We start from the raw sequence: 72,089 nt of genomic DNA, 5'->3' as shown, positions 1-72,089 counted from the left end.
GAGGCAAACAGAAAAAATGGAGGAGAGACTCATGCCAATGATGCCAGGTCTAACACGTGTCCCCTCCAGCTGAAATGTGGGGAGAACTACCCTTCACCCAGGGAGTCCTCATCACTAAGGCGGAAAAATCTGGACAGACCATCAGCATTGGCGTGATCTGTACCAGGGCGGTGTTCCACCGTAAAGTCCATCCCCTGTAGGGAAATGGACCACCTCAACAGCTTTGGGTTCTCACCCCTCATCTGCATTAACCATCTGAGGGGCCTGTGGTCCGTCTGAACCCGGAAGTGAGACCCAAACAAGTAGGGTCTTAGCTTCTTCAGCGCCCAGACCACAGCAAATGCCTCACGCTCTATCGCACTCCACCTTTGTTCCCTGGGAAGTAACCTCCGGCTGATGAAGGCTACAGGTAAGTCTCGGCCCTCCTCATTCATCTGTGCTAGAACAGCCCCCACACCATGCTCTGAAGCGTCCGTCTGGACAATGAATTCTTTTGAAAAGTCGGGTGCCTGGAGGACCGGTGCTGTACACATTGCAGTTTTCAGGGTGTCAAAGGCTTTCTGACAGGCGTCAGTCCAGATCACAAGTCTCGGCTGCTTCCTGGAAGTCAGCGAGGTCAAGGGGTGCACAATGTTGCCATACCCCTTGACAAACCTCCTGTAGTAACCCGTGAGACCCAAGAAGGCTCTCACCTGAGTCTGGGTTTTGGGCGGTTCCCAAGCCAGGATGGTATCTATCTTGGGTTGCAGGGGGGCCACCTTGCCGCTCCCTACTTGGTGCCCCAAGTACACCACTGAACCCTGCCCAATCTGGCACTTACTAGCCTTGATTGTGAGGCCTGCTCTGCGCAGGGCCAACAACACTTCCTGGAGGTGGCGCAAGTGTTCCTCCCAGCTGGCGCTGAACACTGCTATATCGTCCAGGTAGGCGGCGCTGAAATCTTCCAGCCCGGCCAATACCTGGTTAACCAACCTCTGGAATGTGGCAGGGGCATTCTTCATCCCAAAGGGCATCACACGGAACTGGTAGTGCCCATCTGGTGTGGAGAATGCAGACCTCTCTTTTGCCCCATCAGTCAAGGCGATCTGCCAGTACCCAGACGTTAGATCAAACGTACTAAGGTACCGGGCAGCCCCCAACCGATCGATGAGCTCATCAGCTCTGGGGATGGGGTGCGCGTCAGTCTTGGTGACCGAATTGAGTCCTCGGTAATCCACACAGAACCGAAGTTCTGGTGAAGCACCAGGCGCTGCAGCCTTTGGGACCAAGACCACTGGGCTGGCCCAAGGACTGCTAGAGGACTCAACCACCCCTAAGGCAAACATCTTGGAGACCTCCTCCTTGATGTATGCTCTGACCTTGTCAGTCACCCTGTAGGCCTTGTGCCTCACAGGAGTGCTGTCCCCGGTGTCCACATCATGGACACACCACTGAGTGACACCAGGGATTAAGGAGAACAGATCAGGGAATTGTACCAACAGGTGGCGACAATCTTGCTGCTGCTCAGGGGTCAGTGTGTCAGAGAGGACAACACCATCCACTGACCCATCTTTTTCTTTTGCACACAGGAGGTCAGGAAGAGGCTCACTCTCCTCCTCCATCCCAGCATCTGTGGCAAGGAGCATGCCCACTTCGGACCTTTCTAAGTGGGGCTTTAACCGGTTGACATGCAGGACCCTTAAGGGGTTCCTGGGAGATTTCAAGTCCACCAAGTAGGTGACATCGCTCTTCTTCTCCACAACCTCAAATGGTCCAGTCCACCTGTCCTTGAGCGCACAAGGTTCCACAGGGGCCATGACCCAAACTTTCTGACCAGGTTGAAGCTCAACCAGAGTGGCATTCTGATCGTACCACCGCTTCATCTCTTCCTGGCTGGCCTCCAGATTTGCCTGAGCAAGATCTCTGAAGCGCCGAGTCTGGTTCCTAAAGGCCAGCATGTAACTATATACATCCTGGGGAGGTTTCCTGGGAGATTGCTCCCAGCCTTCTTTGACCAGACTCAAAGGTCCTCTTACCGGGTGACCATACAAAAGCTCAAAGGGGCTGAACCCTAGAGACTTCTGTGGCACCTCACGGTAAGCAAACAGCAGGCATGGCAAGAGGACGTCCCATTTACGCCTCATTGGTTCTTCAAGACCCATGATCATGCCTTTTAGGGTCCGGTTGAATCTCTCAACCAGCCCATTACCTTGAGGGTGGTAAGGAGTGGTAAACTTGTAGGTTACCCCACACTCCTTCCACAGAGACTTCATATAATTCGAAATGAAGTTGGTGCCCCGGTCTGACACCACCTCTCTGGGGAACCCCATGCGGGAGAAAACACCCATCAGTGCCCGTCCCACCACGGGGGCCGTCACTGTTCGGAGAGGGATGGCTTCCGGGTACCGGGTGGCATGGTCCACCAAGACCAGGATAAACCTGTTGCCCATGGCTGTCTTGGGGTCCAGTGGCCCCACAATGTCAATTCCCACTCGCTCAAAGGGGGTACTGACGACGGGAAAAGGTTGGAGGGGAGCCTTCTGCTTCCGCCCACTTTTCCCACTTGCCTGGCAAGTTTGACAGGTCCTACAATGGATATCTGAATCCCTTCTCATCTGGGGCCAATAAAAATGGGTGACAAGCCTGTCATAGGTCTTGTCCTGCCCCAGATGTCCAGCTAACGGAACGTCATGAGCCAACCCCAGTAGGAAGGCTCTGAAGCGCTGGGGTACCACCAGCACACGGGCTGACCCAGGCTCAGCAGCCTTAGGCTCGCTATACAGGAGGTCGTTCTCCCAGTAGACCCAATGTGATCCTGACTGATCACCTGTCGTTTGGGCTGAGGCCTGCTGCCTCATACCCACAAGAGAAGGGCACACTTTCTGTTCAGCACAAAATTCCTCCCTGGAGGGACCACCATCCTGCTGCCAATGGGTCAGCTCGGGCAGGTCTCCCAGTTCGGCCACTTGTTCTCCTGTCGGTTCCAGGGCATCCCCCTCAGGGTCTGCTCCCTCCTGGACCGCGGGAACGATGGGGGACGGTTTCCCGCGCCCCCTGCCTCTTCTCTTCACGGTTGGGACCTGGGCCATACTTTCAGGCTCCGGGCCCCCATCAACACCCTTACTGACTGACATGGACCGGGTGGTCGCACACACCCACTCAGGCAGACCCAACATTTCCAGATGCGCTTTTCTCTCCACCTTAGCCCAAGGGGAGTCCTCCAAATCATTGCCCAAGAGACAATCAACAGGCATGGCGGGCCTCACAGCAACCTGAAGAGTACCTGAGACCCCCCCCCACTCAAAAGGAACTTGAGCTACCTCACACTTACTCTGTGAGTTGTCAGCAGCTACAACGGGGTAGAATGCATGAGGGACCACCTGCTCTCTGGACACCAAGTGACACTTGACAGCTGTCACACTTGCTCCGGTGTCTCTGAGAGCTTCCACCCTATGGCCATTTATGGTCACCCACTGCCTATATTTCTTAGTGTTACTAGGCAGAGGGGTTGGAGGGACCATTTCCACGTCTCCTAAAGAGACCAGGGACATTTCTGCGGGACCCCACCCACCGGGGGCACCCATCTCCTCCCCTCCCAGGGCTACACTCGCTACCTGACGAGGGGGTGCACGCGGCGGTGCATTCGAATCCTTCATGGGACACTGGGGATCATAATAACGGTGTCCCACCTGCTTACAGGCATAGCAGGTCATGGGGCCCCTGTGAACAGGTTTACCTGTCGGGGCCTCTGGTTTCTTTACAGGGGGAGGCTGGGAACCCTTCCCTTGGTTCCCTTGGGGACTACTTTGGGGCCCTTTCTGAAACTCCCTCTGTTTACCCCTGTCCCCCCCACTCTTCTGCTGGGGACCCTGCCCACCTTTGGCTGAGTCTCCCACTGGACCCTTGTGGACCCTGGTACTGACCCAGCGGTCCGCCTCCTCAGCAAGTTTTCTAGGGTTAGATAGCTTGCTGTCAACAAGGTGCTGGCGTAGCTCTGGAAAACAGTTATTAGACAAGTGCTCCCAAGCAAACAAATCATAAAGAGCATCATAACTATCAACCTTGCTACCCTTTATCCAACCATCCATGGTTCTGCAGAAAAAAGACACATATTCAACCCACGTAGTACCAGGCAACTTCTTACATTCTCTAAAGGTTTGTCTGTACTTTTCTGGGGTTAAGCCATATCTCAGCATTAAAGCATCTTTCATATGAGTATAAGACATCCTATCCTCAGCAGGAAGGCTCAACAAGGTATCTCTCCCCTCGTTTGTAAAGCGGCTCCACAACCCCGTTCCCCAATCCTTCTCAGGGACCCGGTGGGCCAACAATGCTAACTCATACGCTTTAAACCATTGGCTAATATCTTCATTCTTACTGTAATCTTTGATCACATCCTTAGGAAAATAAAACCTACTTTCTGCAGGCGCGGATGGAGTGCTGCCACCAGAGGGATTCAACTCTAAACTCTTAGTTTTAAGCTCCATCTCCCTCACCATCTTCTCACGTTCAAACGCTAATTTCTCTCTCTCAAAATCTAATCTTTTGCTCTCCATTTCAGCTTCTCTCTTGCTTCTTGCATTCTCTAATTCCAACTGCCCTCCTAATTTAAGTTTTGCCATTTCTAACTTGTACCCCCTCTCCTTCTCCCTGTCTTCTAATTCTTCGGGGGAAAGGCTCCTAGAGGACGCACTACTGCCTGGAGATGACACTGGCCCACCTGTGGGCTCTTCCTCTTCCTCTTCTTCTTCCTCTTCCGGTACCACCACCGGATCAGAGGGATTTCTGGCCTCTAACCAGGCCTTCAGCGCTTTGAGGAAGCCCTCTTTCTTTGAGACACCTGTGGTAGGAACTTTAAACTGCTTGCAAAATCCTTTTAGATCTTTTAGCGTGTAGGAATCTATCTTCTCCTTATCGAATTCCCCCACAACATTCTCCACAGGTGTAGCAGCTCCGGCATTCTCCATGGTCAAAACTGGCAGTGTTTAAGAAAATAAGCTCCAGGAAAGCGGAGAACAAAAATAGGCAATCCTACCAAACAGACTGTGGCTGCGTTATGGTCTGCTTTCACTATGTAGCGTACACTAATCACTGCACATGAGTCATAAATGCAAAGTTCAAATCCTCACCGCTGACCACCAATGTTAGAACCGGCGGTCTCTAGTTGGCAGAGGTATACACTTCTGACAAATAGGGACCAACCAACTCTAGTCAGGGCAAGGGGATTACACACTCAGATAACCCCTGCTACCCCCTTGGTAGCTTGGCAGAGCAGACAGGCTTATCTCAGAGGCAGTGTGTTAAGCATTTATGACCACATACAGTAATAAAGTGAATACACCACAGATGGACACGACACAGAAGTTATTATAAAAATAGTATTTTTATATAAGGCTTAGCACAAGACCAAATAACGACAAAAATATACCACAGTCTTAATAAATACTCTTTGGAAGGAAAAATAATAGTTCAAGTAAGGTTTCTTCTTGGCAAATAGTTCTTTAGCAAAGTATTCTTCTGAGCACAGTTCTTTGGCAACAATGTAACCCCCACAGGAGTCACACGACGTCGAGTCTACAAGATTCCCAAGGTTCGGCGTCGACCGCGAGGAGCGCTACGTCAAGCCTGGAGTCGCAACAGACCCCACAAGTACAGTACCTTGAGAAACGAAGAAAACGATGATCCACGGCGTCGAGATGTCGGCGTCGAGGTCGGCGTCGATCGTGCCTCGGAGTCGGGTCAATCCACAGCGGCGTCGAGGGATGTCGGGCCGGAGCAGCGCTCACGGCGTCGAGACGGGCGTCGAGTCGATGCGATCAGCAGCGGCGTCGGGACGGGGTCGCTTGGAGGCAGAGCCGATACTCACTCCTCACTGGCGTCGATACCGGCGTCGAGACGGGGTCACTTGGAGCCGGGGCCGATACCCACTGCTCACTGGCGTTGCTGCTGGCGTCGAGACTGCAGATTTTCCCTTGTGTACTGGAAACAACACTTTCCAGCAATTCAGCAATTCAGTAGATGGTGAAGTCCTTTGGCCCTGTGACTTCAACAGGAGACTGGCACTCTTCCAGTCCTTGGAGATTTTCTAGCAAGTGTTCAGAGAGTACACACCAAGTTCCTCTCTCCTTGTTCCTTGGCAAAAATAAAGAAGCAGCTTTCAGGTTCCTCCACAGCAAAACAGCACTCAGGCAGAAAGGGGAGGCAAGTCCTTAGATCAGCAGGCTTCTTGTCCTTGGTACAGGTTTCCTTGTCAGAAGTGATCTGAGTTCTTGGTTCAGGGGTCCTTCTCTTATACCCCTTTTTCCCTTTGTTCCCTTTGTCCAAGCAGGGAGATTCCCACCATCTCAGGTTTGTTGTGGGTGTTGCCAGGCAGAGGCACCTGGCCTATTCACTGGGCAGGGCAGAGTCCTCAGCCGCCCAGCAGGAGGCGGAGCCAGTATTGTCACTGGTAGGAGCAGGGCTATCAGTCGCCCAGCAGGAGGCGGGGCCAGTATTGTGTCAGGCAGGGCAGGCTACTCTTCCCTCACTCTACGTGTAAACGCCCCATTCACCCCACACTGACTCACTCAGACCTCTGGAGCCACTCAGCCCCTGACACACACACCAAACCAGCAGAGACCGGTAGATAGTTGGACAAGAAAATAGCCACTTTCTAAAAGTGCTATTTTCAAACATAGAATTTAAAAACCATCCATCCTAAAGGGTGTGTTATTAAATTCTGAGTTCAGGGATACTAAACTCGACTTGCTACCATGCTCCCTGAGTCAGATAGATTATAATGGAGTTAATAATCAGTCTGCCCAGTCTGGCCTATTGGAGGCAGGTAGCCCTTCAATAGTGAAAAACGAAAATGGCTGTAATTCACTATTAGGTCATGCCACACACATCAGGGCATGACCTACCTTTTACCAACAATGCACCCTGCCCTAGGGCCTACCATAGAGGTGTCTGAAATGTGGCAAAGGGAAGGTTTAGAGACTGGTAAGTAGGTTTCCTTACCAAGTCGACATGGCAGTCAGGGACTGCACGCAGGCGCCGCGGTGGCAGGCCTGAGACACATTTTGCACGCTGCTTCTGTGGGTGGCACAACCAGTGCTGCAAGCCCACCAGCAGCAGTTAACTTACACGCCCTTGGCACGCGCAGTGCACTAGACTAGGGTCTGAACAGTAAGTCAACCAAGCCAATCATGGTAACACCAATCAACGTAACAATTTAGCATAGGGAGCACTTGCACTGTGGCACTGATCAGCAGTGGCACAGTGCCCAAAGCAATAATCCAGCAAAAACATCGTAAACAGAGGAGGCAAACAGAAAAAATGGAGGAGAGACTCATGCCAATGATGCCAGGTCTAACAATTGTGCTTTGAATTTAACACGGCATTCATTTGGTAGCCAATAAAGTTAAAAGAGCAGCCAAGCAGTTGTATAAAAACTTAGGGATATGAACTAGGAGTTTTGCAGCTATGTTCTGCACTATCTGAATCCACCTGAGCAGGCTCTCATGACACCTAAGTAAAGAATGTTTCCGTAATCCAGCTTGGAGATGGCCAAAGCCTGGATAAGGGGTCAATGGGCAGAGATAGGGAGACATCCCAACATTTTCTTGAGGCATATAAAAATACCAAAACAGGTGGCAGCTACCTTGGTTCATAAAGCCAAACTCCCAGATTTGTGACCAGGGGAAAAGTAGTGGGGACAGAACTCATGGCCTCAGGCCATAAATGTGGACTGCTGCACCTCAGTCTTATTCCTGTTCAGCTTAAAGAAGTTAGCATTCATCTAGGAAGAGACTCGTGTGAGGCAGCCATTTAGAGCCTCTGTGCTGTAGTTCTCCAGGGATGAAAGGGAGACAACGATCCGAGTGTCATGGGCATGTGAGAGGAAAGTGAGACCACAGATTTCTACTATGTCTGCAAGTGGCCTTACGTACAGATTAAAAAAGGTCGAACTGAGAGTGGATCCCTAAGGGACCCAAGAAGGTAAGGGTTGTCGCTTAGAACAATGCTGAAAGGTGTGGATTTGAAAACACAGTCTTACAGGAAAGAACCTTGCCAAGGCAGGGCCTTGTCCTGCACACCCATAGCCTCTATTCTTTGAAGTAGAGTGTTGTGCTTCACTGTGTGGAAGGCAGTACTGAGGTCTAAAATAATCAGTGGCCTAGTGCCACCATTATGTTGCGTTAGATATTCCATTCATGGCAAGAAGAGCTGACTCCATACTACAACCTGCTTTAAGGCCTGATTGGGAGCGGTGGAGTAGACCATTAAGTTCTGTGTACAATGTAAGCTGTTCATTCACATGCTTTTCCAGAACTTTGGACAGAGTAGGCAAGATAGATATCGACGTATAGTGTGACCAGGTAAAGGGTCTAGATTGGATTTATCAGAGCACGTGACAAGGCAAAGTTATTTGAGAGGGACAGGGAGAACAGCAAGGCTTCACGGTCTTGGATAATGAGTTTGTCCATTTTGCAGACTGTGCTTTGAAGATAATTGCAATTCCTTATCCATACAATCCACTCTACGAATGCGGTAATCCGAGGGCAGGCGGCAACAATTTCAGCATTGAGGCCTCATTCAACCAAGTTTCTGTAAAAAGAAGCAGCATCTGGGTCAAGGTCAATTAAAAAAAAAGAAAGATTTGCACTGATGTTTATCTAATGAGCGACGATTGATATTAACACATTTAGGGTTGGAAAGACCTGAGTGATTGTGTGGCACTGCTTTTCCAGCAGAAGAGGCAGGCACCTGATGCAGTGGGGCTGAAGGAAAGCAGCTGTGATGTAGTTTAAGACTTCCTACCTGAGGATAGTTGACCAGTGTTCCTGGCCCCTGGGCCCATTCAGGCACGAACGGGTGCAGATGGGATTCCCTAAGGTGCACTCATACCACAGCCGCGATTAAGTAGTGAGGCCTGGAGTGAGAACATGGCTGTTATGCACTAAAGCCCTAACCACACTTGAAAAGATGGTCCAATTAGATGGCTACCGAGTTCCATCTGTTCCCCTCAACAAATTGTTTAAACTTTCCCTAAATTCAATTGTTAGCACACATACACATTAAGAATGTTTGTTTTAAAAACAATATGGCGCTGTTAAAAATGAGGCTGCAAATTGCCCCAGGGACTGTTAAAGTGCCAGTCTTGGCACGTCACCAACCCTGGCACACTGCCTAGACCCATTATGGACTAATTACCCAATTTCAAAGACTGGCAGGGCAACTAGTATTGGACAAAAGGAACACATTGTAAACAAAAGCACACATTTTTCCAGAGTACATGTTGGCTTATCATCATAAAAGGTCCTCCATTTTTGGGGTGAAGTCAAAACTCCACAAGATAGTCCTGAAATATTCCCTGCTCATTCCTGCCAAAGTTGAGGTTAAGAACAACCCAAGGATCCATCTTTTTGACAGAGAATAAAGTGGCCTGGGATGGGGTAAAACAAAAGGGGTCCTCGAAGTAGATGCACAAACTGAGCAGATAGCAAGGCATATAACAGCAGTTAAGAAATTGCAAGTCCAACGGAACAAGTAGGTGGAAGGCGAGGCGGCAGCCAGCTTTGGGAACTCAGTTAAGACAACCACTGCTGCATCCTGGGATGCTGCCAGTGCTGAAGCTGGAACAGTGCTCTCATCCATGAATGGGGAGGAAAAGTTTTCACGCAAGGTTACTCCTTAGACCGCCAATGAATTGTTAAGATATTGTCTGTTTGTGGGTATTTGACAAAATATCAGAAACATTTGTTTCAAGAATATCAGTATTACAGAAAGATCATCAACCGGAATATCAAAGGTAAAAACATTAATATTGCAAAAAATATCGATGTAGAAAATGTTGTTTTTGTAATATCTTTTTAAAGTGTTAATTTATATGTAATTTTATTGTAGTGTGCTCAATTGAATATGTTTGTTAATTTGTTTTTTGCATTTTTAGTAAGATGATTAAATAGTTAGTAATTTGTTGGAATGTTTATTTTTAGCTATTATAATGTATATAAGGTATTGTTATATGCTTTTTTAAGTAGCAGAATATTGGGCTTTTTGGAAATAAGGGTAGGAAGATTTTTAAAAAGTGTATATTTTAAATTAGAACATTGGAATGTGGAGCACTCCATTGGTAAAGGCCCGCCGAGCAACATTTCAATGTTTTTCAAAAACCTCTCGAAGCTCGAGGGGTTTAAATCCCCTCGAGCTTCGAGAAGCCTTTGTTTAATTTATTAGAACATTCTGCCCTCTAGTGGCAGAATGTTCTAATAGCCTTATAGCCCTTCGTAGAAGGGCTATACCACTATTTAAGTCCAGCTGCTTTTGTTAAAGTCCCTCACCTTCGGCTCGGGCCTTTAACGCTGCAGCGGGCCTTTAATAGCCGGTATAGCCCGCGACGGCGGGCTATAGGGCTATAGTAAAATTTGATGCAATAATTATAACGGAACGCAAAAGAATATTGATTTTTTTTTAATTAATTTTGTTATTTATTGTTTTAAAATTAATTAAAATCTAGACTAATGGTATAAAGTGTCAAATATGTTTTCTTTAAAAAATATAATTTTTAAATAAAAATAGTAAAACATTTATTGTATTAAATTAAAATAATCAGAAATTATTTTATATATATAGAAGTTTAAAAATGTAAAACATTTCAGATTTTTTTGTATTTAATATCAAATAAACAATATAATTTCAGAAACATAAATATATAATAATGGCTTTAAACATAAACAATTTCTATTATAAAAAATGTAATTATGAAATAATAATATTTTCAAATATATTGTTTAAAAAGTCAAATGATTAGAAAAAAGTTTTATACCCAATTTTAAAAATATGTGCTTTCAGAAAATGGTCTTTCTAAAACAAAATTGTACATTGAAAACTTGTATTTTTAAATCTGTAAAATACAAAATTGATTTAAACTAATTTTTTAATATGTGATTGTTAATTCTAAATTACTATTCTATTTCTTTATTTATCAGGAATGGTTGTTAAAAATGTTATATTTATTTTAATAATTATTGCTAACATTTTCTGTTATATTTTGATATTGAAATATGTCTATATTAGTCCGTAGTTTTGAATAGTATTTTTTTTCGATTAAGGGCCGCATTAACATGTCTATTGGAAACCAAACCGATCGACTCCTTGTGGGAATCAGTTCTAATCGACTCGCATTCGGTGTGTGCGGAAAATTCTGCACCCTGTAGCAGGCACCCCATTGTGCCAGCCACACAGTGCAGTGGGTTTACAGGGGGGTTCCTTAGGTATCACATCGGGCCCAAACCGGAGGCTGCAGGATAAAGGGGAGCCTGCCAGGAGGCCCCAAAATCAGTTTATGACAGCCTTTTTCGTGTCGGACAGACCAACTCAGAAAGGCTGTTTGAAACCATCATTGTAATCGCTCAGTCGGAAACGCTGTCCGTAGAGCTGTACAATGCGGTTCCGGCCGACACAAATTCTCAGAAAGCCGGCCAGAACCAATTCGGAAAGACCGTGTGGATTAAAATCAGACCGCAAACATCGTAATCGGTCCGGCAGAAGCCTTCCAACACAGTCAAGGAGATTCCAACCATCTGGGGGAGGCTTTCCGCCCAACATCATAATGAGGCCCTAAGTGTTGAACACCTTCATCTCATATGGTTTCCAATACCAACAGCCTTTAAAAAAGAAGAATTGATGAATGCCCTACTAACAAGGGCAAGTTAGCAGTTATTATCACCCTCACATTGGTTATCATTCATTGAACAGCTACTCAACCAGTTTGCACCCATGACCATGATTAGGCACGCAACCAATCAAAATCCTGAATTGAGAGCCCTCAAGCAAATACTGAATAATCCCTTGAGGAAATCTTGTGGTAATAGTATTTTCTCACAAACGTTGAAAAAATTTGTGAGGCAAGGAAGTCTTATAGAGCTATGTCATGTGAAACTGCTAGAAAAAGTAAGAAAAAGAGTGGATTGAATTGTATGAAGCCTTTAAAATAAAAAATTCCTCTAAATTCTGGAGTTTGTTTTAGAAACGGTCTTCTGGAAACAATTCAACAGTGCACCAGAGGGATCAGAATACCTCTCTATTCTGCATTATACAGCAAATGATGGGTCATGTCCGGACCCTTAGTATACCGACAAATATAGTCATCCCATTGATAATCTTGATCAATAGGGAGAGGTTATTGCCAGTAAAAATAAAAATAATTTTTGCCTCATTTCAGGTTCAAATGACCTCCCCACCAATATATTTAAGTCTGAAATAGACAATTTGGCTTCTCCATTGAGCCCCCTTTCAAAGAATTGTAACTTGCCTAGAGGACCCCAGAGAGAGAAATGATCTAAAACCGATGAACCGATGTGAAGTTGAATTTAGCAAGGAACTAACAAATAATTAGTTAGCACTCTTCTTCAAAACCTGTCCAAGATCTCCAGGAACACTAGATTTAAATTATTTTGGTTTAGTTACTTACACTGTACATATTTAACTCCAGCACAACAACACACCATGTTTCCCAGCGTCCACATTGAAATCCCCAGACACAGAGGTGCCGATTCCGATCCGGGTCGGAAAGCACTCTGACCGAGCCGGATCCGGAGTGTTTTCCGACCGAGCCGGAATCCTGCAGTCCGACCGAGCGAGTACGATGCGGCCGTATGCTGCCGGACTCGGTTCGGTCAGACTCCGATAGAAGTGAATGGGAGCCGGTCGTACGACGTGTACATGGGCTCCCATTGACTGAATGGGTATGTCTCGCGCAAGGGCGCCCCCTACAGTGGGTACGTGTTGGTGCCATCTGCACCATACATGCCTGTGTTGGGGGGACCCTTGGGTCTCCCCCTGTGTCCTAATCATAGGGCTGTGGGTGACCGGGGGTCCAACGCAGACCCCCAAAGGCAACCACCCAGACTAATTGCAAACCGGACACTCTGGCTCGCACAGGCTGTCCGACGTGTGCATAGTACTGGCTCGGTCATGAATCGCATCCATTGCACTCCATGGTTAGCTTACGACGGAGACGTACGGAGCGGTTCAGACCCGGAAACGACTCGGTTGGTGAATTTCATGTAGCTCGCATCGTACTTGCTCACTCGTACAGCTGTACGAGTCAGGCAGAAAACACGCGTACGGCTCGTAGTTTTTCCAGCCGGATCGCGTGCGGTGCCCTTCCGACCCGGATCGGAATCAGCCCCAGAGTTGGTAAAGCTACCCTCTACCACATGGTCTGAACAGGCTCTAAAATCCAGGAACACTCGGGGAAGAACTCCAATCAAGTTATCAGCCTGATGAGGAGACAGAACCCCTACAAACCCAAATTATTCTTGCAGGGCTAGGCCTAGATTAAGATGCAAAAAATGTAACTGTTAATTAATTGACCTGGCAATGATGCTAGCAAAAAGGGCAATCGATGTTTAAATGGAAACCTGCAAATGTGCTGGACTTCAAAAATGGAAGTCAAAAGTCCGTTGATGGCACATGCGGAGACGGACATCATTAGCAGAAGGAGCGAAGCGTCACTCCTAAACCAGGTGCACAGCTATGAATTGGGGTTGTCCCACTTTTTTATCCACAATTTTCAATTTTTGAGGAAGATTAATCAGAGTACTCCAACATGTTCGTTCTGTTTCATTTATTTTCTTTGTTTCATTCAAATGCGGAGATGGATGCATACAGTTATCCCAGTTATATGGCAAGAGTGATGGACGTGGACTGTCTGCTATTAGCACTTGCCCCAAATTCCAACGATAAACCTCTGTAGAGCCGCAAATCAAGAATTAAGAACAACACATGCGATCGGCGTAGTACTCTTCATTTGACTGTTAATACAATTGGACACCAAGATGTAAGAAGTATGAAAGATACATAATGATTCTAGAGGACTGTAATAAGGAAATCATTAATAAACTTTAAAAGTTACTGCTTGACTCGGTAAACTAGAGACAGAACTTATTGTGGTTGTAGGTCTTAAAAAATAAACAAAGAAGGGGGTATCCTTAAATGAGAGGAGGTAAAAACCTTCTATCTGTTAGAGAGTTCACAGAGAAGTAAAAAGAGAAATTATTTCTTTTTTATGAAACCCCTCACTCACCAAACTAGTTGGTGACGTGCTTCATCATCGGGGTCCACCCGGGCAGCCGAATACCACCCGGGTGTGCTTCAACGCCTGATTACAGTGGAGCAGGTTTGTTATTATGTCAGTACGTGTAAAATGAGAGCTCACACGGAAATGGGCACTGTTCAATCTAATTTTAAATAGATTATTTTCTGATTGCCCAGAACTGTATGTTCTTTTTTCAGGTTCATCTGTACGCAGAGGACTCCCTGAACCCTTTTACCACCTTCGCAAGTATATGTAGGTGGCACACAGACGCTCCGGGGTTGGATGCACCTTAGTGTGTGTAGACCACCCGGTGTGTCGATAGGTCCTGACGAAAACCTGTGACTACACTCAAAGGTTGAAACATGTAGACCATCAATTTTTGGATAATACTTTAGGTCAAATCAAACCTACATTAGTATTACACCTCACCACTTTTGTAACTGTGACCCTGCTGCTCCATATTAAATTCATTAGGGAGTACAGTAGGATTACTTTTAACTTTATTTCACTCACTCACACACGTCACTTACACGTACTGACATAATAACAAACCTGCTCTGCTGTAATCAGGTGTTGAAGCACACCCGGGTGGTATTCGGCTGCTCGGGTGGACCCCAATGATGAAGCACGTCACCAACTAGGTTGGTGAGTGAGGGGTTTCATAAAAAAGAAATAATTTCTCTTTTTATTTCTCTGTGAACTCTCTAACTGATAGAAGGTTTTTACCTCCTCTCATTTAAGGATACCCCCTTCTTTGTTTATTTTGTATACCTTAGGGGACTGGGAGTACCCCTTACAACTTAGTTGTGAAATCCCTTTCTTTCTCTTTTGTTATATTGGTTGTAGGTCTTATCCATGCTGATTATCTCATCTGTTGGTCTGTCAATCAGCTGGCAAGAGCTGTGATAGAACCCCTCTCATCCCTTCCACAGATTCGGGTAAACGAACCCCATTCCCACTCATCTATGTGTGCATGCTTAGGTGGGGAATTAAACATTGTTTAATTTGTAAGAAGTAAGTGCAGGAGAAAAAAATGTTTCTTAAGAGCTTGTAGCTGGTTCTATTGAATTCCAGATAAGCCAAATAGCAAGGCAGTTTCAAGAGTTGGTATTTTTATGGACAGAAAAACACTGCTATCTTCAGTAACAAACTGGGGCGCCATGATGCCACAGAAACCCTGTAGGTTGGGCTGAAAAACGTTCTGACATCTCCAGGCTAATCAACAAAATGAGCATGAGCAGGGATGGGGAGCAGATCAAATAATTCAGGACAGGAGGAGGGAAAAAGCAGGAGCACGAAGAGGACCCAACGGTTCCATCTCGCGAGCAGCAAGATTACTTGAGACGCAATGTGAACTATAATTCGGTCCCCTTACATAAGGAACTTTCTGGAAATGTCTCTGCAAACAAAACAGGAGATGCACACTTCTGTAGGTTCTTCTTTATCTCTGTTCTCTCCTCTTGTCACCATTTGCCTTCCCGTTTTTTCTCCCTTTTCTGAATTTCACTCTCTTGCTCCAAGTCTGATAATGCGAAATAAGTCCCTTGCACACAATAATGAGTACTGTTCCCCACGACCAACAGCCATTGGCATAAATACCCGCTAGTGTTAACCATTGTCATCCATGTTGGCACCAGACTTGAAGTGCAGGGGGCCCTCAGACCCGCCTCATCTACTTTATTGCCGTAGTTTATTTTTAGAGTGAAGGTTTATGTATGCTGTCAGTGCGCATAAGTTCTTCGTAAGGCTCTTCCTTCCCAGCACGAGATGCTACCAAAAAATAAGAAGTGAAGGCAGAAATAGTGCCAAATATACTAAAAAGGCTCAAAACTTGAATATACAGGAAGTCATGAGAGAAAAAAAAATGAATCACCTCATTACTGTAAGGATACAGTGACTACCACAGTGGCCACCCAGCTCCAGCATCCCGCGCTGTGCAGCGAGTGGCTCGCGCTCCAGCCCCCCACCGCCATAAGAGCACCGTTCACTAACTGGGTCTGGCAGGGGGACCCCCACCATGTACTTTGCAGGGGGTCCTCAAGTTTCTTTATGCCACTGGTGTACCACTAAAAGTTAGCCCCTTTGTCGCCCTTCATAATCAGTCTTTTGACAGGTGATGGGTGGGAGTAGGGTAGAGATGGGCATATTTAGAACTACCTAAAACCTGGCTGATGTTGGCTGCGCCCCAACGGCGCCTTCAAACTGATTTCGAATTAGTAGATTAAGAGCAAGAGGGGGCCTTATGGCTTCTCAATTTCTAAATAGAGGCTTCCAAATAAATGCCCACTAATCCAGGTATTTTTGATCACTGATCGTTTATTTAATCACATCTGAAAAGACTTATCAAGCCTGTAAACTCTTCCATCCTGGTATACATATTGGTCAGAACAAAAAGATGTATCCTAACCTGTACTTATTTTTTTATGCATTGATAACACAATTTAATGCTAATGATAATGCTTTGTTCCGGGCAAAGATTCCTTCCTGTGTCAGAAAACTGACACAGATGCCAGAAAAGCACTGAATAAAGAGACTACCCTTTGGAAGACAATGACAAATCGAAAGCGATTTACATTCATGTGGAACACGTTAATTTTAATCAGAGCAGACTGGAGAATGTCATGTTATGTTACAAAAGGTTGCTCTTTTTTGCTGTGCCAGCTGCCGCCTGGTAGTACTCCCAGAGCGACAGCAGCGACCTTGCAGGGATGTTAAATGCTGAGCTTCGGGGTGCACAGGTGTTACCAGCTTCTTGCCTCCCAGCTGAAAGGGACATTTTGCTTACATGGACCTAAACAACAAAATGTAGATTGCCGATTGGGCACATGAACGCTAAAGGAGAGCTCTTGTACCTTTCTGTCTCACGCTACACTGATATTGGCAGTATTGACATTTTATTCTCTTGAATAAAAATGTGTCTAACTTGTGTTTTCTTATATTTATGAGGAGATACGGTTTTTTAAAAGCGTATGTGTATGAGCAAATTTGAGGGCCACCTCGCTCAGCCTTTTCATCAACATTTTCTTCGTGTCTTGCTGACCCACACTATGGCCTTTAAAGCATCACTTCCTGTTATTTCTGAATGCAGGTCAAGTTGTGTTATGGATGGATGTATGTCGTTACAACGCACACTTTTACAACGCATGCACTTACAACGCATTTTTTACAACGCAACATCCACTACAACGCATTCCATTACATAGCATGACACTACATGGCATTTTTAAAAACTACCTTTACAACGCATTCCATTACATCGCATACTACCTTTACAACGCATACCATTACAACGCATAATATTAAATTGCATTTAAGGTAAGTATTGGATAGTATAGGGGTAAACATTACTATTCTAACTCCAGGGGGTGCAACAGTAGGGTAAGTGTTGGATAGTGTAGGGGTTTTAATGTAATATTATGCGTTGTAATGGTATGCGTTGTAAAGGTAGTATGCGATGTAATGGAATGCGTTGTAAAGGTAGTTTTTAAAAATGCGTTCTAGTGTCATGCGATGTAATGGAATGCATTGTAGTGGATGTTGCGTTGTAAAAATTGTGTTGTAAGTGTAGTGCGTTGTAATAGTTGCGTTGTAAAGGTTGTTCACCGTTATGGATGCTTAGTAATTACCCGAAGCAGTATGAGAAGAGTGGGCTGTCTGAGTCTATACTGGGTTCCATACCAGCAGTGGCACATTAAGCAGTTTCGAGGTCCCTGGGAAAGGCATATTATGGGGGCGCCAATTTGGAACAACTTTGAATTTTATCATGCATTTTTCACTAATTCACGTCTGCATGATGCCTTTCAGAAACAGGAACAGAAAAAAATAGTTGAAACATATCTTTCTCGGGTAGACAGACCAAGGTTGAGATATAAAAGTACACAGGGAGGAGATAGAAAGTGCCCAAGGGGGCCTGGGCAATAGGCCACTGGGTCCATGCCCTGAAAACTTCCTGGATACCAAATATTTTCATTTTTTAAATTTCTTCAGTTAGATCCATATTCTGGGCCTCATTTATGAGTAGTGACGCATCGCTGCGTGAAAGCAGCGATGCGTCACTTCTCAGTGTGCCCTCCTTGTGACACCAATGATGCGTCATATTTCTAATATGACGCTTCATGTCGCAAGGAAGGACAGATACGTCAGTTTAACTGACGTATCTGTCGGCGCAAAAAGTGGCGCATTGCTGGAATTGTGTCGGAAGCCTGACACAACTCCAGCAATGTTCATTTCACATGTGGCAAGCTCCATGTGAAAGGGCCTGCGTCACCCTTACGCCTGCCATGAGGCAGGCGTAAGGTTTTAACGCATTGGCATCCTAGTAGTGGCGCAGCGAAATCTCATAGATTTCACTGCGCCACTCCTACGACCCTTTCTTGCGGGGGTACGCCCACCCTGCATACATTATACCTGGCGCAGGTATAATGTAGCGCAGGGGTTTACGAAATGACGCATCTACCTAGATGCGTCACTTCGTAAATATGGTGCGACATGGCTCATGTTTTAGGCCACTGGTGCGTCACAAAAAGTGACGTACCGGTGGCGCAAAAGTGACACAGGGGCTCATAAATGAGCCCCTCTGAATCCTGCATCATTCAAGATTCAGCTGGAAATTGAGTAAATTTGGAATAAAAAAAAAAAACAAAGCAGAAATATGGCATTCCTGGTTTATCCTCCCAGATATTTCAGCAGTGTTGGAACTGTCACCCTTAAGGAGGTCCTCCTTCAAATATTTTGCCTTTGTTCCGACTGTGTGGCTGAATTCTGTTTTGTTGGCATTAGGGCTCTGAGCACTTTACTACTGCTAACCAGTGCTAAAGTGCTTGCGCTTTCTACTTTAACCATGGTAAAATTGGCTTACACCTAATTGGCACATTTAATTTACTTGTAAGCCAGTAGTAAAGTGGTACTACATGTACCGAGGGCCTGCAAATTAAATCCTAGTAGTGGGCCTGTAGCACTCATTGTGCCACCCACTTAAGTAGCCCTTTAAACATGTCTCAGGCCTGCCATTGCAGCCTCTGTGTGCAGCTTTATCTGTCATTTCGACCTAGCAAAATAAACTTTCGCCAGATCATAACCTACCTTTTTAATACATGTAAGTCACCCCTAGGGTAGGCTCCAAACAGCATATGGGGTAGGGTCTGTTGTATTTAAAAAGTAAGACACACACTTTTAAGTTTCACATGCCCTGGTAGTGAAAAATTCTCAAATTTATTTTTCATTATTGCAAGGCCTATCCCTACCATAGGATAACACTGGTTTACCTTATTACATTTAATATGGGATAACGTTTGATTGGGAGCAGGTAGGAAAGTCATGTTTGATGACTGAGGAGGTATAACTTAAAAACCTCTTTAATGACAAAGCCAGATTACATTTTACGTCACAGTTTTGAAAATGCTACTTTTAGAAAGTTTCAAATGAATTTGGGCAGCCCTTGTGGGCTTGGTAATTAAAGTAAGACAGGTAAAGGTGCCCACAAGGTATTTGTTTAACACAAAAAGAATTTGCATCAATTTAAATCTTATACAAGATGTCTCACCATTATATTACAAATTAATTGGAGCAGTAAATGCATTTATTTGTCTGATTAAATAAATTCAGTTAGCAGGGTGTATCTCTACTTTTACAGTTTATATCAAAATACATTGAATTAAGAGTTCCTCACAACAATTCTCACACACATTGATAACAGATATTGTGATTGTAATAGATGAAAATTAACTTTTCATCAATGCATAAATACCCATTTCCTTGGTGTCAAAAATGGAGTCTGGCCTACACATAGGATCTAGATCTCCCAAACTGAATTTAAGAATATCTAAAATGAAAATTGGGTTAGACGTCAACTTTTTGGTCTCTGTTGTAACGTATCTGTGAGACCAACTTCAGGACACAAAATTCATGTGAAGATCAAAGACAAATCAGTGAGTCAGAAACTAAAATATTGTGAGAATGGTCTCTTCCATGAATGGAAGGAGACTTAGATAAAAACCTTTTTAGTCTCCTTTAGGGGAATCAGGTAGAGATGTTAGTAGTATTGGACTAGTTATTTTCATTCATTACAACTGTAATAGCTGTTAACAATGTGTGTTGCTGTGATGAACCCCCTAATTCTATGTATTTTGATATAGACTGAAAAGGTAGAGATACATCAGGCTAATTGAATTTATTCCATCAGACAAATAAATGCATTTACTGCTCCAATTAATTTATGATGTCATGGTGAGACATCTTATATAAGAGTTAAACTGATATAAATTGTTTAGTGTCAATCAAATCTATTGTGGGCACCGTTACCTGTCTTAATTTTAGAAAGTTGGCATTTTCTTGTCCTAACCATGTAGTGCCTCCAGCCTGTTTCCTTGGTAATATGGCTAGCTGTAGTTGGCAGTTGGCATTTGTGTCTTCCTCCAAGACAGCCACACAATTGCAGGACTAGGTGTGCCTGGTTGGACCATCTCAGGCAGGATGGGGCGGCGGAGCTGTGCACAACCTGACTAGCACTTCAAAAGACTTTGCCTTTGCTCTCACACAAATACCTTCACACTAGCCTATTATGCCTGCAGATAGGCAGGGTCCATGGCAGGGAGGCAGGAAATTCCAGACACTACATGAGGGAAGCCTCCAGAGGTTTCTCCCACTTCAAAGGGGGCACCAGGTAAAAAAATAGGACCCTCAGAACCATTCTAAAACCATTCTTAAAACTCTTCTTTTTAATTAGCTGATCCATACTCTCCACTCCCTTGGGCTTTGATAACTTCACGCGCCAGGACACTCTTGAGCATTTGAGCGCGCTATAAAACACTTTATAACATAGCATAACATTCCTCAGTACACTCCTGGACCTGTGGGTGCCTCATAAGCAGGATACCCTGCTGCTTACGTCCTGATCTGCTTGCTGAGAAGGACTACTGAACATGCACCCTTCATCCCAGGGTGAAGTGACTCCAAGGGTGAGTTGACTGACTTCCTCTTCTGAGCTGCAGGGACACATGAAGCTCCACAGGCCTCTATGCAACTACAGAGCTGACCTGCTGAAACTGGACCTGCCTGGACCTGCAACTGGACCTTCCTGAATTCTAGTTGCCTCTAATGAAGTGAGTTTCGGATCCCCAAGAGGTGCCTCCAGGTCCTGGACCTTTGGTGTAGAATCAGTTGAGCTCCTCCTTTCAGGAGAGGAGGAATCCTTACGTTTTGGGCTCTTTGCAACTGTGAACGGGCCCATTCACACCAAATTCCTGTACTGACCACAAATGCGAAGCTCCGGTGACCCTACTCTTCACACTGCAGCAACCGCCAACGATGTTCAGCAACAGCGAGGTCTGTACTTCACAATACAACATTGACAGCACACAGTGACTGCCAAAGTGAATCTCCAGCAACGAACTGTCCGCGATTCCTGACAGGATCTTCGCTTCACACTATAGCAGTGACTGTTCACAACTTTAGCCTGATATTCGAGCTGCAGTGTCGACCATCTGCGGCGCTCTCCCTGGTCCTTGCGACCTGCTGCTCCATGAACAGAGCTCTTCGCACTAGACTTTAAAAGATAACTTGTTCAGCAGGACTAACTTGGTCACTTTATTCGGCCGGTGCTCTATCACGGTCAGCCTGAAAATGTGACTTTCACCATATCTTGCACAACCATATAACAGTGAGTGACGCTTTGTGTTTTTTGGCGCTACACTTACTTTCAATATTTATTATTGCATTTCTCCTGTTTTATTGATTGGATTTTGGTAATTTTAGTGTAAAAATATAGATACATACATCAGCGGCGTCACTATGGGGGTGCGGGGGGTGCGGACCGCACCGGGTGACACCCTCACATGGGGTGACACCCAGCAGGGCGCAGGGAGAGGGCGAAGGTAGTGCGGAGCGAGGTTGCCTGCCCCTGATCACCGAGTTGTGGGCCCATCTTTTGAGCTGTCGGGAGGCCTACGAAGACGACTTTCAGGCACAGCAGCTCTGTGTACAAGCTGAGGCCTCTCGCCTGCTAGCCCGGCAGTTCTTCTCTTACTGAAGACAGTGGCTGCAAGACGGGGTTCTCACTCTCGTTCCTCTCCTTTCTTTTATTTGCTCCCCTGTGAAATGGATCCAAAAAAGAAAATCACTTTTGCTGGAAAATCAATGTCGTATTTTTCTGACATTTAATTCCAAAATGCAGCATCGGGAATAAAAGTTTAAAAATATGCAAAATAAATAACTAAAGGAAGTAAGACAGTGCGGTAGCAAACTGGCCAGATTGATTTTATTCACACCCTAACACATTAGCGCCACTTTTACAGAGTTTGCCAGTGAAGCGCTATTTTTGTTGTCTTGGCCTTGTTTTCCCAGGGCTTGGAACTAGTGCACCAGTCCTGGAGGGGGAACAACCTTTACAACGCAACTTTTACAATGCACTACCATTACAACGAAACTGTTACAACGCGAGTGCATTGACAACGCAGGACATGACAACGCAGGACATTGCAACGCAAGTCTTTACATCGACTTGCACTAGATGGCGTGCTAACATTAAAAATAGTGTAGTTTACTATCCCAACACCTTCCCTACTGTTACGTGGACTGGAGTTGGAATAGTAAATTACACTTTTTTAATGTTAGCACGCCATCTAGTGCAAGTCGATGTAAAGACTTGCGTTGTAATGTCCTGCGGTGTCAATGCACTCACGTTGTAAAACTTTCATTGTAACAGCATGCGTTGTAACAGAATGCGTTGTAACATCATACATCCGTCCTGGAGATACTGCAATGTGAGGATTGAAAAACAAAATTTGTACTGCTGCTCTGCATCTAGGGATGTTGTCTTTTTTTACCATACTGCTTACATGTTGTAAGGATATAAGCAATGGTCATTGAAATGGGTCCATTCAGGGCCCTGTTGTCATGTCCTTAACTTTTCAGGCAAAAGCACTCACTGATTTCTGAACAGTGAGTGTAAAAGCGTTAAGGTAAGCATGTTGTTGCTGCTTACATTTCACATGGTTTGCAAAATTTTGCATTCCCTATGATTGTTTGCTTTTTCCAGGATGCTGTCACTTTTTACTTGTAGGCCACATATTGCTCTTGCCCAGTGCGTAATTTAAATTGAGCCGCATCCAGGTGTTTATAGCTGGCAACAATTGGGTTGTAGTTGAAGACAGTCTGAGTTTTTCTCAGTGGGGCCGTATGGTGTTCAGTGGGGGAGAGGATGTGGCACTATGGCCAGGGCTGCTGAATTTGGAACTGGGGAACCAGGTTCAGCCTTAATAACCAGTCCACCAAACCACTCTCCTGAGAGAGCACTATCTCATGCTAGACCTTAGAAGGCTTCGCAAGACATTAGAATCCCTGGTGTCGTAGCACCAGCAGGTGCACCCTAGCATGACAAGTGTAGGTTAACCTTCAAGGCTTGTCCACCACTATTCATACTGAAGTTCACCTCCAGTCTTGCAGGCAGGCCTATGAAGCAGCACACCCTAGAACAACAGTGACCCTGTCACTGAGATCACAGGACCCTTGAGAAGGGCCAGCTCTAGGGCGGTGCAACCGGTGTGACCGCACCAGGTGCTGACTTTAGGTGGAGGCATCATTTGTGCAAGTCTATTATGGTTTTAAAAGCGCTTGCTGCCTCCTTCCTGGCCTCCAGCAATTTATGGTAACAATAAAAATGTCATGATGACTCTGGTGATTAATGTTCTTCCTAGAGAGAGATTGGAATTTTGTCTAATGGAAGATTTGACTCATGGAAAGGTTGCTCAGAGGGTTAATGTACCTGCTGCAAACAACATGTACCATGCAGATCACAAAGTGCACATAATATAAATAGGCCAGTGGGCTACTGCTTTTGTCAGAGAGATCCTTTTGTTACTTGCAGTTTATAAGTTATAATCCTAACATAGAACAGTGAGCTATTAACTGTCATCTACTCCGCAGCAACACAAGTCACATTATTTATTAACTTTTGATACGTTTGAGCTACAAACAATTTATTAGTTGAAATGGTCAGATCATGCTGCAGATCTTGCATTATGAGGCAAATATGGCAGAGCCATTATTATTTAGAAAACATTTGCAAACTAGGATTTTTAGAAATTCATGTTTGAACTGCTGTTGTGGAAAAGGGAGAAGTGCTGATGACAGAAACTCCATGGCTCGGAGACAAATGGCTTGTGCTTTTTATCGTATTTGGGGACATTCTGTGATTAGAAGTATATCCCACTTTGTGAATACATTTTACTGTCGATAACTCATTATAACCTTAAATAATCATGTGAATCCATTGGTTGATAAAACTGGGAAGTGAAACCAAACAAATACAAAAAATTGGGATGTTTGCACATTCTGGCCACTCCTCTGGCTCCGCCCACTGATCCAATCCTTGGGTTATTCCCGCCCTCTGATTCTCCGCCCACAGTTCCCCTACTTTTTTCCCCCCACTTCGACCACTGATATATCGTGTTGCTGGATAGTGGGAACACCACACCAGTACAAAGTACCATACCTATGATAATATAAATTCCAATAAACTGTTGACTAGCAGGTAGCCCACTGTACAACCTGATTAATGAGTCATTATCACACTGTTGTTAACAGGCACATTTTGTAAATATAGGACCTACATTTACAAACGTTACTAAGGATTCTGTATGGTCCCGTTATTTGCCAACTGTGTCCATTGGCGGACTCAGAGCGGAGGAGGTCCATGCGGTAAGTCATGAGGGGGTGACACCATGAGTTACCCGCACCGGGTGACACCAACCCTAGTGACGCCACTGACATACATATACAATATATATATTTTACTCTATTTTTCCAAATTGGTGTGGGATTTTTCTTGTTATGTTTTCACCTTACAGCTGTTAGTTCACTGCATAAATTACACATTGCGTCTAAGTTAAGCCTGTCTGCTTTTGTGCCAATCTACTAGAGGGTTAAGCACAGGTTAATTTAATGTTTTTTCATGGTTCACTCTGATGAGGATCGTGGCTGTTTCTTGGATAGGGTTTCACCCCTCTCAAAATTCAACAAAATTGCTCACAACCAGCTAAATGCTGTTGACGTTTCTGGGTGTGAAGCAGCTGGCAAATATGAAATCACCACAGGAACTGGGTGTAGTTACTCAAATCCATTCAGTAATTCCCTGTTTCTCGGAGCAATCTTCTGGGAACAACTCTCAGTACTGTAGTATTCCTGCACCCCGAGATGCAAATACCTACAGTATCTAAAAGGGGTAACATCGAAGCAGCATGCATGAGCAACGTAGAAAAGGGCCTTTAGTATCATGGATAATTTACGCCTAACAAGATTTAATACAAGTCCTTCTTCCTAAAGCAGGGTCTATGAAACAGGTCGGTTTGGCATTTGCCAACGACACTGTCGTCTTGTGGGCCCCAGTTATGAATCTGAATAGTATGTGAAGTGAGTCACTGGTAAAATGTAATCACTTCAATCCAAACATCGACCTCAAACGTGTTCAAAGAGAAACAACAGTGAGGATGGGGAGGAGGGAAAGAGAGAAGGTGAGGCCTGTGAGAGAGAAGGAGGTAGAGGAGCAGGAAGAGACCAAGTGAAAGACACTTGGGTATCGACCATTAAGCCAACAAGTAGTTGCCAATATGCCAAAAACACAGGAGAGGGATTTGAAACTTTAGAAGAGACGGGATTCGGATTGGTGGGGGGATTTGTTACCTACGGCTATGTTGGGCTATATCTGTGTACTAAGGTGTTTTTTTTGTGCAAACTGGCAAAAATGTATTTCTCAAAGTGGTCAAATATAACTCATTTTTAACAAGATACTCTGCTGTCTCAAAAGTGAACATTCCTTTGATCTTGTTGCGAGTATACATAAAAATGTCATGTAAGAACGACGGTCCATGTATTTCAACTTTCATCGCACTATATTCTAGTATCTAGGGACGTCAATTTTGATAAAAGCAGGACACAGTTTTCCTCGTGACTATACAGTTCAAAGCCAATTGAAAGATGAAAACGGCTCAATTAATCCGAAATAAAGTCATATGTTTGTACCACATCAAAAAGAAAGCGATGGAAATGTCGAAGAGATCGTCGCGGCTCCATGATGGACTTTCTCGTGGCATGGAATGGTGCATTATTCTGCTCTGCTGTGACTTCAGCGCCTTTTTTCACCCTTGCCAATATGGCAGTATTTACATTTTCTTTCATACCTAGCAGCAGCCAGACTATTGCCTTTCAGCAAGATGTCTTTTTTTCTTCGATAAGGGGAGATCTGAAATGTTCTTTCCTTGTGTTCAGAGGGCAAATTCACAGGAAATGTAAAACATGTTCAGCACTTCTCCCGCACCCTTTCAACTTCTCGCACAACCTGCCATCTTGAGTTCGTCTGAACCTTAAAATAGTTCGCACTGCTCTGAGATGTGACTGGATGCAGCTGCTCGGATAAGGCAATTGATTATTTTTCTCAGGATGGGGTTTTCTACATGTTGACAAGCACATCACTTGGGGCGGGATTACATGACGTTTGTCAACAAGTTTTGGTATTATTTTAACTGTAAAAGAGATATAGTTTGGCCAATGGATAGCTGGCTGTACTCCCTGGTACAATTTTTTTTTACGAGTTCTACACTGAGGAAGTAACACTTTACCCAAAATAATAATACACAACTCCAGCAGCAATGTCTAAATGAAAAACAATTAACACCAGATGCAATTCAAAAGATCCTCCCCAGAGGGGTATCGCAAGCCCCAGCAGTGCGGGGTGCACCCAAACTTTCAGGGATCTCAACTCTTCAGGGGTCCTCCATTTAGCATAAAGATCAATGATTATCACTGTACAACAACATAGCGTATGTACGCACCTTACATACGTGAAAACGACTCGTACTGAACCAGGACACTGTAAAACAGCACAAGGAGGGTCAAATCGAATCGCACAACACCACAAAACACGTCTACAGGATAAAATACATCGAAAACACTGACCTGGCACATCCAAACAGGCAAACAGAGGGCCAAACCACAACCACCTCTTATAACACACCCACCAAAAGTTCAAACCCAGCCACACCCACAAATGGACCAATAAAAAGGGACCACACACACAATCCATGAACCTTTGCCAGACCCCACAGACAAACAACTGCACCTTACTTACACCTTAACTACACCTTAAACTTACGCACCTTCACACAACCTCCTTCACAAAGACCCCCTCTTCACATTCACACCCACACCGTCACATCCACACCCACAACCATCCACACCCCACACCATGCCCACAGACAAGAATCCAAAGTTCACAAGGGAGGAGCTGGACATCCTTGTCAACGAAGTCATCAGAGTCGAGCCACAGCTCTTTGGAATATTGGTCAGACAGACCAGCATAGCTGAGAAATCAGCCATGTGGCAGAGGATCGTCGATCGGGTCAATGCTGTTGCGCCCATCAGAAGGACCAGGCATGAAAGCCAAGCCAGGTGGTACGATCTGCGGAGGGCAGTCAAGCGCAAAATGAACGAAGAACATGCCCAGAGTAACATCACTGGAGGTGGGCTGCCCCGCAGACCGGTACATTACCATCCCTGGGAGGAGAAGGTGATGGCCACGCTTCCGCCGGTGGGAGTACACGGACTTGAAGGAGTCGCAGAGCCTGGTGAGTACACAAACAACTGATGTAACATGGGGGGAATGGCATCCACACTCCAACTACAACTAATGCACGCAAGTACCCCAAAGCCCTCACCGGACACAACCACACTAAAAAACCATGCACATGCCACTAACGTATCCATGCCACCATTCACAAAGCAAGGCCATGCCAAGTCACAGGCTACACGAAACACAAACCCAAAACTGGATGTCTGCGATGCTGGGAGGGTGGGGGTCACAAAACACATTGTGCAACTCAGAAACAGACACCAATGCCCTCAGCCCATATGGCCTAGGGACATACCCATGCACCATGTTCAATGCACAGGGACTGGCCAAGTACTGACAAGGTAGCTGACACTTGGCCCTGCTGTACACAGCACAAGGCCCTCCTGTGACCACTGTACACTCAAACACCAACTCCACAAGCTCACATACCTAGCACAGGAACTCACACTTGCTGTCATGCCAGCATGCACCATGAGGGGACAGACACATCACCTGGGAATCACACTACACCCAACAGCATGCCCGGTCACACCCCCCCCACCCCTTACACAAGCACCCCCCCGGGGTAGGCAAATGATTTAGCCACTCCCACAATGGACATGTGACACAACAAGACCAATCCATAGCCAAATAAGCATCCTAGCATAAATTAGACAGGTCAAACACTCAGGAGAACATATCAATCTGTTCCCCGCAACATACCCATCCACAAGTGTACATTGAGAGGAATGCTAGGCACATCCAACTACCTGGAGGAACTGTGGCAACTTGAATATGAATGAAACATGGATGTCGCATGAAACACCATTAACATTGTCTCTCTTTCACACACAGCGCAACGTCATGGATCTCCCCCCAACACTGGGGGGGAACAATCACAGGCCAAGGCTTGGCGTGAAGATGATCCCACCGGCAGCGACGACTCTCACCACTCCGTGGATGACCCCAACCAACCTGCCCTCTGGTGCCCAAGCCCCTGCAGCACCTGCTTCAGGTAAATCTTTGCCAACCACCAACCCTATTCCTGCCACATCCCAGGAAACACCCAGGAGCCCTGCTCGCACTGAACAATAGAGCCTGTCTGACCAGGAGGGACAAGGTTCTCCGGGCACCCAGGAGGAGGCAGACAACCCCGCAAATGCCATCCCTCAGGGGTCCCGTAGACCCGATGTGCCCACAACGGCAGGCCCGACTCGTGTGGGCAGGGGTGGTGGGAGTGGAGGCAGGCGGAGGCGAGAACCTGACCAGCCAGCTGAGGGAACCGGTATGTCACACATACGCCACATCCTGGACACATACCGGCGTGACACCAGGGGCATCAGCCAGGCAGTGGACACCCTCACAAACATCAAGGGGACCCTCGACGAGATGAAGAACCTGCAGGCCGAGCAACATGCCAGTCAACAACAACACCAAGGACGGATGGAGGCAAGACTGGCTGAGCTCCTGGCGGTGCAAACGGACATGGCCAACCCTCCCTGTGCCACCAGGCGAAGACCACCACCAGCCACAGGGAGGGAGGAGGAGGAGGATTCATCCGACGGAGCATCACAAGCATTGTCAAGGCCTGCATCTGAGGGTCCCTGCAGGAAGGTGGGTCGTCCACGGAAAAGACCGTGAGAGTCAGCGGACCATCCACATCTCCCAGGTCACCTGGCCTGGCACCTGGCCCTCTGGCGCAACAGCAGCACCTGATTCAATGACATTCTCTGCCACATGGACTTGCTGGTCACAGTCTGACCAATGATGACCAACACTGTGGTCTGGACTCTGATGACTTCCAATGCAAAGGATCCCATCTCCCCCTGTGAACTTTGGATTCTAGGCACCCAGCGAGCACCTCATTTTATCTACCAAAACACGTACCCCACCGCAAATAAAATTTTATTTAAGTCATGAGATGTTGCAGTGATTTTGCATTAGTCCACAACATCTGTGTGTGTAAATGTCAAACTATGCCTGAGTGTTGAACTAACTCCACCCATCCATACCCTGGGATCTGAGTCTGGCACAGGACAAACATGGGTCACAATGTATCATTCAATACCGACATGGAGCACAATACTCACCCGTGATGGGCTCAACCTGCTGAGGGGGGGCATGCAATACTGTGCGGACTGACCTATTTAGAAGAGAATCATTAAGGCGCAGAGGTCATGGCTCATGTGGAGTTTCCCGGGGAGGGAGTCCATGGTATGTTTGGCCAGGTGGGAGAACAATATCCTGCATGCTGGAGTAAGGTGGATGTGAAGAATGGTGGCCAGGGCAAGGTTGGATGCACGGAGATGGCCCAATGGGGTCTTGGATGACAGTGGTACAAGGTTGGTTTGGGGTCGGGGTCGTGGCCTGCCTCCTGAGTGTGGGTGTGGAGTGTGAAGGTCATCCTGGAGCAGACAGTGATCCATTGCAGCTATCTGTGCTGGACAGTGTTGTGGCTGGGGCGCCGGATGTTGAAGCTGAGCTGTGCAGATGCACCCTGGATGTGGACACGTTTCCTGGGAGTTTGAATGTACTTGCTCAGTATTTGACACGGATGTTGTCGTGGACCTGGGGGATGGTCTGTCTTGCCTTGGAGTGGATCGATCTGGGGATCATGTGCATAATGCAGAGGGTGTTGCAGCCTGAGGTACAGATGCTGGTGATTAGCATGGCAAATGTGAGCGAGCAATCCATGATGCACACCAGCTTGTGTGCGTGGCCACTGGGTGCTTGTGCAGGGCTCTTGCGGGTGGGACACAAGCAGTTGACCCAGCTGTAAGGGGAGAATCCTCAGATGATGACCTCAGTCCTGTACAAGTCCAGCCTCAGGTGGCTGATGTTCAGCCATTCACCAATGGATCTCATGTATTATTGAATATGAGAACTGGCAATGTCTGCGTCTTTGGTGAGGGTGAGGAGCACCTGGCTGTCAATGGCACACGAGATGATGATGAGGTGCTGTGCGCATGTGATGGTGTAGAGGGGGATCCTGGACACATTGTAGATTGACACGCTAAGAGATGATACCTGTGCCATGTGCCAGACAATGACACCATACTACATGCAGAGGCCTTGAGTCCCACTCCCATGGCCTTGCTGGGGTACAGAGCCAGTGGGGAGTAGGAGGGACATGACCTGGTTGGTGTGACAGGGCCTGGAAGGCGTGGCAGCGCTGTGTAGGCAGTTGGAGTCGCACACTCATCATGCAAAGGTGTTCTGTGTGCGCTTAGTGTATGCCTGAGTGCAGGCAATAGATTATTCGGATGGACATTGCTTGGAGGGTGGCTGCAACATCATACTGTAGTGTGATGTGGGTCATGCAAGGACATGAGGGTCGTGCAATGTGCACGTTGCATGTGCAGACGGTCCAGCATTTGGCACCGCGTGGCCGCAACTGTGTCACAGACAAGCTGATGACACCCAAATTAATGGGTGGAGGGAGGAAGGGAGGAGCATCTTAGAGGCGTGTGTGTCGCCAAATCCGGAAACTTTGTGTGCCCTTGCTGCAGGGGCTGCAGCAGCAGGCGGCATGTCTTTGAAGCCATGCCACAAGTTGCACACAAAGACAAGGATGTCAGAAAGGACAACTGCAACAGGTGTATGTAAAGGAAGGAGTGTCCGGTTCACCATGGCACACCCAGAGACAATGGATGCACAATCACCATGACTGACACCGGATCAGGAAACTGAAGGCCGAGCTGCGCACAGGAAACACACCCTCAGCAGGTGTTGAGTGACCGTTTTGGGGACAAAGATGCCAAAATACATACACAGCCATGGACTTCATGCACAATAGAGAATCAAATCCATGAAGAACAGCATGCATGTTGCTAATCTACACATAGACTCATATGCACAATCTCTGACAACTATGCCAGAGATGCCGCATGCACAGTGGCAAGAGACCTGCATTGACAGAGATGAAGCACCTTGGATGGTGAGGAACACCTTTATTACTCAGGCTCACACCTAGGCAAATGCATCAATATGAACAGACGCACAGGTCATGTGGATTAACATGTGGGACCTACACTGGCTCCCCCCTTTGCACCACAGATGCTGTAAATCCATTGAACTGGCACACAAGTGACTGGGGTGAGCCAAACAACCCCTGCTGCACACGGAGAGGCTGCAATTCCCCATTGAGCCTCTTATGGGGATGTCCCACACTATGTCCACCCGTAGCCTCCCGTATGTTTCAGAGGGAAGTTTCACACACATTGATGCCTTCCTCACAGTCCACAATCCCATTACAGATGACTGTCACATAGGGTGACTATCAATTCATGGGAGTCATGCTACATGTCAGGTGCCCCATGGTGAGTCGACATGTATGCATAGTAACAAAACATGCACAGGAGCAGTGTCCAAACATTCGAAACAACTACCACACCCAAAATGCCTTGCTGCAATCCTACCCAAAGGAGACTTTTCACCATGTCCGTGCATGTAACGCTGATTCAGCACACGTTGCAATACACATGAGGAATAGCCGGAGCCCAACGATGCCACGAGCAGACAGCATGCGCAACTACCTGGGGATGACAGACACACAAGAAGTCACCGAAAAGATAGTCAACCACATGCATGGTCATTGACTCTACAGGAATAAGGTTGTCACCATGCTAGTTGCAAATTGAGTGTCTCTGCTAAAATGTGTGGAATGACATCATCACTCGAGTGACACATCAGAACACACCTCTAAGTCACTTAGCATACAGTCAGCTGGACACACACATTGCAACACATGCCACACAAGGCTCCAAGTGTGCACACTCAGACCCAGGGACTCACCATCATGAGAAGAAGTTGCGTATGAGCTGACTCCGGATGTCCTCCTCCTCCTCATCACTTGCCTCGTGACCAAGCCCTTCATCCTCCATGGGTGGATGTTCCTGCTCATCCAGATCCAGGATGAGTGGCACAGCTTTCTCCACTGCCATGTTCGGCAGCATGCAGCACACGAGGAAGATTTTGAAGACCTTCACCGGTGCATATGGGTGTGGTAAATATTTCATTACCGGTACTATTTTTTATGCGGTAAAGTCTAGGAAGAATAACTCAGTAAATATAAGAGGCAGAATCCGTGGTATTAGAGGGTTAAAAAGGCTTTATTCCTATACAAAGGAATGTAATTCGAATTACAGGCTTCTATTCCATCACCACGAAAGTTCAGGAAGGAAGGGCATACATTATTGACAGGTAATCACTTTTATAAGAATTACATTATAGTGTAACAGATGCAGGAGGCGTAACAGCTGATAAGAGAGATAAAATATGCATACGTAACCAAAAAAGGCGTAAACATGGGTGTAACTAAAATACGTCATTAAACATGATGTCACAAATGGGTGGATCCATAAGAGAATCCTGCAATGTCAGCAGAAATATTTGGCAGAGATGCGTGCGCAGCCGCATGACGTGTGATTGACGTGCAACTAGAGGGTGAAGGGGACTTGACATTTAGCTCTACATGTGGAGACAGAAGTCTGAGGGTCATGTCAACCTAATCCCAAATCATATCTAGTATCCTATGTTTAAAGAACTGTATTATCCAAAAGGAAAGGTCTCTCGGACGGAATCTATTCTATACTGACTGTTAGTGCGTGTACGGGCGTCTAAGTGTCTACATGAGATGCGAGGGGGCAGGAATCTTCCATGGTAACGGGGGCTATGAATTACTTGCACGAGGACAGTGAGGCCTGGACCCTTGCACGGTAGCTGGAGGAATGTTTACCTAAACTGCTAGACAGGAATGCATCGGATGAGGAGCGAAACAGATAATCTTGAAGGTGAAATACAGTTTTTGGCAGACAACAGGCTGGATCAGGCACCGTTAGCCGCGCAGGGAGTAGGACAAAGTTCATGGATACAGATGCAGGCTCGGACTGGAGCTTTCAGAGGCAGAAGGCAGGAAAAGGCTTGATGACAGAATTCAGGGCCTACTCGCCTGAATCTGTAAAATGTGGAAAGTGAACCACATAAAGTCGGTGGCCTTTCATACTTAGGAATGGAATATCTGACCCATTCATGGTGGATCTGAAAGAGGACATGTTGACGGTGGACGCACATGTATTTGCGTCTTCAGAGCTGGAACTGGAGGGAACATACATGTACTTGTAGCATGCACATGGAGCCGTTGGGGTCTACGATAGGGGACATAACTGATCACAAAAATTCATATTTCCTCATTCCCTCCTTGTCCCCTACGGACCCTCAGGAGATATCGATCTTCATCAATCCATCGATCTGTTCATATAGCATCATTTGTTCTTCTTTCTTCTTCCGGGATTTTGAATGAAAACTTGGAGGTGGAATACACGATGTGGCACACAGGCCACAAATCGCTGGCCCACATTGTAGACATAAGCAGCAACTGAATAGTATGAGAAAGCCAATACCTAGGAAGGATAGGATTCTCCATCCCCAGGCTGACAACACGCCCCAGAACCAACCGGACCAAGTCCAGGTGCCTGGACTCTGGTGTATCTGGCTTATAATCTTATGAAGGCGGGTTATGGCTTTATATACTGACGGCGAATTTTCTGGTATGAAAATGCAGCAACTTGATCCGATGACCCTACAAGCTCCGCCCCTATCGGCCAGGATGACGTCAAGGACAAGACGATTTTGAAGCACAACAATCCGCATAGCAGACTGCTCTTCTGTTAAATTGCCTAAGGCGGAAATAGTTTCGTTCACTACTGCTTCAAGGGTTCTGGTTAATCTACGTATCAGCTTACTATTAGTGACTGTACCTATATAGGGAAAGAACCCTTTATTGAAATCTGTGTATTTTTCCCATGCTGTTTCAGTGTAATCGACAATTGGGAGATCTCTCTGTTGTCTATTGTGTACTAAATGGGTATTTCTGTGATAATCAGGAGGAGCTAGGAAAACAGGTGGCAGAAGGAATGCTATGTAACAGGTACCATCCCAATCTAAAGGTAGACATATATATGCGGTCTGACCACATATGAAGTAGGAATGACGGGAAACTCTAAATGTAGACTTGCCTTGATCACTGAATTTTATTACAGTGGTGCATTTACTATGGCCCATGTGTATGGAACCATTCTTTTGTACACATAATTCCCCTTTTACTGGGAATACTGACATGGCGGGCAAGATTGGCGTAGCTTCGGATTCAACGTTCAGGATCATGAGGTTAAGTGTAAAATTACCTAATCCATATACTTCATTTTCTAGATCAGTTCCTGTTCTTTTGGGAAGTCCCTCCTTGTTAGGGTAGCAGACTTTAAGCAGAACTAGGTTCAGGTTTCCCCATACCCAGTTGTCTTGATAAACTGCGGAATTTGAATCTAAGGAATTAATCAAACTAAACCATGCTCCACAAGAGCCATTGTGTGTGAACGGATATGGAAAGAGGGGCAAAACTCCCTTATAGTTTTGATAGGGAGGTAGTCGGCCACATATCCAACAATTGGTAGCATTGCTGGTCTGATGAGAATGATGTAACATACTAATGAATGTGTTGTTGCGCAGCGCAAATCTATAGGACAACTCATGCGGAGGTAATTCACTAAAAGAATGTTCTGCGGTTACATTGTAAGCACGTTTAGAAATAGGATAATACATATGCAATAGTACGCTGAAAACGATGATCAGAAGACTTAGAAAAAACAAAATTAATAGTGTTACTGTGCAGTGACTACGAAGTGATTTACAATACGCATGCTTTTTAAGCTGTGTCTGTTGATTTCTTTCTCTATTCCGGTCTAGAGGATACATGTCAGAGACAAATTCAACCGATTCACCTTGGAGAGGACTTAAACAATCAAATTGTCTGACTTGCTAGACCTCAATTTTAGTTTATAAAGTTCTGGTTTTAACTTCTCAACCAAGGGGAGCTTTGAGTCTGTCTGTGAGGGGATACAAGGTTGAGTATTCACACTGGATGGTAGTCCATAAAATTTCTTGATGTGACTCGAGTGCACCACCCTTTGCGACCCTCAATCTTCACGGCTGTCCTTGTAGTGAGTAGAACCAACTTAGGCGACTTCCACCTAGGCTCCAGTTGGGTCTTCCGGTCGAAATTCCTGACCAAAACCAGGTCACCAGGAACCACGTCATGGGGCTTCCCCTCAGTATTATCGGGAAAAGCTGCGGTTACCTGTGAACGACAAGATTGTAGTGCAGACATCAAGGAAGCCAGGTAATCTGTCAGCATATTACAGTCAACATCAGTGATTTTGCGAGGTATAGGCGTCCCCCACATATTTGGTGGTCTACCGAAGATCACCTCATACGGGGATAGCCCTGTTCGAGAATGTGCTACCATTCTCATGTAAAAGAGCGCAACTGGTAAAGCTACTATCCAATCGACACCTTTTTCTCTACATATTTTGGACAATCTAATTTTCAGAGTTTGATTATGACGTTCCACGAGACCTGCTGCCTCGGGATGTCGGACACAGTGGAATTTCCATTGGTAGCCTAACAAAAGGGAAACTTGTTTCATTAGTTCGGATGAGAACGGCTGGCCGTTATCTGAGTAGACAACACGTGGTAAACCGTACCGTGGGAAAAATTCTCGAACTAACTGTTTGGCAGTAGTCGGGGCGGTGTAATCTGAAACCGGGTAGGCTTCTGTCCAACGGGAAAGAGCACAGACAACTACGAGAACATATTTGAATCCTCGACATCGTTCCATCTGGATATAATCCATCTGGAGGACTTCAAAAGCATGATCGGGAGGTTGAAATCCACCCTGCTCTACGGGGATACTTTTACCTGGATTAAACTGACAACATATCATACAGGTACAAACTTTTTGTTTAGCCGCTGCTCGCAAGTGTTTGTTGAACCAAATGTGTTGAATGCTGTCTAGCATAGCTTTCTCTCCTAGGTGCGCTGGACTATGTATTGTATTAATGATGACTTGGACCATGGAGTCGGGAAGAAACCATATAGATTTTTCCTTCGTCATCCATCCTTGATCCGTTTGGATCCCTCCTAATTCAGTCCATTTCTTTATTTCTTCTGGTGTAGCATGTGTCTGTATGTCAATTACATCAAGGGCGGGATCCTTAACTGTCATGCAATGTGTTGGTGTCGGAACTATTGTCTTTGTTATGTCAGTTGTGTGAGTCTGATTCTGAGCAGTCTGTTTAGCTGTTCTGTCAGCTAGGTCATTACCCTGAGAAATGATATCGGTAACTTTTGTGTGGGCTTTGCATTTCATAATCGATATTGCAGTAGGTAGATGAATCGCGTTTAATAGGGCTTGAATGAGGGGTCCGTGTTGGATGTGGGCACCGTGAGAAGTTAAATAACCTCTCTCTCGCCATAGTACGCCGAAGTCATGGACGACTCCGAATGCATAACGTGAATCTGTGTATATGTTGACTTTCTTATTTTTGGCTTGAATACAGGCTTGTGTCAGAGCGATGAGCTCTGCTGCTTGAGCTGACAAAATGTTAATACAGTTTGTTTCAATGACTTCAGTGTCTGTTGTGACTGCGTAAGCGGCCACTAACTCTCCTGTACTTGTTCTCATACATGACCCATCTACATACAATGTCAAGTCTGGATCTGACAAAGGGATATCTGTCAAGTCTTGTCTGGGTTTCGTCTCGATAGTAATGACTTCGACACAATCATGTGCCAATGGATCTGTTCCGCCCACTGGTAACAGTGTGGCAGGGTTTAATGTATTACAACGTCTGATTTCTATATGTGGCTGAAACAATGTCAGTTCGTAACCAGTGAGTCTCGCTATAGTCAAGTGTTGAGTTTGTGTGCGGTTCAAGAGAACCTCTACTGCGTGTGGTACTTGTACTGTCAATTGATGTCCTAACACTATGGCATCGCTTTGTCTGATAGCTAAAGCTGTTGCTGCCACCGATTTCAGGCACGCAGGAAGAGCCTGAGCTACTGGATCTAATGTACTAGAGAAATAAGCACATGGTTTGTGTGATCCTGCTTGTTCCTGAGTGAGTACTGACAAGGCAGTACCTTCGCGTTCTGTAACAAAGAGTGTAAAAGGCTTACTGTAACATGGTGTTGCTAAAACAGGTGATTGGCATAAAGCTTTCTTTAAGCTTTCAAAGGCATGTGTATGTTCTTGAGTCCAAGGGAGGACAGTCGATGTGGCTGCCTCCTGTGTTGTTAACTGGATGAGTGGTTTTGCTAGAAATGCATATTGAGGGATCCACTGCCTACAGTATGAAGTGAGGCCTATAAAAGCCCGTACCTCTTTTTGTGTCTTGGGTGGTGGCATGTTAGCGATTAACTGGATACGGTCGGGTGTAAGCTGCCTTCCCTCCTTGGACAGCGAGTGCCCAAGGTAAACAACTCGCTGGACACAGAATTGCAGCTTAGAAGGGGACACCTTGTGCCCCTTGTCGGCCAGAAATTTTAAAACCGTCAGTGACGCTTTTTCACATTCATGTTCGCTTCGGGCGGTGATCAGCAGATCATCGACATACTGAAGCAAGGCAGTGTTAACTGGCATGTGGATACTGTCAAGTTCTCGTTTCAGTGCTTGGCTATAGATGCTAGGGCTTTCTGTAAATCCTTGAGGTGCGCGTGTGAATTTAAAGCTTCGTCCATTTAAACTGAATCCGAACAGATATTGACTTTCCGGATCTATTGGGACGCTAAAGAAAGCATTCTTGAGATCAATTACAGTGAAGAACGTTGCTTCTGAATCAATAGCTGTTAGTAATGACGAGATATCTGGGACCACAGGGTATTGTGGTACAATACATTTATTTAATTCGCGCAGGTCAATAACTAATCGATATACTGGTGGTGCTTTTGGATCCGTTCTTTTAAGAATCGGAATTATCGGGGAATTACACACATTGGAGTCTGTTTCGACAACCACTCCTTGTGTAATGAGCTCGTCAATCATTTGCAGCAAAGCCACAACAGCATCGGGTGGTAATTTGTATTGTCGTATTCGTGGTAGTATTACTCCTGTTTTTAATGTGACACGATATGGTGTAATATTCATGCAACCAACATCAGTGGGGCCTTGTGCCCATAAATGTGTAGGTAAGTTCTGCAGTCGGTGATCTATGTCTCTGGACACGTAGTGACCTTTGAAGTCACGTAGAAATAGTCGTACTCCTTCCGGAGAACAACATATTATGGCTCCTAGAGCTTTCAATGTTTTTATACCTAACAAGTTTTCTGGACAGGATTTAGTAAGCAATAAATCTGTAGTGCATTTCAATGGACCAATCGCAAGTGGAAGAGGTTGTGTTACGTCATTTATTATAGGTTTTCCTGAAAATCCAAGGGAAATATTTTGTGAGCCTGAGAGGGGTGCCCCTGGAACTTCACTGCGTCTTATAGTTGTTCTGCTTGCCCCTGTATCAAGTAAAAACTTTCTGTCTTCCCCTAAGAGTTCACTATGTACATAAGGTCCCTCTTGGTCTACAGGAACCTCTATAAGGGGTAAGCCAAATTCCCTCTCTAGGCTATTTCATGTGTATCGCTGATAATCGGGATAATCTGCTTGTGCATACTGATACATTTGTTGTGTTGTTGCTTGTGTTGCAGCAATAGGCTGCGCTTGTGGTGGTGCTACGGTCTGTTGTGGAGCTCCTTGTTGTGGAGCTAGTTGTTGCGGAGCTAACCTAGGTTGTGCATGCTGAGGGATTTGTTGTTGATTCTGATCCTGTCTAGGTGGACGTGGTCTCTCCTGGGTTCTACCCGTAGCAATATTATGTTTCAGGACTGGACAATCGTGTATATAATGACCTGGTTGTTTACAATAGTTGCATGTCCCTTTTGTAGGACCTGCGGGATCACCCTTTTGATGACCACTAGCTGGGACTGACTGAGCAACAAGCATTTTCATTTTTGTATCTTTCATACGTCTTTGTTCGTGTTCTTGTTCTTCCTTTATTCTGTTGTGGTGATATTGTAACATCTGTAACATCTGTGATGGGGTATTACCTTGCCAGGTACTTTCGAATTTCAATACTCTATTCTTGACTTGCAGCAGGGAATTTTCAACTAATTTTGTCACAAACAGATGTGGATATGACTCACTACTGGCTTTTATGCCACTATTTATACCAAAACATTTTTCAAATCGGGAATAGAAATCACTAGTGTCTTCATCTGGTTTTTGTTTACAGGCTGAGATTGCACCCCAGTCTTCCTTTTTCGTAGTTAATAAACGTGGCAGTACCTGCACTAGTAGTCCTGCTAGTGCTGTAGTCTTTTCCCCAAGTCCTGCTCCTGCAGCTCGGGCCCTTTCTTCGTTTTCTAATGCTGTCCAATCTATCTTTTGGTCTCCCACCTCCCATTCCTTTTCTTTAAGTTTCTCATAAACACCAGCTGGTAATAGGATTTTTAATATTTTCATAATGTCGGGGTAGGTATACTCTCCCATGAGTAACATGTCCTTTATTTCACGGTGGAAACCTGCTGGATCCTTGTCATGACTGGGTACTACTTTCTTCATTTCTAATAATTCTAGTTTAGTTATAGGCGTGTACACAAACACGCGTGTAAAGTTATTACCGTCACCTCTGATTGGGTGTACTTCGCGTAACGGGTTCTGTCTATCTATGTGATACATTTTTCTTCCTATGATGGGAACTGGAACGTGTTCTGGACATACGAAAGTTAAATATTGGTTTCGGAATTCTAGAATCTCTTTAATCAAATCAGTACCTGACCCTCTCCATATATTCGTGAGTAGTTCTGTCAATATGTCAGGTAAGGGTCCTGGATCGGAGTGTTGACTTTTATATAATATAAGGAGGTGTTGAATCATGTATATACTAGCTAAACGCTGTTCGTATGGGTCAAGATTCAGAAACGTGTGTGCAAGTACATCATCATTGTAGTCGCTGGGACTGTCAGCCCATTGTACTGCTGACCTAGCTAATTCTTGTTCGTCCATGGAATCAAGCATATGGTACCCCCTTCGATCTCGGAGTAATTTATCAACGGCTTGGAATAGGTGTTCAGGGGATTTTGTATTTAACATAGGATTTGGAAAATGCCTATTATATTCTGGACGTATTGGACGTATCTGATCATTAAAGCCTCTAGTATTATTATGGGGTCTTCCTCTACCTACGTAAGCTATCGTCTCCACTTGTTCTGAATCTTGCTCCTCCTCTTCTTCTGATTCTACTCTGTCTGTTTCTCGTCTTTCTTTATGTATTCGTTCTACTTCTTTGCGGATCTTTCGACACATGGCGATTATACACGCCTGTCTATCATGTTTCTCTTCTGATATGTTCTGACCCCATCTGACAAGTTTTTGCATGGTATCATGATCTGCCCCGGGCCTGTCTTGATTCCTAATTACACAATTTATGAAAAAACGTAGTAGTTGTCTTTGTACATCCACTTTCTGGTATTCCATAGCTTCGTTAATACTTTCTGAACCTCGCCCTGTTTGGACAAAGCGATATATATTGTCTAGGTGTTCAACCATTCCTGGTATCGTCATTAAATATAATGTAGCTCGTCGTATACGTAGTGATGATATGAGCAATTTGTCCTGTCTACCTGGCACTGGATCGTATCTACAATCCACAAGTTGTTCTTTAAACATGTCGGAGGTCGCTAATTGGGGGGTACGTTGGAGTGCTAAATCTCTAAGGGTCTGTTTATTTCTCGGCGGGGTAGCAAACATGTCTGTCGTACCTCCTGTAGCACCATCTGAGGCGCTAGGCACGAAAGGATTCGTTGGACGTAGGATAGAGATTGTGGATGTGGGAAAGACTGTAGAAACGGACGGACCTGTGGGAACTTGTGTAGGAGTTTGTAGTTGCGGGGATACAGACGGATGCTCTTGGTGTTGAACACCATCGGCAAGCGGTGTGGGTGGCATGGCATTAGCATACTCGGGAGCTACGTCATCTAAATAGGAGGAAAGGAAAACGTCCTTTGCTGTTTTGGGATGTGTTTTGGGATGTGCTTTTATCGGGAGTAATGGAGAAGTTAAGTCTTTTGGTATTTCCGGGATAGCCTTAGGTAACCCTTCGGCCAGAAGAGGATACATACCATTCATAAGAGTGTTTCTTTGTCTATCTATTTGTTCTGAGTTTACTCGGGTACCTTCCTCAAGTAATAGATTTTCTCGGGTTTTATTTGAATTCTCTCTACCTTTCTCTTCCTGTCTGAGCGCTTTTTCTGTACGTCTATATGATTCTTTACGCCATAATTCAATGGCATCTTTCTGTGACTGTCTGGCTTTCTTTTTCCATAATTCTTCTTCTACTCTCATGATGCAATCTGCATCCCAGGTCCCCGCTGCGGGCCATCTCTGACTTTCTGGTAATTCTTTGGTGTAGTCCACCCATAAATCAAGAAATAATACGGCGTCTCGGCCATGCTTATGATACATAAAGTATCCTGGAGTGTCCCTAGGTGGAATGGGAACAGCTTCTTCGAGTACCCCTTTTCTGGTTTTGATCTGTCTTAGTTTCGAAAAGAGCGGCATTTTTAGATCTTATTATTAGAACACACTTAATACAATAAACACAATAATGAACAGTCATTCACACCACAATGTATAGAACGTATTAAAACATTTAACATTTAACAGTTTTTAACGAACAATGATAACTAATAGAAAACTAGTTACTGACATAATACTGACACTAGGTAATACTTATTTATATGCAAGACATACTATATATACTGCTAAACAGTACAGATACACTGCTGAAACAGTGCAGACCGGATTTGTGTACCCAAACCCGTCTTGACCGGCACAGACTATGTGCACGTTAAATGCCTCCCCGGTAATGGTACTCACCGGGTAGCTCGGAACGGAAGGCCTCGGAACGGAACTGAAACTGGACCGGACTGGACTCGACTCGACTGGACTCGGAACTTCGGAACCTGGTGGGCCTCTGTATACCTCGGATCTTGCTCTCTCAGCTAGGCTCTGGTCGGGATACTTCGCACTTCTCACCGCCTCGTCTGGGTGTTGATCGCAGCCTCAGTCACCCCCGCTTGGCCGGAGGGAGATACAGGAAATCCTGCAGGTACGCGTTTTTGTCCGTTCAGCTGTGGCAGGAGACCGGGCCTGCAACGCACCTCCGGCGCGTGAGATGAGAAAGTGTCCCTATTCGGGCGCCAATTTATGTGGTAAATATTTCATTACCGGTACTATTTTTTATGCGGTAAAGTCTAGGAAGAATAACTCAGTAAATATAAGAGGCAGAATCCGTGGTATTAGAGGGTTAAAAAGGCTTTATTCCTATACAAAGGAATGTAATTCGAATTACAGGCTTCTATTCCATCACCACGAAAGTTCAGGAAGGAAGGGCATACATTATTGACAGGTAATCACTTTTATAAGAATTACATTATAGTGTAACAGATGCAGGAGGCGTAACAGCTGATAAGAGAGATAAAATATGCATACGTAACCAAAAAAGGCGTAAACATGGGTGTAACTAAAATACGTCATTAAACATGATGTCACAAATGGGTGGATCCATAAGAGAATCCTGCAATGTCAGCAGAAATATTTGGCAGAGATGCGTGCGCAGCCGCATGACGTGTGATTGACGTGCAACTAGAGGGTGAAGGGGACTTGACATTTAGCTCTACATGTGGAGACAGAAGTCTGAGGGTCATGTCAACCTAATCCCAAATCATATCTAGTATCCTATGTTTAAAGAACTGTATTATCCAAAAGGAAAGGTCTCTCGGACGGAATCTATTCTATACTGACTGTTAGTGCGTGTACGGGCGTCTAAGTGTCTACATGAGATGCGAGGGGGCAGGAATCTTCCATGGTAACGGGGGCTATGAATTACTTGCACGAGGACAGTGAGGCCTGGCCCCTTGCACGGTAGCTGGAGGAATGTTTACCTAAACTGCTAGACAGGAATGCATCGGATGAGGAGCGAAACAGATAATCTTGAAGGTGAAATACAGTTTTTGGCAGACAACAGGCTGGATCAGGCACCGTTAGCCGCGCAGGGAGTAGGACAAAGTTCATGGATACAGATGCAGGCTCGGACTGGAGCTTTCAGAAGGCAGGAAAAGGCTTGATGACAGAATTCAGGGCCTACTCGCCTGAATCTGTAAAATGTGGAAAGTGAACCACATAAAGTCGGTGGCCTTTCATACTTAGGAATGGAATATCTGACCCATTCATGGTGGATCTGAAAGAGGACATGTTGACGGTGGACGCACATGTATTTGCGTCTTCAGAGCTGGAACTGGAGGGAACATACATGTACTTGTAGCATGCACATGGAGCCGTTGGGGTCTACGATAGGGGACATAACTGATCACAAAAATTCATATTTCCTCATGGGAGGGAGCCGCCTGTCTTGTGGAGGCATCGGAATCGGCTCTTCAGGAGGCCAAACGTCCTTTCAATCACTCGCCTGGTCTGCCCATGGGCGTTGTTGTAACGGTGATCTGCAGCTGTTCTGGGGTTGTGGAGAGGCGTCATCAGCCATGGCATGTTGGGATAGCCAGAGTCCCCTACGTGGAAACAACATGCAAAGAAGTGGGTCAGGAAATGCCGTAAGATACAAAGATACCACTAAATACAGGACAAACAGAGTATACCCACCAACAAGACATGCTCGTTCGTTGTGCAGCTGCAGCATCATTTCTGGCACCTTGCTACGCCTCATGATGTAGGCATTGTGTGCTGACCCTGGAAAACGTGCACAGACATGGGAAATCAGCATGTTAGGTAGACACACCACAAGGGCATTAATGGAGTGATAATGTTTTCGGTTTCGATAGGCTACCTCCTGTGCCTGTGGTGGTACCAAAGCCACATGTATCCCATCAATAGACCCAATTACATGGGGCATCCCTCCCAGGGCATAGAACTCACCCTTGACACCTGTCAACTGCTCACGAGTTGGAAAATGGATGAATTCATCCAGGTGAACCAACATGGCTTCTAAAACATCATGCAGGACACGGCTGAACATGGTCTGGGACATGCCACCAACATCAGCTATGGTGAATTGAAACATACCGGTGACAAAAAAATGTAGGGCTGCCATCACCTTCATCTTGGGGGTCAGTGCAGTAGGATACCTGTGTAGCGGTTGGAGGTGTGGTTCCAGCTTTGCGGTCAAGTTCTCAATCAACTGTTGCGAGAAGTGGTAGCGTCGTATGCAGTCACGTTCCCTCAGGGCACCCAAGTCTGGCATTGATCGGGGGAAAGGCGGTGCCCTGCAGAAATTTGGAAGGGATTACGAAAAGTGAGTACATTACAACACCAATGTCAATGAACTGAGCACATGTTCAACAGCTAATACACATATGCTACATACAGAGTCTGGTCTGTGCTATACATCCTGGACACGTATGCCAGCCAGGTGATACTCCTACCAAGAGCCAGCTACAAACGTGAATTGTCAAGGACTATATGACATGCCATGAAACTAGGTGTGGGCCAGTGTAAGTGAACAGCCAGACACATTACAGGAGTGACATACATCCACATATGTGCATTTGAAGGATGTTATCTCATACAGACAGCTGGCGGCAAGCTAGACGCACAGGTCACATGTCATTGAAAAAGGACAGACCACACACCTTGCCATGAAGGGGTACATGTCAAAACTGATCACACAGACATTGAGACAATGCAAATATGTCCTCAGGTCGCAAGTCCATGTTCGATGCATACAGACACACATTACGTGTGATTCCACTTGTGGCCTGGTGTGCGTAATTGTGTGCCATGGCCATCTACACACAGACACATGTTGGATGCAGCAATAGCAGATGCAGTTGACGGAACACCAACAGCAAGCTCATGGGAACACATGACACACACATGACATAGTCACATCGTGGCACGCTGGTAGTTAGATGTCAGGTGTCATTCTCCGTGTACCTGACATCAGGGGACAGTTGCGGGTGATGGTGACTGTGCCATGCCAGTGATGCAGTGCTTGACAAGTTTGTACTACATGCACACATGTAAAAGGTGTGAAGGGGAAGTGTGCCACATAGTGCCCCATCACACATGACATGTGTACACAGGTCATCACACATATATTGGGCTAAAACATGAGGAGACATGTGCCACATCACTGCCTGACACACCTAGGTCCTAAACATGAAGGACTGCACTGACAATGACTTGATGTCCAGCCTTGTGCGAGTATGACACCTCCATTCCTTTCCTGTGGGCCTCTTCTCACCAGTGTAAGCTGTGAAATGCACCGTACACACGCTCTGAGGGCGTGTGTATGGTCGTATCACTATATTGGGGTTGGGTAGGAGTACGCGTGTGTGTACGGACCGTACACACGTACGTTTACTACCATAGTACACATATGTGTAAACACTGGTCCTATCCCTATGGTAGTGTTGCCGTAGGCGTACGCCATAGTGATACGGGCTGTACCCGCATGTGTAGGGGTCGTATCCCTATGGTAGTGTTGCCGTAGGCGTACGCCATAGTGATACGGGCCGTACCCACGTGTGTAGGGGTCGTATCCCTATGGTAGTGTTGCCATAGCCGTACGCCATAGTGATACGGGCCGTACCCGCGTGTGTGGGGGTCCTATCCCTATGGTAGTGTTGCCGTAGGCGTACGCCATAGTGATACGGGCTGTACACGCGTGTGTAGGGGTCGTATCCCTATGGTAGTGTTGACGTAGGCATACACCATAGTGATACGGGCCGTACACGCGTGTGTAGGAGCCGTATCACTATGGCGTACGCCTATGGCAACACTACCATAGGGATACGACCCCTACACACGCGGGTGCGGCCCGTATCACTATGGCATATGCCTACGGCAACACTACCATAGGGATACGACCCCTACACACGCGGGTACAGCCCGTATCACTATGGTGTACGCCTACGGCAACACTACCATAGGGATAGGACCCCTACACACGCGTGTATGGCCTGTATCACTATGGCGTACGCCTACGGCAACACTACCATAGGGATACGACCCCTACACACGCGGGTACGGGCCGTATCACTAGAGTAGTGGTGCCCTAGGGGTATGTGTGAAATGCACCGTACCTGTGTGGGGATTTGACAATTACAATGGGGACACAGCAGGGACAAGTATTAGGGCCTAAATGCATGCTGGTTGTCATGGATACCCAGTTTCAAGATCAAATTTTTCCATCATGTGGCCTGGAAAAAGCAGTTGGCCACATTATAAATTGTTGCAAAGTGGTTGTTGACTTGACATGATGCAGCAAATTTGAAAAAATCCTAATGCTGTCACTGGTGTATGTTCAAAGGGATTGGAGGAAACGTAGGATGCAAATGAGTCTGACCAATCACTCTGTACTCCTGTGAATGAAATAGCCCAGCAAGGCAGATATAAGTCAGCCAGAACCCATGAGAGGGCACTTGCCTGCACAACCTTTCATTCGACACCACTGCTGCTGTCTTGGCTTCCTCTGGCAAAATGTCACGGACTGTGGAAAGGGTCCAGCCTTTCACCCAGGAGGAGAATGAGGTGTTGCTGGACGTCATCCTCCCACAGTACCACAGCCTGTATGGTAGACCAGGGGAGCAGGTGAGTGCTGACTCCGCTACCTTTGACTGTGCCCCTTCTTTTTGTGACTGACACTTCTGGCATTGTGTCCAGGTGTGACAGACATGCAATGTTGTTTAGAGTGGGTCCCAGGAGTGGGGGGGGGGGAATGGCTTATGTCTGTCATGCAGAGCATGATATGGTTCATGTGTGCACTCCTCACTTGCATTGTGCTTACTGTGACATTCACTGCATGGTGCATGGCACATTCAGCATGGCTTATCCTCTTGGCCATTCTTGTTCTATAGTCCTGAGGTGATTCAGTGTTCCCCCCGGTGTGACAGGTGACTGTACCCACAGATGTGTGTGAGTTGAGTGTAGCTGTGGTGAGAGTGTCTAAATGATGTGTACGCCCCCTGGACATTGATGTGTGTGAATGTTCCTTGTCATGTGGGTGAGTGTCTATGTGGAGTGTTGCACCACAGCTGCATGGAGGAGGCAACTGCTCTACCCATCTGATGTGAGAAGTAAGCTGTGCTGTGTGTCTAACTTGCTGGGCTAGCCCCATGCCTGTGACACCCCCCAGGCAAGTGGTACATGTGCAGAGTGAGGTTTGTATCTGCTGTTGCCACTGGCAGGTGAATGATCTGTGCCTGTGTGTGTCTGTGTACTCTGCTGATGTTGGGTCAGTGGCCTGGGGCATGTGACTGCTTGGAGGTGCTGTCCATCAGCCTTTTGTGGCTTGTGATGTACAGTGTGTGCCATGATCAGGGAGTGAGTTGCACCCCTCATGCCACTTGTGTACTTTCAATACCATGTAGTGCATTGGGGCTTACACAGAGGCGAATGTCCCTATGACAAAGGTGCTATTAGTTTGCAGCATACAACAAATCAAAGATGTTCTAATGTGTGTCTCTGTGACATGGAGCAGGTGTAGTGATCTATTCTCACTTTTTTATCCTCACAGGTAACCGCCTACGAGAAGGGGAAGATATGGAAGCGGGCCGTCAGGGCCGTGATCTCCGTGGAGGGTCGCAGTCAGCGCCTGGCCCAGGTGAGGAAACGCTGGCAGGACATCCGGTGCTGGACCAGGAGGATCGCCCGGGTCATGCTGGGGGACTCACCAGCACGCAAACACGGCGGGCGCCGGCGCCTGACCCACCAAATGAAGCGTGTCCTGGTGGTGGTCTTCCCTGACATGGATAGGCGGTTACAGGAGAAGCAGCAGCAGCAAGGGGGTAGGAACATGTGTGTTTGTTGTGTGTCACCAGCTTTTGGAGGTGCTCAGTCGCATGGATACACTGCCAGGGTTTATATGTGCAGTGCATATCCTGTTACCCCAAGTCAACCGCTGCTGTTCTTCCTCCCTTCCCCTCCTTGACATGTGTTCCCTGGTCTGTGTGTAATCACTATTGCACATGGTCATCTAGGCTGGCAGTTAATCCACGTGCACATTGCTTTCTGCATCATGTGGGGGAGGGGTCTGAGACATGTGTTGTTACCTTGCCTGTGCCCTGTCCTGTTCAGTCATTTGGGGGTCCATATTAGTTGGCACTGATGCTGAGTCTCAACATAGGAGTGTGAGTTTTCAAATGAATAGACTTGCAGCATGCATGACCGATGTTGTGGCCTCAAACATGATGTGCATGAGTGGGAGATATGCATAGTGCCGGGACGGTAGCTCATGTTACAGTCAGATAATTCCAGGACCATGGAGCAGTGTGCCCACTACAGTCCCCTAAGACACCCTTGCCTCGGAATCATGTGTGTCATCCAACACTGTGCCCATTCTCTATGTGTTCAGCATAGTTTGGCCTCTGTGGCATTGTTCCTTGGCCTCATTTGTATTTATCTAAAGTGTGCTACATGTGCCCATTGTACAGGCTGACCCCATTTTGCTTGTGCATCCTCACACTGGGCAGTGCCTGTGTGTCTATGTACAACTATCTGTTGATGGTTGTTTGTCACAAATATGTGTTGGCAGACTCACGAGGTGATGTGGAGTACATTTAGGAATTCTTGATGCACATTTTAGTAAACCCAGATTAAGAGGTGTAACTTCTTGATCTGTCTCATCACATTGTCTCAGGTATGGGGTGTTTGTGCTGGCAAGGCCTACATGTGCAAACCTTATGTCTCCTTGCCAGGTCTGACCTGTGTGTGATGATTGTCTGGACAGACACTCAACGTGCAATGACCCAGGCATGTTGTACAGGGTGTCATGTTTGTGCTATGCAGCATGTGTCAAAAGTTAAAAGACATGTTTCCTGCTCATCCATTATTGGCACCGGTGTGTGCTCCAGATGCTATGTAGTTTGGTCTGTGTGTGCTGACATCTGTGTGGACATTGTTCGTTCCCATCAGGGTGTCTCCTCATTGCAGGTGCTCCTTATTCCAACACAATTTCAGGGCCATTAGCTATTGCACTGTCCTGTGTCTGGACATGTGTGCCAATCCACATGACAGGTAGTGTGTCAGATGTATTGCCAACTGTGTCATCATGGTACGGATGGCCATGTGACAGGTGGCATGTTTTAAGTTGTTATTCAAGAAGTCTTGTACCTTGGCACTCACCACACTTGTCAACATGTCCCAATTGTTTATATGCTTCACTTTGATTTTTGTGAAGGACAATAATGTGCCTTCATGACAGATGTCTCCCAAGGAAGTGCACAAGAAACCACCTTTACACTTTTGTGGAATACGCTGGCACATTTAAAACATAGGCACAGTTCTGTCAAAATTTTGTTTTGGAATTATACATATCCATGTTCCCACAGTGTGTTTGCATTTGGGTTAGTCCTTGGTTGTTGCTGATGCCAACTTACCGGTGTCAAGTCATCCGGACCACCGTGGTGCCATGTATATGTACTTCCTGATACCACATTTCTTCTTAACATTGGCTTCTTGGCATTAGGCTGGCAGCTCATACAATGACTGTGTAAATGTAGTTTTGTGTGCACCTCCTCGTGTGACTTCTGATATTCATGCACATGTGTGTTCTGTTCCACAAGTGGTACATTCACACATTCCAAACATGTCAATTGTGTAAAGTTTTGTGATTCCCAATGGATCAGAAAGTATTTCTTTGGTTTTTCAAAAGTACTCACAGGTCTATGAGTGTGGGGACCCCTTCAGCATTGGCGTCTGTTATTTGGCATTGGGTGCACCAATACTGTATCGTTCACAGTGACCAAGAGGTGGCATTCCTTCATAGTCTGCCTGTGCTCCACTGTTCACAGACACTAGCTTCTCTGTATAATTGGATACCCAGTTATTTGCTGTTGTGTCCTGATTTTCATTATTTAAGGTGGCATGGTGGGTGAAACAACTGGGGCGTGCAGGGCTTACATATGTGCGGAGTATTCTAGATGTTCCTCATGATGCATTTCATGATATGCACTGTGACCTATTTTGTTTGGACGCATGTGTCAGATGTACACAGGTGACTGATTATTTCCTGTCTCTTCACCTTGCCCACAGCATCATCGGGGGACACCGAGGGAGACACCTGCATGGACATGGAGGAGGGATCCAGCACCAGTGCCACCACTCCTGGCGAGTCGGCAGCATCAAGTGACACGGAGGGCGAGGGGAGTGCGGCGGAGGACCTGTGTAGTACCAACACCGACTACGACGCTGACGGGTCCGAGGCTGAACTCCCTGAGGGGGCGGAGGCTGCTCCAACAGCTGGCAGCAGCACTACAACTGTCACCGCCCCCTCCATTCCCATCACGCCCTCCCAGTTGCTCCGGTCCCTTCTGTCCATGTAGGGCAACAACGTGTCTCCTTCGTGCCAGGCACCGCACCCCCTGCCCCTGTCTCCCCTGCTGCCCTCACTGCCGAGTCTGTGGACATTCAGCGGCAGTTGCAGGTTGGGCAGACATTGATCCTGACTGTCCTCCATGGCCACACCAGACTGCTGGCACAGATGGTGTCGTACATGGAGGGCATGTCATCAGCGATGTCTGACCAACGGATGTTGCTGAGGTCCATGGACTCGTCACTGACGGCAGCAGTGAGTCTCCTGCAGCACTTGGTCCCCCCACCTACCCCTGCACCATCCACACTTCCCACTCCCATGCCTGTCCCAAGCACACACACACCTTCCCAGGCAGGCACCACACCAGACACAGGCAACACCCCAACAGGGAAGGGCAAGCGCACACCTCCTGTCACGCACACTCAGGGGGAAGAAGGCACACCCACTGGGTCTAGGGCACACAGGCAGACATGCAGCCACAGTCTGAGTCTGCATGCCTCACTCCCCAGACCCTCCAATGTCACTCCCTTCGGCTCCCCTGCCCCACAGTCTGAGAAGGAGATATACTTGGCTGTGCTGGGCCTCAGCCCCACTGGTTCACCATCGCGCAAACGGGCAAGGCACTCCATGGGTAGGGGGGTTAAGTCCCCCCCCCGTCCACCACCTCCCCCAGTAGCGCTGCAACCCATCCCTCTGACTCCCCCCTCCTTGGGGCCTGTTGTTCCTGCGGGTGCAGGGGAGATGCTGGAAGAGCTTGCCGGTGTGTGCAGCACCAGACTAACCTCCACCTTTGCCGCTGCCCCACCCCCTGTGGTGGAGTCGTCCGTCCCTGCACCCACAACACCTACCCTTCCCCCTCCTGTCCCTGCGGTGCCTGGTCCTTCCCCACATGATGCCCCCACCCCAGTCGATGAACCAGAAATATTAACCCTAATGATGAGGTATCAGTCTTACTATATGTAAGTAGATCCGGTAATGCCAACCCACTCACAGTGAGCCCTCTTCTGAGCTTTTTCCAGGCTATTCTTGGGCCTTTCATTGCCCAAATAAAGCTGCCAATTTTAACTTGTAGTTTGGCTAAATCTTCTTTCCTAAAAGAAAGTAGGATAGAATTATATAGGAAAGTGATTTTAGGTAAGAAAATCATTTTCACGAGGTTAACCCTCCCATAGATATTTAAAGGGAGGTTTGCCCATCGTAAAAGTAAACTCATTACCTCCTTGCTTACTCTCTTCCAGTTAACTATAGGAATATCCACAATTTCTGGGTAAATTGTACCCCTGAACATCTCATTTGGTTTTTGACCCCCTGGCATCCTGTCACCTGATTCCATTCCATAATTTCTGTTTTTTCCCTGTTGATTTTATACCCCAAAACTTCACCAAAACTCTCCGCCTTCTCGATTAACCTTGGGATTGCTTCTATGGGATTTGTCGTGTATAAAAGCAAATTATCTGCATATAACGCAAGTTTAATTTCTAACTCACCCAAATTATAAGGGGAAATTGAGGTATCTGCTTTAAGCCAGCTAGCAAACGGCACAATATTCAAATTGAACAAGAGCGGGGACATAGGACACCCCTACCTAGTGCCTGTTGTAATGCTAAACCAATCTGTCAAGTCCCCATTGACCAACACCTTTACTAAAATATACATTTTTCACTGCCTTAACAAGGTTATTCAGGAAGCCAAAGCTTTTTAGTGTCTCCCACAGGTATGCCCAATTGACTTGGTCAAATGCTTTGGCAGCATCTATTGCCACTACAGTTAAAGGAGCCTTTGTTGCTTCTGCCATATCCATGGCCCCCGTTACCTGAAAGGTGAGTTCATTCAACTGCCTCCCTGGTATAAAGCCCCTCTGATCGGGAAGGACTACCCTCTTTATTACCTTTGCAATCCTTGCTGCCACTATGCCTGTAAATACCTTATAGTCTGAATTTAATAGAGATATCGGTCTATAGAAATCAATCTTCTAGGGGTCTTTATTTGGTTTTAAAATTAACGTGACTGTGGCTTCCCCCCATGAACTAGGTGGATTTTCCCCTTCTATATAAATTTTGTTGAACAAAATATTTTAAATTGGCACAACTTTGTCCAGAATGCATAGATACATCTCTATTGGGAGCCCATCCGAGCCTGCTGCTTTTCCCCTTGCCATTTATTTACATTGCGCCCTTACTTCTTCATCAGTAATGTCTCCTTGCAGGAATACCTTATGTTCCTCTGTCAACTGAGGGAGTGTTATCAGTTTTAACCACTTCTGAATAATCTCTTGTTCTGGCATTATATCCTCTTTACACAATTCGGTCGAGCTTCTTCACAAATCTCTTGGTCCGCATGTATGGTTTCTCCTGACCCTCTTTTGATTAAATTCTTTATTGTATTCCTTGCCCTATCTGTCTTGGCTTTCCATGCCAATAAGGAGCTACATTTCTCCCCATATACAAAATGCTGAAGCTTGCTTACTTTCCACCTTTCTGAAAGCTTCTCTTTCACAAAAATTGGAACTGTGCTTAAACTTTCCATTTATGCTTTCTGCAATTCTTCTTCTTTTGCCTTAATCTTACTTATTTTATTCGCTTCATCTTGATTCAAAGCTTTCCTCCTTCATGCTGTTATGGAGCTAAGGATCCCCCTTAGATATGCTTTAAAAGCCAACCATACTATCTGATCCTTAGCTGTGCCAATATTAAACTTAAAATACTCATCCGTCTTTTCCCCTAGATCAGTAATCACTTCTTCATTAAGTAATATAGTCCTATCTACTGTCCACCTTTCTTGTGCCTCTTTTTGCCGCAGCCCCAAAGTCATAGCTACTGCTGAATGGTCTGATAATATAGCAGGGATATGGTTTATTGTCTCCACCTCTGTAAACAGCTCCTGATCTATAAGGAAAAAATCGATTTGTGAATGATGCCTGTATTTTTTAACGTAAAATCTCTAGTTTCCCCTTTCTTACTTCGCCAGATATCCAACAAATTAAACTCTCTTATTATATTTTTTAGCCTAGCAAACATTTTAGGGGAACTATTATATTTTGCTTTCGAAGTGCGATCTATTTCATTATTTAGAACTAGGTTGAAATCTCCCCCCATTATAATCGGTGCTGTTGTGTCTAACAAACAAACTTCAAATTTTAGAAGTGCTCCAGGATTATCTTCATTAGGTCCATAGTATACTACACAGACCAAAGGTCTATCCTGAATTGTTATAGTGGGCACCAGCCATCTTCCTGACTGGTCTGTCTCGTGTCTTACTACTTTTATACCTGCATTACTTCTTATAAGCAATGCCACTCCCCTTTTATTTCATCTTTGCTCAGAACAGAGCACCTCCTGAATCCATCTAACTTTGCTAAAACTCTGTTTGCACTCTTGCGCCTCCAAATGGCTCTCTTGTAAGAGAAAAATGTATGCCTCACTATTCCTTAAAAATTCTATAACCCGAGACATCTTTCTCCTACTCCTCAGTCCATTCACATTCCATGTTATTATTTTGCCTTTGTTAAGCCTATCCATCCTTAGAGCAGTTGTCTTTATAATGGCCTACATTCTTCCATCTTAAACCTAAAGCATGTATGAGGACTACATTTTTTCTTTTTTCCCCTCTTGCTCCCCACATCCTGTGCTCCCACCCCCCGGAAACCCTCCTATTTCTCCTTTGGCGGTTCAAAAAACGCCATTCGAGATCCTCCCATTGCAGCAGGAAGCATCAACACAAAAGAAAAAATAGAAGAAACCCCCCCATATATGTTATATGTATATATTGTTTTTCTATTTATACTATCAAAAACACACAGTGTCCTCTCTACCACCACCATCTAGTCTCCGTTATTTATATCTATCTCTAACTCATGTCTACATCTGTGCCAAAAATATATCAACTTCGTCTGGGGAGCTAATATTATGCATTTTGTTTTGCCACATTATTTTAAGCATGGCTGGAAATTTCATTCGGACCTGAGCCCCCCGACTTCTCAATGCAGGCATTCTGGTTCCAAGCTCCCACTGCCTTTAAGCTGTTTTTTTCCGAGATCTGATCTGATTTGGTAACTGAATGACTCATATTTTAATTATGTTTCTTTTAAAGCTCTCCCCAGTACCAACTCCTTAACCGCGTATGTAAGAAAATTAACCAAATATTTTCCACGGAGCCTTTCTTGCGGGATTGAGCTTTAAAGGGTCTCTATGGACTCTCTGGATCTCTTTCTCCAACTCTATATCTGGTATATCCTTTAGGATTCCTTCTTTCAGGATTTTGCATATGAAAGTCTTGATATCTCCATCTTCTGCCCCCTCTGGAACTTTGAGAACTCTTAGATTGTTCCGCCTCGCCTGCATCTCCAGCCTCTCCATGTCTTCCAGCAAGATTCTATTCTGCACTTTTAATTTTTCTAGGTCTTTAGTATTCTCTGACACTGCTTCCGTCAGGACCTTAACCTCGCACTCCAATGCCCCGGTTCGTAAGGCAATATCGTCTAGTTTTCCTTCTTAGACATCACACTTATCATGTATCCCTCTCTGGTTAGTCTCTGAGATCTCAAATTTCAAGAATATGACTTCTCTTAGACTCTGCTTCTGTGCATATAGATTTATGCACCAAAGGTGTAATTTACAGGCTTGAATTTTTCTACAAATGTGAAAATAAGTTCATTTCCAGTGGACGAGAGATAAAAAAAGTGAATATTTTTTTTCCAAATCAGAGAGATAATAAAAGTGCAGACTTATAAATAAATAACTTTGCAAAAATACAAAAAATGCATTTACATCACTCAATCCTATAAAGCAACTGGTCACATCAAAACCAATCAGTTATGTGCATGACAACACCATATGTAGTTTTCAGTGAAATACCACAAAAGTCATAATTTACCAACAGTAACATATGGTATGATGCCAATATGAACAGGTACATTGTGAGCAGTGCCAATTGCCAGGTCAATAAAGTAACACTAATTTTAAAATCTTTGAAAGGTGGAGGCATAGATTATGAGGAGTGGTGCAAAACGGGAAACAAAACTCTCCACAGATGCAGCACATACAGCATCTGATGAATCAAAAACTGGTGAGTACCATAGATAAGTATCACAGACACAACATTGTGCTTTCCGCTTCACCGAATGCAACCTTTGCTGCGCAGGAAAGGTTCAACTCCTTTCTAGGGATCCCCAACATTGTTTACATCCTATTAGCGCCTGGAGCAACCTCCAAAGTGAATATGGTCACTGGCATCAACATCAAAATACCTTTCAAAATGTCTTGAAATCCAGAGCTTAGTGATCCCCTCATGTCTATTTCTCAGGTAAGCTTCAATCTCTCTTGAGTGTCGAGCTTCACTCAAGGTCTCATGAGGGATTGCTCATTGGGGATCATCCTGGACAGGGGAGTGTAAATGCCACATCCATGTCCACATCTTTTGCTTTATCTCAAAAAATCTGCAAGGACTTATCTGTTTCGGAAGAGAGATCCATGATTACCATCTGGCAGAGAAATCCAACCAGTGCTCTGCATATGGACAGAAACACTGACAGATCCCCGGTTACCATCCCGTGCAGGAATCCAAAGGACAAGCATAAAGTTATCCTAGCGTAAAGAACACACTAGACAAAGGTTTGTGATTGGGCTGACAATCACACATCACACTTAATTACAAGAAGCAACGTAAAAGGAACATCATGGAAAGCCATTTGGTGATAACTTTGACGACATAGGCTTCTGATATCCTATAACAGTGAACTCATTTAACAAGTGCTACTAACTCACATTATGAGCTAGAACTAAAATGCAGTGATATGTGCAGCTCAGAGCTGAGATTTACAAGACATGTTGTGAGAAGAATTCAAATGAATATGAGTTATATATCCATGGATTGATTTCATGTACACTCCATAGGTAAACGATGAGGGTAACAAAGAGACTATTGTTGTAATTGTTTCCAGAGTCATATACTAGATTTGAAAACACATTTGTTACATTGCACAGAGACTGACAGAACTATACCTCCTCAAGCAGTAGAAATGTGGGATATAACCCATGGGGACCACACACCAAAAGTAACATCAGTATGAAAGAACAAAAGAAACCAAGATGGACATGGAATACAAGGGGGGGTGACACTGAGGAATAACTTAAAGTTATAAAGAAAGAAACTTGTTTGGTTGTCTGTTGTTCTGAAGAAATATTCAATAATCTTCCACATAGGGTTGTGTCACCAGGAGAGCAATAGCAGAAGGCCCTTCACTTGTTTCCCTCTTATCCCAACCTAAACTCATCATCTGTCAGAATAGATTTCAGAGGTTTGTGGCATAGGAAGGTGGAGTAGAGATCCTAGCAACATTTTAAGAATATTTAGGGCCTTTGGCAAAATATATTTTGGGGCCCTTTGTTTGGAACCACATTGAATTCATTACCCATTTTCATTCAGCATATTCAAACTCTTATGATACCAGCCAAATACTATTAAATTATACCTTAAAGTTTCTGAAATATGAGCCATACAACAAAAGCTGAGGCCTGGTGTCTGCCAGCCAAACAGTACGTGGAAAACGGTTAATAGAGTAAGTTTACATGAAATTCAGTGTCTATTAGCTTATTATGCCCTTTTTAGGGATGTATGACGTTACAACGCACACTATTACAACGCATGCACTTACAACGCATTTTTTACAACGCATAATCCATTACAACGCATGACATTACAACGCATGACACTACAACGCATTTTAAAAAAATACCTTTACAACGCACTACCATTACAACGCATACTACCTTTACAACGCATACCATTACAACGCATAATATTAAATTACATTTAAGGTAAGTATTAGATAGTATAGGGGTAAAAATTACTATTCTAACTCCAGGGGGTGCAACAGTAGGGTAAGTGTTGGATAGTGTAGGGGTAAAAATTACTATTCTAACTCCAGGGGGTGCAACAGTAGGGTAAGTGTTGGATAGTGTAGGGGTAAAAATTACTATTCTAACTCCAGGGGGTGCAACAGTAGGGTAAGTGTTGGATAGTGTAGGGGTAAAAATTACTATTCTAACTCCAGGGGGTGCAACAGTAGGGAAAGTGTTGGATAGTATAGGGGTAAAAATTACTATTCTAACTCCAGGGGGTGCATCAGTAGGGTAATTGTTGGATAGTATAGGGGTAAAAATTACTATTCTAACTCCAGGGGGTGCATCAGTAGGGAAAGTGTTGGATAGTATAGGGGTAAAAATTACTATTCTAACTCCAGGGGGTGCATCAGTAGGGTAAGTGTTGGATAGTATAGGGGTAAAAATTACTATTCTAACTCCAGGGGGTGCATCAGTAGGGTAAGTGTTGGATAGTATAGGGGTAAAAATTACTATTCTAACTCCAGGGGGTGCATCAGTAGGGTAAGTGTTGGATAGTATAGGGGTAAAAATTACTATTCTAACTCCAGGGGGTGCATCAGTAGGGTAAGTGTTGGATAGTATAGGGGTAAAAATTACTATTCTAACTCCAGGGGGTGCATCAGTAGGGAAAGTGTTGGATAGTATAGGGGTAAAAATTACTATTCTAACTCCAGGGGGTGCATCAGTAGGGTAAGTGTTGGATAGTATAGTGTAATATTATGCGTTGTAATGGTATGCGTTGTAATGGTAGTATGCGTTGTAATGGAATGCGTTGTAATGGTAGTTTTTAAAAATGCGTTGTAGTGTCATGCGTTGTAATATCATGCGTTGTAATGGATTATGCGTTGTAAAAAATGCGTTGTAATGGTAGTGCGTTGTAAAAGTTGCGTTGTAAAGGTTGTTCCCCCCTTTTTAGTAAAGACACATAGGGTAATTTAGAGAATATGTAGTGGATTAGCATACAATATTTAAATGAGTCTAATGTTCACAGCGCTTAAAACTGTAACATTAGTTGCCAGATTTTAGTAGTCACATATAATTCCATAATTTTCATAATTACATCAAGTGAAATCTGATATTTTTCATTATTTCTTTTTCTCCTGCCTTTTCCCTCCTCCTTATTCTATTTGTGCACGTCTCTGCCTAAACAGATACCTCTTAGTGTACTGACTGAGAGAAATGGGAATGGGCAGGAGGCAGGAGAACGATGGAGGGTTAAAGAGAACAGTTTAGCAGGTGAAATAGAGAGAAAAAAGGGGTAGATAAAGAGACTAGGTAGAAAAATGAGTAGTGAGAGACATAAGGTGAATGAAGAAAGGTGAGGTAATCAGAAGGAAAGATACAAGGAACTGGAACCAGTTAAAGGTAGGTGAAGGGTTAGGTTTTAGAATGAGGTAGGTATAGAGATCTAGAGTTAGGGAGGATGAAATGTAGAGGGAGAGAGAGGGGTGGGTACACTAATGGTGAGGTAGAAAGAGTAAAGAAGAAAAAGAAATGAGCTAGAGGTAAAGACAAAGAGAAGTAAAGTTATGATGTAGTGCAGTGGAAGTAAACAAAGAGGGTTGAGGTAGAGGAGACGACGAGGAAAAGTAAGGTGAAAGTCAAGACACAGAGTTTATTTTTTTATTACATTTTCACCAACAGCCTAGGAGTGTAACTGTTACAGTTGGGCAAGCCAGGAATATGTAGTAAGGATCAAATATACTGAGGGTTTTTTCTATGGCAAAATCATGCAAAGTGAGGCAAAGCAGTGCAAACTCTTGCCGGGATATTTAGGGGCAGATTTATGTTTCCTGGCGCATCCCTGCAAATCAGCAGGGATGCTCCAGGAAAGATGCGTCACGCAAGTTTACCCTTGCGCCACCACAGATACGCCGCATTTACAATGCAGCGCATCGTGGCGCAAGGATAAACAGATGCGTGACGCATCTGATGGCGTAAGGGCGGCGCATTGCTGGAGTCGCGTCGCAAGCACGACGCAACTCCAGCAATGTTTAGGGGCTGCCCATACCTAACATGCTCTCCCTAGATGCGTCACGTTGTAAATAAGGCGCACCATGGCGCAAGGGTTACGCCGCTGCTGCGTCACAAAAGTGACGCAACGGCGGCGTAAAAGTGGCACAAATCTAACATAAATCTGCCCCTTACTTTCCAAGACAAAAGGTATTTTGTGCTAAAAAGGTTGCCCTTTTCTTTGTATGAATAGTGGTTTGCACTGCTTTGCATCACTTTGGGGTCAATTTCGATGTCGCCAAAAATGCCTTCCCAATGCTTTCCATCGGCTTACCCAACGCTCGTATCCGTGCTTTTTTCTACAAACGAGCAAGTACGATGCGTATAACAGGCACATTTCCGACCGATTTGTACCCTCCGATTCATGCACTATGTCAGTAGTGAACAGGCTCAGGAAACATGGAAATCGAGTCGTACGAAGGCTCATCCTAACCAATTTCTGAATACGCAAGTACGATGCATTTTCAATAGGCGTCTTACAGGGTGCAGCCTCCAGCACATCACAGCATTCGGACGAGGCGTATGAAAGCTCCGAGTCACGCCAGAACACGATCAACGGGGACAAGACGGAGCAGCCATGTATCCAATAGTGCATGTCTTCCCTATACTGTACGCCCATTGTTACTGACACACACGACGCAGAAGGTAAGTCAGACACATACCACACACCAAAATGTCACAAGTACACGAAAGGAAACACCACCATAGGGGGGTGGATGCCTATCCCAAATAGCATTTCCCAACTATAGGGGGTGGATGCCTATAACTCACAGCATATCCCCATAGGGGGGTGGATGCCTATCACGCCCAGTATTGTCCACCCCATAGCGGGGTGGATGCCTATCACTCACAGCATATCACAGCATATCCCACCCATAGGGGGGTGGATGCCTATCACTCCCAGTATTGTCCACCCCATAGGGGGGTGGGTGCCTATCACTCACAGCATATCCCACCCATAGGGGGTGGATTCCTATCACTCACAGCATATCCCACCCATAGAGGGGTGGGTGCCTATCACTCCCAGGATTGTCCACCCCATAGGGGGGTGGATGCCTATCACTCCCAGTATTGTCCATCCCATAGGGGGGTGGATGCCTATCACTCCCAGTATTGTCCACCCCATAGGGGATTGTCCACCCCAGAGGGGGCTGGATGCCTATCAATATGACCATCCCCACTCATAGGGGGCAGGATGCCCATTAACACCAGGATACACACACATAGGGTAAATCAAACCATCTTTGCAACATTGCATGTTTTTATCTGAAAAATGCTCACAATACAGATTGTGGTAGTGAACATACAATGTGACTCACAACACATGTGTGCCCAAAATGTTAATGTGTCAATTGATCATTGTGGTAATGGGATCTAAACCCCCATCACTACAGTGGCCAAAAGGTGATTGTGGGGTTCAAAATTCCTGCATCTAGTGATCATTGTGGTAATGGGGTCTAAACCTCCCATCACTATATTGAGCAAAAGGTGACTGTGTTGTTCACAAATCCTGCATCTTATTATCATTGTAGTAATGGGACATAAACCCCCCATCACCACAGTGACCAAAAGGTCATTGCGTACTTGAAAATAGCAGCATCTTCAAAACACCATGCATGATTCCGTGTCCAAATTGCACAAGCAATGTTGTGGCAATGTAGTGGTTGTGTCACATGCAAACATTGATTTTGTGAGGCAAAAATTGCCGTGTATCACAAGAACACCCTCTGCCATGTGCAGACAAGCAATGGCCATGATCCCTGACAATGACTCCAGTGTACAGTTAGACAATGCTCAAAGTGAGCACCATGATGTATACACACATATCTACACCAACAGACACACATACTAACTAATCCTGTGGAGACTGTAGATTTTAGGTGACCAAGTTCCATACCATGTCAGCAATGGGAGATACCAAACATGATGAATGTGCAGGCTGATGAGCCAGGAGACGCAGGGACACTAGGGTAAAATCTCCAAAAAACATACTGCCAATGGCCCGGAAAAGACATAACAGTGCAGTGGTGCAGATGCACAAACACAGACACGATTACAACAGCAAGTTCATGATACACATCATCATGTACATTAGATGAAACACCAATGGATAAGAAAAAATGGCTTTATTCAGCTATAAAATATTTATAAATGTTCATGCCACAATGCGAAAAGGCCAATGGCCAGCCCTTCAAAGAGTCCTACCGGGGTGACATGTGACAACTTGTCACCCATTGATTGCCTGCACTGCTATGGGCCAGGGACATCTCACCCCTTGGAGGGGCATACATGGTGGCAGGCCAGGCACCTCAGGAACAGGATCAGGGGACAGGAGAATGGGGCAGGGGAGGTGTGGTGGGTGCAGGAGTGATGCCAGCAATGGCAGTGGAGGGGTCTGACACAGTGGGCGCCGTCACCACTGCTGGGCACAAGTCAGATGTGGTGTTTTCCTGCACCACTGCAGTGTGCAGGACAAATGTGGTGGACGGGCTCTCAACTGCAGTGCCCAAGTCAGATAGGGGGATGTGCCTCCTATTGCAGTGCCAACATCAAGAGGAGTGAAATGGGGTTCAGATGAGGTGGGCAGGACAGAGGCGGGAGACACGGTCTCCACACCAGTGTCAGGAACAGGCTGAGCATGTGAGGTGGGGTGGAAGGGCATGTGGAAGGGGGGCCTAAGCATCTTGAGGATGCGGTATGGGTGTGTGGGCGAACCTGGTGCAGGGAATAGCTGTAGGACCTGTGTATTGGCATCCTGGGGGCTGCAGGATGGAGAGTATGAGGTGGAATTCTGTGTTTTAGGTGGTGTCTTTCCCTTCCTGGTCTGGGGAGACTTGCATGTGGGGGCCTCAGTGTTTGTGCGCCCGGGGGAGGGTGTCCATTTTGCAGGGGAACTCCCCTCTGTTTGTGGAAACTTTCTCTTCCCCTTGTAATTTGGAGCAGATGGGTCTGTGGGGAAGAGAAAAACAAATCAAGGAACTGGGGGTCTCATCAAATCCTGCAAATTGAGCGGAAATGTGAAATAGAGGGCTGATTAATCCCAAATAGCAGAGGAGGGAGTAAAAGAAAAAGAAAGAGAAAGAGACAACCAAACGCAATCAATTGTCTGTGTGATCAATCTTATCATCTGGTCATCCAATCCAAAATAAGATGCTTCTCTTGATCATAGAGAGCATCTAAATGGAAGTGATTTCACTCAAGGATGGTCCCAGGTTGTCAAAGGATTGGAGTAAGAAGACCAACCATAGTAGGATGATAGAACAATCGAAAGGAGTGCAGTGCTAACAAAAGAAGGTAGAGTGGTGTGTTAAAATAGAATTGTGAGAAAACACTACTAATTTAATATGTGTCTCGCATTCTAAGTAAAACAACAGTGCAAAAAGCAGTGTTAAACAAATAACTGCTGTATAAAGAGGTCGACATGTTTCAGCCTAATGAGATACATTTACCCCTGCGGCTTTCTTCAGGACCTTTGTTGTTAGATCTTCGCTACTGCAAACAAGTGAAATGTATAGTGATGAAAAGGAAAGATAAAGATAAAAATGTAAATTTATCTCACTATCATATAAAAGTGGCACAGTGTACCACCTTGGGTAGATCCTCCGCCTCAAAAGGATGCAGCGTGCATCTGTCAAGAGAACAAATGGAAAGTGTCTCAGTCTTTAAGAATAAGAGTACTCCCAATATTATATTCGTACCCAGCCTTGTGTTAGGGGGCTTACCCGTAATGATCGAGGAACGGACCTCACCTCGCCTGGATCCTGGCTCAGGACTAGGAGGCCCGCTCTGTGTGGAAGAAAAATTAAACTCCCAATATCTAGAGAATGATCATAAAAAACTTAATGCATCTTCATAGGTGTACTAGTGTAGTTAACTACTAGTAACTGTGTATTAAGTATTAGTTAATAAAACCACACATATGTCGTCCCAAAGGAAGAGACCCTAGCCCATATGCTCTGATAAAATGCCATAAGACAAGGGAAGAGACTGTATGAAAGAACCAACATCTCCTGCCTTTTTTGCTTGCCCATAATGCTCATCGTAAAGGGTTATTATTGTAAAACAAATAAGGGGTGTTCTCTGTAATGTTAGAGGCATGAGGGGAATAACAGACTGAGTGTGCCAAACATTCTCAGGTTTTTTAAATAAGCTCATGTAGAACTATGTAACAATAAGGACTTAAGACTCGAGACATAGCCTTTAAAAATGCAGACACAATACCGATGTTATCTATAATAGGGCTCGTAAGGGTAAGGAGAGTGCTCACCTATCCGTCGTTACCTCGTTGTGGCTGCAGAGTCAGGAGGGAGGTAACCCAAGCGTTCAACCCAGCATATTTATAAAGCCGAGAAAAAACTCGTAGGTTTCAAACGCGGGAAATTGTGATGTCCGTCACCGCCTGTTGCCGGAAGAACAGCCAGGACTACAAGGTGACATCACAATGGAGGCGTCTGTAGTCCGTGTATGTGGATAGCGCGCTAAAGATGTGACTCGCGCGTTACAGTTTAAACTGGAATCGCGGATTAAGGGGCGAGGTGACTCAAACATTCAACAAGGCATGTTCACGAGGCCAAGAAAAACCTCATATATTTCAAATGTGGCAGTCTATGATGTGCGTCACTAATTGAGGCCGGAACACATCAAGGACTACAAAGTGACGTCACAATGGAGGCGTCTGTAGTCCGTAAATGTATTTGACGCGCTAGAGGTGTAACTCGCGCCTTGCAGTTTAAAAGGGGATCGCTGTGAATATGCACTGTAGCATTAACTGTGTAGCATCTGGTTTATAGTTGGTAAAATATTTTAAAGCCACGGTACAGACACCCGAATAAAGCACTAAAAAACTCCATGTTGAAGAATAGAAAAATAGAAGAAGAGACCATGGGAACATAAACACTTGACCACTAATATGTAATAACTGACTCCAAAAAGGATGGCATATGTAGTTCTGAAGGGGATGTGTTGGTACAAATTATACCTCTTGAGTGCTTGTGTGCAAACCACTCATTACTTAGTGGGAAAGCCATATGAAAACAACGTGAAGGCATTATTCCTTCCTAGTTAGTCACTATTGAAGAGGACTCCAGGAAGATGTCAAAGGAATAATAGTAAGTGTTGGCATCTATGGTTGATAAAAATGCATTGCCTGGCCTAGTATGCGATGTGAAAAAGTCCTGGGACACTTAGTATCATGCACCGTCCCAAGCCTTAAGGGCATGCTATGGTGTCGTGATGTCAGAGTGTGCCTAGCGTCACAGGCCATGACTTGGAACTGTACCGTACCTTCCAAGGCCACATAAGGGTTCCAAAGTAACAGGGCATACTAAATGAAGGAAACAGAAACCACAAAGGGGGGATTTATAGAAAACATGAATATCACAAACCCTTTTATATGGTGGTCCAGGGGATGTCGTCATTAAGGCCCCTGACATCACTGTGTAGTCTAAACACCCATTTCTGCTCTTTTGTAAAGAGGTATTTGGCGATGTCAACGATATGTGATGGTATCATCGGCTTTTCGAGCACTGTCCACGAAAAATCTTCTGCCTTGTGATCATTTTCAATGAAATGTCTGGTTAATCTGGTAGTTGATTTCTTGCATCTGAATGAACTCTTATGTTCTAACATACGAGTCCTTACTTTCCGAGTTGTCATACCCACATAATTGCATTGTCATGGACAAGTGAGTAAATAAATGAGATTGTCGCTGTTGCAATTAGTGAACCTCTTTTGCAACCAAGGTCTGTTGGTACCTATATCAATGGAGGTGGTGTGTGTCGTTTGTGGGAAAATGGAGCAATTACCACAGGGGAAGTGGTCAAGGTCACAGAGGAAGAGCTGCTTGGAAGTGGGGGTAGTAGGTGAGGAAAGTGAAGGTGTTTTGGAGGGAGAGGCATCTGAGGAAGGCGGAGTGCTTGTGGATGCCTGTATGTGTGTCTGTGACCCATCCCCTGCGTGTGTGCATCAGTTCCCGGTGTGTGCGTGCCTATGGGTCTAGATTTTGGCTTGCATGTCTGTGTGCTGCTTTTGGCTGATGTGGTACGTGCATGTGCGGGTGTGTGTGTCTGTTGGACAGGCAGGGAAGTGGTGACTGTGGATGTGTCAGAGGTAGCAGGGGAGAGGGCCTGTTGGAGGAGGGACACTGCTGCCGTCTGTGTGGAGGCCATGGACTGAATGGTCCAATGTAGGGCAGACATGTTAGCTGAGATACCCTCCATGTAGGACACCAGTCGGGTCAACAGACTTGTGTGAGAATGGAGGACACTCAGCATTGATGTCTGCCCTATATGGATCTGTGTAAGTAAGTCCACAGACTTCACACTCAGGGCAGCAGTGGAGACAGGGGCATGGGGTGCGGTGCCTGGCATGAAGGAGACATGCTCCCTTACATGGGAGCCTCTACAGACATCTGGGATGGGAGCAGATGGGAGGGTGGAGATGGTGGTAGTGGTGGGGCCAAACTTGCTAGTTGTTGTCTTGGGTCTGCTGACACCCGCATCCACAAGGGAGTCAACACTGAAGCAGTCACCATGACGACCAACATCCAATCAGTGCGTCCGGATCGGTCAGGATGTTGCAAAGGCGTATTTCGACAACTCAACCGCGTCGTGCAACACTGTATTGGGCATGCAATCCGTCAGTCCGGCTCGGTCAGGAGTTGGCTCACGTGTACATGCAATAGTCACCCACATCGTACAACACTGTATTGGGCATGCAATCTGTCAGTCCGGCTCAGTCAGGAGTTGGCTCACACATCCATGTAATAGTCACCTGCATCGTACAACACTGTATTGGCATGCAATCTGTCAGTCCGGCTCGGTCAGGAGTTGGCTCACGCATCCATGCAATAGTCACCAGCGTCGTACAACACTGTATTGGGCATGCAATCTGTCAGTCCAGCCCGGTCAGGAGTTGGCTCACGCGTACATGCAATGTCCACTCATCATGTCAGACAATGTATGTAAGAATAATGGCATGCTGTATGCCCTGTGTGGATGGAGTTAAGCACATGTCAAATGGGACAGAGACAAAAGACAAGACTACTCACATTATGATCATAGCTTGCAGTGCAACTATAGCAGTGTTTGTGAGGAACATGACTAGTGTGAGTGACCACTTCACAGATCATCCTCCTATTCTTGGCCACTGTCCCAGGGGATCATTGTGTTTACACATGATACATCCACACATAATCACAGCATCATCTGATTATGATTAAAGTACAATGTGTTAATTCCTTTCGACTGTGTCCACAGTAGGTGAGACTTGTACAACGCAAGAACTTACTGCTGAAAGTTGTCACAGTAATGTAGAATTATCTCATCTTGTATATGTCATGTGAGTTGCTGTAGTGTCTATGTGTCACTGAAATTCATGTATGCATGTCACATACATATGTGCTACACATCATCAATGTTCTGTGTCTTTGATAGGACATGTAGGTCATACATCACATCATGACAATGTCCACACCATGACAGTGTTGTGCATGGTGACAAGCTGTCTGTATGTAGTGTTGTTGCTAGGTTGTAATACCTTGTCCATGTCTGTGTACCTTAAGTACATGTGCTAGTTGACCTAGAAATCTATGGCTGATACTTACTTGTGTGTGTGTTTTGTATGTTACGATTGATCACATCGAGAGTGACAGACAACAGTGAGTAGTCACAGTACAACACTGTATTCTTTGATAATACATGACATAATTGACTGTATGTTCATGCTCACATAGCTGTAATATTTGGATTAGCTCAACCTCAGACATCTGACTTCACTGTGTCATCATTGTAAGTGTAACACGTTATGTTAAATCAGAATTACTTGATGTTTAATTTAGAGAGTAATATGTGTACATACTTTGTAATGTGTTTCGCAGGGCACCAAATGTCCACAGACCCTTGCCGGATCTTGCAACCATGGTGGAGCTTGAGTGCTTGAGGAAATACAGGTTCATGAGGGGATTCATTTCTGAATTGACAGACCAGTTGTCACCACACTTGCAACCTGGACGCACATATCCCTTTGCCCTGACCCCAAGGTGAAGGTGATGGCAGCATGTAGTGAATCAGCCACTTTTGTGGTCTGACACCCTATGATGACCCTCAACGACCACTATTCTGTACTGACTTAACTGTGTTATGTTACCTTAGCCTTAATGTAGGATGGGTTTGCATATGCGTGCGTTTCTTCTGTCTTTTAGTGGAATAGTCTTTCCAAGAATAGAAGGTATGGGATGTTGAGGTGCAGTCTTGTGGGTGGTGGTGCACACATGTGCTCAATGTTGTATACTGAGGGATTAAGTGTATAATGTTATTTGGGTTAGGTGAATTATGACTTTGACCTATTGGCTTTGACGTAGTCTAATGTCATTCTGCCTTCTGACTTTACCTTGCTTCAAACTTTTCTGTGTGCACAGTGGTGCTTGTAAGTTGTGTGGATGAGAATTATAGGTGCGGACTATTGCCTTTGACAGGGCCTCATGTCTGACTCTGCCTTGCTGCTGCGTGCACAGCCGTGCTTGCAAGTTGTTTGGGTTATTCACAGTCAAGGTCTTGGTGTTTTCGTGAGCGATTGTTTTTGTTTAGTGTACTGTGGAAGGCCTTGTGAGAGCTTCGTCAAGACAGAGGCTGGAAGAAGTGCGAATGGAGGAAGAGACTTGAGAGCTCCTTACTGCCATGGAGATGCTTGCTTGGAACTTGGCCAGTTCTGGTAAAATTCCTCTGGCGGTGGGAGGAGGTCTTTCACGAATCTTCTAGTGTGTTTATAGCTGAGGGTTGCAGGCTGAGAAACTGGGAGTTTGGATTCCGAGCGAGGGCAGACGTGTCTATCTCGGATTGAACCCTGGCTTGCTGAGCTCTGATCCCCGGCTGTAATTCCCCCAGTCAGAAGTGGGCAGTGTATGCACCAGGTGATGTAGTGAGTTGAGTGGTTCTTTGATCATTGGAGGTGTTTTCTTTGTGGTGTGGGAGGTGCACATCCAGAGTACTCCTCTGCTATCTTTCTGATCTCTTGCAGGACGTCCAGTGTATCTTATCTTATATCAGTTATTGCTTGTTTATTAATCAGTATTATAGTTTGCTCAGTTATTGATTTGTGCCTTTAGATTATGAGTTTGCTACATATATTTGAATCTTATGCATTTGGTATCTGAGATAGCCTTTGTTTAGAGAGTATTATGTAATAAACCCCAAGCCTTATTCTAAAAGTGATAGAGTCTTTGCATTTTGTTATTTGCCTCCCAGGTGGGAGTGCAGGGATTGGGTGTGGCTTATTGGTGAGAAGCTACATTCAAAACACAGCACTAAATGTTTTTGCCACTGGATCGTTCCAGTTTACTGTGGCTGATGCTATGTCCCAGACAATGTTTAGTCGAGTGCTCCGGGATGTGTGTGAGGCCATGTTGAGGTTCCTCAACCTGTACATACAGTTTCCTACACCGCCACAGTTCCGTGCCATTAAAGATGATTTTTATGCTCTGGGACACATGTCACATGTGATTGGATCAATTGATGGGACACATGTGGGTTTGGTCGCACCACAAGCCCATGAACAGATTTACTGAAATCGAAAACACTTTCATTCAATCAATGCCCTTGTGGTATGTCTGGCGGACCAGATCATCTCCTATGTATTTGTGCGTTTCCCGGGATCTGCACACAACACATACATAATGAGGATGAGTTGGATACCCCAGCTGATAACCCAGCTCAGGAACGAGCGTGCATGGCTTGTCGGTGAGTCATGTTGTCATTTTCAGTTGTGTGTTCATTGTCTGTCATGTTGAACCCTGTGTTTGCTCTGATGATCATTTATAATTGAAAACCTGTAGGAAACTCTGGATACCCCAACATACCCTGGTTGCTGACACCCCTCAGGAACCCGGTCACACCTGCTGATGTCCGTTACAACGGGCACATGGGCGGACCAGGCGTGTGATTGAGCGCACATTTAGGCTGCTGAAGACAAGATTTTGCTGCCTGGACTGGACAGGAGGTGCCCTTCAATATTCCCCAGATAAGGTGTGCAAGATCATAATAGTCTGATGCATGCTTCACAACAAGGCTGTGAGGAATAAGCTACCGCTCATCCAGGATGACAGTGACCAACGGCCTCTATCATGGGAGGATCGAGGCCTGGGGCACGTTGCCAGTGACAAGGAGGAGGTGGATGTCAGGAGACATCTCATTGACAACTTTTTTACATGAGTGTAAGTATGCAAAGATGTTTGATAATGCCTTTCCTAAGCGTTGTGTGTGTATGTAGGACAATATGTTGTGATACCTGTGTGTGTATGCCAATTTACATGGTCATTGTTGTTGTACAGTGTATGTTTAGTTATGATGGTCACCACTACATTGTTGAAATTACTCCTCGCTTGTGTTCTGAAGTTACAATGGACAATAATGAGTCAATATTTGGATATGATATGTCATCATAACAAGTTGTATTTCAATCTGTACTATGTCTCTCCTTCACAGGCTCCTTTGCCTGTTGTGTGGGTACACACAATGCTGTTCCATGATGGAATTGCCATTTGAAACAGTGACATACAATAATTTTGGTCAGTGTTTCAATTTTGTTTGTTCATATGAATACTTGGAACTGTCATCATTTATGTTTTGTGTTGAGCAGAGCTTGTGCCTGTATAATACACCAATTCCACACATTGATGTTTGCGTTGTCTGTTTCCACACATGCTATAATCGTTTAAATACTGTATTTATGCCATGGTGTTCATTTCATTAGACAATGGTCATTGTCTGTGCGGTTCAATGGTTTGATTTCACAAGAGTGTGTGCAATGTTTAATAGTTGCATTTGCTATGTGTGTTGTGGTGACCTTGGGTGTCTATCCCTGGTATGTGTAATGTGACTTATCTTCACAAGATGGTGGATGAATTGTTAGCTGGTTCTTAGGATCATGCTGGATTATGCTAAATTAACTGGAACCAAGCTTACATTTTAGCTTTGTGTCTTACATTTTTAGCACACATTCTTTCTATGATTGTTCTGCAAGATGCCTTTGAGTCCACATGAGATCATTTTGCTACTGTTGAAGCGCTGCGCCACAAGGTTGAAAAACAAGACTCTTTGTAATGGAAGATCTAGTCAGCACGTATATTTTAGCCATGAAATGCTACACTTTTTAACACATAAGTGGAATACTTGCATTACATTGACGCACAGGGGAATAATCTACACAGATGGAAGATTTCCATCTACACACCAGTGCTTTCTGTGCATATGCTGTAACCAGGACTCCTACTTTCTGAGGTGAGCGGTTAACCCGTATTGCCACAGAGTTCTTCAATAGTTTGATGAATATGTCACCATCACAGGGAGGGTGGTGATTTCCACACCGATGATGTAAACACATTTCACCTTTAGTATTCTATCTAATTATGAAAATGTATCTTGTTTGAGAATCATGTATTCTGCTGCTAGTGCGAGCTCGTATACTGCATTGTAGGACAACAGACAGAGATTGTTCTTTCTCAAATGTAAATTCTTGAACTTTACACACACACTGATTCATAATTTTGTGGACACGCATGGGTGAGTGAGCGTGAATGTGTGCATTGCTACCTTGACTCTGAGATGCTGTTAGTACTGGATACTGGGTGGTAGAATCATTATGTATCTTCTGTATGTTTTGTTGAGCTAATGAGACACTAGAGGTAGTGGGTCTTTGGATTGTGTGTTCTGATGTGCAACTAATGTCCAACCATCCTTCAACAATGGCCTATTTTGTTGTGCATACTTCTGTATGAGAAGAATCCCTACCACAGAACTGATGCACCTCATTGGGAGACAATGCCAGGTGATTCTGATCATGATTTAAAAAGTGGGTACAGTGTATAATTCACAAATGACACAGGGATTGCGTGAATATGAATTTATGAATGTGCATGTGAAAAAATCTAACAGTTAAAGGTGATTGCATAACCAAATTTAAAATCCACAGTTCATAGAGGAGTTGAAGGTGTTGTCAGATGAAAAATCTTCCGAGCAAAGTCCACAGTCAGTTTGGCATTTAGACCAACTTAAATGCTCCATCCCATGTGGTAGAGTGCAGGGAATGTCAACAAAGTGAATGATTTGCACACAATGGAGGATATCCAGAGCATTTCTTTAGTTCCTGGGGGGGATGCATGTCCATCAGTCTCTCACTTGCCATCCTTCCTTGGACGGCCCACCTCTTCTTTGGTGGGAGGGTCCCTCAGTATCAGGCTGCTGCAGTGGAAGGGCACTCTACGCCAGACTACTCATTCTTCCCTGTGGCAGTTGCCGATGTTGATGCAACAGGTGTGGAATAGA

This window comes from Triturus cristatus, chromosome 9 (assembly GCF_964204655.1).
Source record: "Triturus cristatus chromosome 9, aTriCri1.1, whole genome shotgun sequence".
Classification (NCBI taxonomy): domain Eukaryota; kingdom Metazoa; phylum Chordata; class Amphibia; order Caudata; family Salamandridae; genus Triturus; species Triturus cristatus.
This window is presented reverse-complemented; position numbering follows the sequence as displayed.